The 66,478-nt window shown below is 32.0% G+C and overlaps 2 protein-coding genes across 2 annotated transcripts; one reads left to right on the top strand and one right to left on the bottom strand.

Moving 5' to 3' along the window:
• Positions 1-9,672: 9,672 nt before the first annotated feature.
• Positions 9,673-60,726, top strand: LOC130675333 (bifunctional heparan sulfate N-deacetylase/N-sulfotransferase). The gene is made up of 11 exons (XM_057480921.1): positions 9,673-10,486; positions 29,668-31,080; positions 43,885-44,082; positions 51,076-51,328; positions 51,791-51,982; positions 53,736-54,079; positions 54,161-54,449; positions 54,918-55,046; positions 55,185-55,367; positions 55,512-55,732; positions 57,790-60,726. Exons 2-11 carry the CDS (start codon positions 30,914-30,916, stop codon positions 58,475-58,477), a joined length of 2,664 nt encoding a protein of 887 aa, XP_057336904.1. The 5' UTR covers positions 9,673-10,486; positions 29,668-30,913; the 3' UTR covers positions 58,478-60,726.
• A 610-nt stretch (positions 60,727-61,336) lies between these two features.
• On the bottom strand, positions 61,337-65,489 carry LOC130675336 (uncharacterized). Its single transcript, XM_057480932.1, has 4 exons — positions 64,595-65,489; positions 63,290-63,876; positions 63,031-63,224; positions 61,337-61,826 (listed from the first exon to the last, which is right to left on the bottom strand). The coding sequence occupies exons 1-4, from the start codon at positions 65,330-65,332 to the stop codon at positions 61,378-61,380; spliced, it is 1,968 nt and encodes a 655-aa protein (XP_057336915.1). The 5' UTR covers positions 65,333-65,489; the 3' UTR covers positions 61,337-61,377.
• Positions 65,490-66,478: the final 989 nt, after the last annotated feature.

Here is a 66,478-nt window from a genome sequence, read left to right as displayed (position 1 = left end):
CTAAACTACTAGAATTCACAATATCACTCGGTATTTCTTCCCAAAACTAGGATGTAGCAAAATTTGGTATTTTGAAAGATGTGTGTCTTTTAGCAGCAAGCCTGTCAGACCGGATTTTTTGTCAGAAAGAATGCTACCTCACAAAAGCATAGAAAACAAATTTTTATATTCCAGAACAATGAATTGAATTCACATCTAAATTAGTGTAGCTGCTCGTGATAAAAATTTTTTTTGTTTTTCACTCGGAAATTCGTTGAAATAGAGATTTAAAATTTTTAGGATTTCAATTTTTTAGTAGTACCAATCTATCCCGAAAATCCGCGAAAATTCAATTTTCCCCATGTATTTTTTTTTTTATTCTGTTCGAAGTCACTTCTGCCGACATATTTACACGTTGTAAAATTTTTTACACGAAACTAATTGCAAATGGTTATTTTCATATAGAAATGTAAATACCCCTCGTGTACTCGTGTAGCGTGAAGTACTGCTGTCTGCAGTCTACATTATGTATGCAAGTACCGAGTGCATAGTCCAGAAAGAAATTGCCGTTACGCTGTCTGCATCTTGGGACATGCCTTAGTGTGTGTGCCCTGCTGAGAGTAAGCAGTCTCATAAGCTGCGAAAAATTTCAACGATCGATCGAAAATTTTCAAGCTCTTCTATCTTCAGTATATATTTTCAGCAGAGTAACGAGCCACTTATATCCAAGAAAAAAAAAAAGCTATATGTACGTATAAAATGATGCAAGTGAGAATAGGCATACAGATCCATACGTGAAATCTTTTATTCATATCTGCGTTGAAAAAAATTGACGAGAATAAAAATACACAGGTATAAGAACTTTAGACAAGAATGTATGATTTTTCCATCAAAGGTATATGGCATTATACTCTTTAATCATTCAAACCTTATCGACAAAGTGCCACTCACGTTCATCGACGGTGCACTTTCTTGATGTCCCACGTAATCTCTCTGTCGACATCATCAACATCGACTGTATTCAGGAAAGCTACATTGACTTTCGAGCTTTCTCATAAGCGGTTTTGTGCTCTATAGATTCCCTTCGTATGTCATTAGAAGATCCCACTCGCGTTTAGTAAGCTTGATGTGTCAACTTTAAAACCAATTTTAAAATTTTTAACATATCACTCAATATTCAACGACATATTTCAAAACAATTTAATTGCAGATAAAAATATTTTTTAGTGACAAAAATACAGCAAAAAAAAATCCAAATAAAAAACAAAATATGCAAACATATGTCCAGTAGGTCTATAAAAAAGCGTTGTACTGCATAACAAGCATATTCGTTTCCAAAAAGCTCAATAAAGAAAAAAAATAATAAATAAAAAAAATTTACGATCCCCCACAAATCATAATAGACGTTGTCACAAAATCAAGTTGCCCCGCAGTATTACGGTAGAGCAAAATGACCAGTTGAGAAGACAAGTTTGACATAATTTGCCACACGCCATATAATACCCATCGTGTCCAGTAATAGACTCCTTTCATCATGGGGCATGGAAGCACCTAGGTTAGTTATTACACTTAGAGCGTCGGCCGAGACAATTTGAGCGCGTGGCCCTAGTCGGCCAGCCAGCAGCGGTCGAGAAGTAGCAGCAGCAATTCGGCTAGTAAGTTATCGACTCGTAGATTATCACCAGTACGTGCTCGGAATACCGTTAGCACAGGGACCAAGAGACATAGAAGCTATAGAGCTGTACAGAGACAAGTATTGAGTGCACACAGCTATACCTCTCTTGGCTCTCTCTTGCTCTCTCACGCTCACTTATTGTCTATGTACTGTTATGTCCATTTCTACAGCAACGCTGGGTTAAACTGTTATATAGAGAAGCAACTACGTCGTCCAGACATTAACTCCCACGAGAGGACCAAACTCTCTCGCGTTAATGCCGTCGCCATCGGTGCATATAACCGGCACGTGGATACTGCAGTCGCTTAGGCATGCACTGCAGCTCCAAACCGAGCGGCATTATCGTCTAGTTTATAGGGTATATATGCGCACATTCTCAAAACTATCGCTCAAAGTATCTACAGATCATCCATTCCTGAGATTATTCACCCATATATATCGACAATATAATATTTGTTGATGCGATATCCATAACCCCTCATTTATCAAGTAAATATGTATACAAATATTTTAAAAACCTTTGCAAATATTTTTGTTTCTCATTCTTATTTATTTTTTTTTATTCATTTCTGAATGCGACTCGTATAACCTCAGTGTTATTTACGACGTCGTTAAATTCTCATCTCGAGGCCGATATTTATCGGAAAATTGAGCTGACGCGAGGAATGGAAGCAGACGCGATGCAGCGAGATCGACTCGGCTTTATATATATATACGCTGTACCGCCTGGGCTGTATATATATACCCATATATATATATATATATATATATATATATACATATACCTGAGCATGTTTTTCGATATATCGAGAGGCCTCAATTACAGTGGCAACCACACTGGGACGACGTTGTTCGTAACGCGACGAGTATAACGCGTCCTCGACCATAAATTACCATCACACATCACACAGCACCAGTCAACCAACCAGTGATGCAAGTATCTATGCCGTAGTTGGAAAATTCTCTGTGGTAAATGTATATATACATACGTATCGTTATATATACATATACATATATATATATACATAACTAGAGTAGCGTGATGAAAATCGAACAATTTAGTTGTGCTACTTGGTTGTGGAATATAACGCAAAATAAACGGGTCGAATTCGCAGCACGAAATAAACGTTACATTGGGCATCGGGTCTCAACTCAAAATGTCTGGTGATCGTGACTGGTGGTGACACACGTTAACATTGACCAGATGTTGTTATGGAAACATGCTATATATTGGCCATTTAAAAAGCACACAACCGATAAATTCTAATAAATAATAACAATAAAATTAATATTATGGACACACAATAATTTATATATATTGTGTATCCCGCATCAAAATTTAATGAACCACACACGATATGATAATACTTATGATGGTAAAATTTTTTTATTAGTGTTTTATATCACACTCCAATGTTGCTAGGCTGATATATCGTGAAAATAAATTTATCGGTTAATCGTGCTACTCTCGCTGAATATAACAGCGGATGGGAAAATCATTCAAATGGAAATTGATAATTTTCGTATCTTTATCACGTGAATTCAATGTATTTTGAAATTGGACTATTTTAGTTAATCACACGTAATTTTTTATCTTTCGTTTAATTATTCCAATCAATATATTTATCAATGCATATATTTAAATAATAATAATATATATTTGCATTTTTAATAATTTATAATAATATTATTGTACTAGTATGTGTAATCTACTGTAAGAATAATAGTCTCGTATTTAAATCGTATAGATTTATATTATCGAAGTTTACGGTGTAAATGATAATACAGAGTGGATATATAGAGAATACAAAACACGGGCATTGGCAAATTTAGTCGCGAGTATTAACTCCCGAAGGAGATATATAGAAGTGTGGCATTGGCATTAGAGATGGTGGGTTAAAATCCGCGGGTTTTCACACACTTGGATAGACGGTACACTCGATTGCACTACTACGAGTTGACTTATCTAAATGTCTGCATACAACCCAAGATATAACAACACAAGAGACCAGGGAAAATATATATATATATGTGTGTGTGTATATATGTATGCATGAAATAAAAGCGGTTGTATGGGATAGAGAGGAAAGCGAGAATCCGAGCATGCATGGCGCGTTAACTTTATCGAAACTCGTTTTAACAAACTGTAACGAGTAATACAAAGTGGTGTGAGTTGCATACTTGCCTCTTCCACGACACTGGACAAAGTACAATTGGAATGAAAATTAGGATATGCGTTAATTTGTAGTTAAATTACTAAAGCCACAAACGGATTTACGTTTCAAATTGCAATGTAAGACCACAAAGTCTGCTCGTGAATTTTTATATAATTTTATGTATTTTATTGTACCTTTTTTTAAATTTTAATTACTAGGATTATGACATCGTTATTTAAATTTATTTTTTAGTTTAAATTTTATCATATAAATCTGCTTTAATGTGTTACCGCTAAAATTCAATGGCTACACCATGTGCTAGCTCGTTTATTATAATCATTTTATTTTTTTTTTGTTCCTCTATTACTATAATCTTAATTAGCTTAATTATTATTGCTTCTATTAATTACATTATAAATATTGATTTTTCGCTCATTAGTTAAAAACAAAATTCGATACCCTAACCCACCGATTCTTTCATGCGTTAAGTATTATAATGCATATGAAGTATAATGTATGATGAAGCAAGCAGCCCTCTAACATCACTTATGCATGCACAGAGAATCCCCTGTGGTCGATTTGAAACGCCGTCAACTCAGCGATGTGCTGTCTGATATGGTTGCTTTACACGGCGTACATCAGTATTGTATAGTATATATTACAGCCCCCACATTATATTACATCAAAAGTAAACCCCCGGTATATATTTTTAGCTATTTCTTATTCGCACAGAGCGAGGGTAAGAAAAAGAAAAAGAAAAAACTATAAAGGAAATAAAAAAAAAAAAGAAAAGAGAGAATAGTGCATCGGTCACTCGTGCTCGTGCTCCTGACAGAAGCCCTTAAAAACCCGTAACCCCTTGCATTATTTATGCGTCAGCTTTTCTGCGGGCGGAAGAGAAGGCCCACCGAATGTTGTAGTGTGGTATGGTATAGTGCATAGTACAGTTAAGAGAGGGTATATATATAGATATATATATAACTGCAAGAAAACGTATTATATAGAGATGCAGAAGCAGGAGTAGTGTGTTTCGCATCCGTTCGTGTGCCCGCACGCGGAAATACTACTTTCGGAACTTGGGAGAAAACTTCTGACGGAAACCACCGGGCACGGAAAAGCGGAAATTTATGGATTTTGTTTGGAGTCCTTGCTTGCACACTGCACTGATTTACGACAACCAAGCCAACTCGTCGTTTATATTCTACAAAGATATTGAGTGCCTTGCAAGTCAAGACTTTTGCAAATATTGGGTGGATGCTGCTGTAATACAAAACTTTATATATGCTATTTTATATTTTTATATATATATGCCCATATATTCCTTTTTTTATACACTTACGTAAAAGACATATGTAGGGGAGGGCCGGGCGAAACCCCCGAAATTTTATAGAAAAAAAATCTTTTTTTCTAAATGCTTTTTAAAAATTCCAAAATGACTTGTAAAAATAATTGAGCATTATTTTTAATTTTTTTCGTTAAACTTTTTCAAAAATCGAGTGTCAGTCGAAAAATGTTAATGACTTTTGTTTCTTGATAAAAACTATTAAAATTTTTTTTTCTTTCTTTATATCAAATAATCATGTAAAATATCTTTTTTTTTTTTTTTGTGAATGACTTACTATAAAATTTAATTTCATCGAATTCGTTTGAAATTCAGAAATGTTTATTTTTTTACTTTTTTTAGGGGGTACTCCATTTTACCCAAAAAAATGAAATTTTTTTCTATTTACTTTGATTAGTAATAAAAAAAAAAAAAGATTGAGCGTATTTGAGTCCTCGAAAACTTAATATTTCCTTAAGTTCCCCGTTTTGCCCGTCCTCCCTATATATTTTTTTGTGTTTAAAATATCCGTTATTAATTATTACTATTATTATTATTATTATTGTAATTACAAATAATAATAGCTTGTAATAACTTTAAAATGTAGTTATAATTTGCAGGAATTTAAATAAATGTAATTCCACAAAACAAACCAAATGTTATAATTAAATGTAATTTAATTTAGCGAAATATATATAGGTATTTAAATAGTTGGGAAAGGTAGTAATGTAAATTTATATAGAACTCTGATAACTAATGATACACAACAACTTGAGGAATATTATAAAGCAAAAGGAAGTTGTTACCACCTCAAAGTGTCCTTTGAGAGATAGTGATGCACAACTTTACAGAAAGTTGTCCCTACGGAAATTCCATATCTCAACAAATTAACGTTAAGTGGCTTATAATTGTTGATATCGAGTTGTAAATCTTTGGGAAATTGTTATACTTATACATACGTAATAATTATTTATATTAATGTGCAGTAGTAAGCATTGTTGATGTGGCGACAGCTTAATAAAATACATTAGGCTACTCGAAAAATAATCCAAATGAATAATCGGATTAAGACTTTGTGTTGGCGATAGTACTACGCGAATTTCATTTAGAGTAGAACAATGCGCGTACTTTTATCTTTTTTAAATTTTTTTTCATAAGACTCTTAGTCATAATACCCGGTTTTGTAATTTTAAATATCCTAATTATTCATATTTTGTTGAGTATGTTCGAAATATTTGTGAAATTCACTTCAGTTAAAAACATTTTAGTAATCTGATGTACATCCAGAATTTACTGCAAATCAAGGAAATAATAAAATTGAAATGTAAAATGAGTGATATTATTAGTGAGCTTTTATAAAGTAACAAATGTATGGAATTTACACTCAGAAAATCAAATAATAATAGGAATTAATATCTAGTTATGGTAAAATTTTTGACCATCAATTCGATAGTAGTGAACATTATCTAGATGATTGTATAAATCATCTAGATCGTAATGTTTACCATATGGATGATAATTGTTACGATCCTGTGTGTTAACTAAAGTTAATTATTATTATTATTCTAAATAGTTATATTTATATAATCCAGATGGTAACAGTTACCATCAGAAATTATAATTGTTACCATCCTGATAGTAACTGTTACGAAATTTATTGCAGAAGTTATCATCCAATAATTATTAATTCTATTAAAAAAATTATAACTAACTATTTTTGCATTGAAAAACGTTCTAATCATTCTAGATGATTGGAAATAAAAATGTAGCATAACAAACACAATTACTTAATTTTCTGAGTATGGTGTTAAAACTATTTAGTTAATTAAATGTTTTAATGTCTTTAAAAGTGAGGTATATTTTAAATATACACATAATATTCACGTAAGAAAAACTAGTGCATTTTGTATAGTAAATGTATATAAATATACCGTGAGACTAAAAATATAAAAGTGTAACAAGCAGACTGCAAGCAGACCACGAGAGTAAATTCAGGTTGAAACTAAAATCTCTTGTGATAAAATCTGACAGGGAGACACTTTTCTCACTCGTATCGTTGTCGTTGTCACAGTAGTACGTCGTCGTAGTCATCGTTGTCGTAATAAGTATAACATGGTGCATTAAGTGAAAAGTCGAGAGTTGAGTAAGGTATTAAATGTGTATATATATATATATATATGTGCATATGTAGCATATCCAGTACGTAGGTCGAGTTTTGATTTAACTTGTGTCAAGCACGCGGATTTCTGCTCAACGATAAGGCTTCGTAATACAGCCAACTTCCGCGGATAGTTTATGTTACGCTGGAATTTATTTGTCAACCGTTAAAAGCGAAAGAGAGACCGAGAGACTCAGTTGACTGTGGGAATTAAGTCCACAAGAGATTTGCTACTGTCAACTCTGTCGTATCTCGTGAAAATTAGATTATTTACCCGGAATATTTTCACAATTTGTCATGAATTTTTAATACTATTTAAAATTTAATAAGATTACATTGTAATATAATTTTTAATATTATAATCTCATTACATCACGCTTTTCATGGTTAATAAAAAAATGTTTTTCATATATTTTATGTTTCCACTATTTAAAAATTTATCAACTAATTTTTAAAAATTTTTCTTTTTAATACTCGAAAAGACAAAATATTGTCAGTATCGATAATTTATCATGCGATAAAAAATTCATCGACACTAATGCTCTTCACAGTTTCTCATTTAGCATTCGCCGATTTATCGATATATCCGTGAAAATGAAATAAAAAAATTTTCATGCACATTTAATTTTTATTTAAAACCCTCTTACTCATACCGCCTATGTACATACATAACACTACACATAATACATGTATATAGATATATATATACATAATATTAACAGCTAACATCAATTACATCTCCGATAATATATATTACATTTATTGCATTATTGTATAAATAGACGTGCGTGTCTGACGCACACTTTATATTAAAGTAGAACGCCGACAATGCGACTAGTACTAGCACCGCATACTCTAGAGATCACAAGTGCTTCACCACACCACATATGTATACACTTGTGCATCACTATATATAATATATCGCACGTACACACAATGAGGTGTGAAATTTCTATGTGCAGAGATGGTCCTAATATACAGCCCGTATGTACTCATATTACATACAGATTGTCGTTCGATCGACCTACTTCATTCTTCATTTTGAAGAAGCCCGTATAGTATATACATCATCAATGTATGCATCAACTCACAACCTACACACGCTCGTATACAATGTATTGGAATAGAACGTGCATGATTGACATGATACCCATTCTCATTGACGACATTACTTCCGCCCAAGTATCGCCAGAGACGATGAGACGTTGAGTGAGCCAAGCCAAACATCATTAGATGCACATAATACATATATATATATGTATTTATTATAAGGCTCTCTAATGCATTGACGTAACGTTAAAAATATGTAAATATATCACCAGATAATGAGAATAAATAAAAAAATACAAGAGTGGTGAAATTTAATGAGAAACCAGTGGCACTTCTTAACCAAGAGTGCAACGAACGTCAATATGACGTCCCATTCGTCTCAGTGACATATAATAGTCAGTCCTCAGTCGTAGCTCGCTGTAGTTTTGGGCGCGACCGCGTGTCGGGACCCCGTGGCATGAATTCGCGAATGCGCAGTAAACATCACCGCCAAAGTATCTCCCACCTCGGGCTCGCGGCTCACCCACACATTCAGTCAGTCCAGGACAGGTGGGGGTTACGATAGCGGATAGAGTAAAACCCACATACACACAGCTATCGTGACTGTCGACGTCGGCGTCGAATCGTTATAGTATGGAGGGGAGCAAGCGACTTGTGTTCGTGGTACTCATACTACTACGTCAGATTTCTCTTGTTATATACGTGTAGCGGGGGTGATCTGTTGTGTGGGTAAGAAGCCTACAACTACACCTACGACTTTGTGTACATTCTACACAATGTTTATCGTATTCTATCCTCTACTATACTATACCATACTATACGTAGGCATATGCAAATGTATAGTACTCGTATCGAGACAGTAGACGTAGAGACCTAACGGTTTTAACTTTGACTGTTAGTGCTGAGGGTTGAGGACTGAGGACTGTTGTGTTGAGAATACAGCAACCAAAGCGCTGGGTGACGCGGTCCACGCGCACATTACTGGACATGCAAGAGTAAGAGGTTGCGCGCGAGCAAGGTTTGATGTGAGTGCGCGAGAGAGATACCCTCAGACCCATGTGTTCGTTGGCAGAGAAGAGTAGAGTAGACAGTAGAGAGTACAAGTACAGAGTGGAATGGAATGAAAGAGAGTAGGGGTCACGACTCGACATGAGACACGCCGCGGAGGGGATTTAAGGGGAGTTCACTGTTACACGCAACTTCATATATATATAAATATACTACTACTTCCACGCGAATCGGTCGTCCCTTGCTCTTGTCTCCTTCTCCTCATACTTTTTCTCTCTCAGTCGATGCTGCTGCTGCTGGTGCTGGTGGTAGTACTGCTTGCTCCCCGTTTGCTCGTCACTCTCTCGGCAGTTCGACGCCGGTCGCGCACTCAGCATGGCTTGATGCCGTTGGATATTTATCCCACACACCTGAATCCAACTTGTGTGTTTAATAATCATACCAACAACAATCCACCTTTACGTGTATACACTTTACTTTGTCTATACTTATTTTTCTACTTACTCGCTACGCGTCCGCTCCTAGTTTACCTAAATAATAAAAAGTGATCTGCTGAGTGAGTCTGGAGCTATTTAAACTGACATGGACCTGTGTTATGTGTACTTAGTAACGTCAAATGCCCAGTGAGACTTAACCTCAAACAAAAAAACTTAAGTTTTGTATATACATCCAGGGTATTTTTATTTACATACAACTTTATTATTCATTTCTTGTTTTTTTATTGTTAACGTAATGTGAGTAATAAATTCAAACATTGTTATTAATGCACCCAATGTATGTATGTTTTGACATTTAAAATAGTGCGCTATATACTTTAAAATAATACACAAACGCCCACACGTTTGCTTTTGGAGCAGCAGCATCATCAAGTGCACCGACAATACTTACTCCGAAAAAAGAGTTTTCACTTTTTTAGAGTGATAACTTGTAACTATGAGACACTTGAGCTACAGAAGTAGGAGTATATGTATATATGTACCCGATTAATGTGTGGTGCTCAATAGCTCTTCTCTACTTTGTTTCCATTCTTTTAAAACACTTGTCGTATCACAGTGACACAAAATTATATTGATTTAGTTTAAAAATGTCAATGTGACGGAAGCATAAGACAAAACATCCAACGACTACTTTATGTTATGGTAAGTTTATTAATAGTTGCCGAGAGTTGTATTAAAGTTATTTTACAGCTGCCTGTATATATATGTGTGTATAAATTATGTATGTACACATATGTAATATACATATACATATAAATTGTTTATAATTCATAATAAAAGTTGTACGTCTATTGATTGGATGTATGTATGAATGTATCGTTAGCTAAACGTTTTGAGATCAGATGTGTAGTTTGAGAAATGAAATGAAATTTTTTTGAGCGCATGGTTACTGATATACACATTACTAGGTTGTCACGTGCTGCGGAAGTGATCTAGCCGAAAGATCTATGTACATGTCTAACCGGTGATTGTTGCGTGTCGTGATTTAAATCATGGACTGCACGAAAATTTTATATGCTCACTTTTTCCGTTTATAAACGGGCAGATTAGTTTGTAGACAGGGTAAAAAATGTTTTTTTTTTCATTGTTACTGATTTTACTTTACGTGAGTACGTTGATACGCTTCATTGACAACCAATGACAGGGTTTGAGTGATTCATTATCCCACGATGTTTATTAAAAACTTCAATCATGCGAGGCATATGAATATAACAATGCGTAATAATGAATTCATCATGTGGAAAAAGGTGATAAATATGACGCAAAAAAGTTTTTTTTTTTAGATTAATATTGACGGTTTATTTATGAAAAAATAATATTGATAGTTTAATAATTGAAATGTATGAGAATTTAAATGAAAAAAAAATTCCCGATGGATTTGGAGTTTAAAAAATTTTTTTTTAATTTTAAAATTTTTAGTGGCCGTAGAAATTTTAAAAAATGTCTAGAAAGTTATTATTACGATGCGTGAATTTTTTTAACAATACCCAAATAGTTGTAAGTGGAATTTTCAGAGGAATTTAGTTCTTTCTTTTTTTAACGACACAATGTGACCTGGAGCGGTCGCCTTTAAAGTACCGAGGCGCTCCTTTAATGCACTGGTGTAGGGAAAAAAAATCAAGAGTGGAGGACTTATGGTATGGCCGTGGGGTCGCTGTAAAAATTTAACATCTGGGGGATGATGCTCGTATACGTGAGTAAAAGCAAGAGCGGGAGCTGTGCCTTTGAGGGATGCCGTTGAATGAGCGCCAGCTAATGCGAGGAGCGCAAAGAGGAAGGAAGATCATAACGATGAAGACTATAGACGCGAACGAGGGGCTAGAGAAAATAGAAGGGAAAATAGGAAACTGGAGGGCCAATAAGGAAAGGCCATGGAGAGCTTAGTTTGCTCAAGTGAAAGGGAAAAATATATAGAAAAAGGAGAAAAAATAATATAATAAAAAGTATAAAGAATAAGCCTCTCAAAGCTGTTGTCCGTGCGCAAAGTTTTCGTTAGAGTTTGCTTGATTTACCGAACCATTTCGAATACTCCAGACCTACAAAGATTCTGCTCGAGAGCATTTCAAATATTAAGTTACTCCAAAATAACGAGCATATGTTTGCAAAAAAATAAAAAGTAATTGAGAGTTATTTATAGTTGCCATTTGACAAACTGCTAATTTTTATTTTTGACAATTTTTAATGCAATATATTTTAACTCGACCATTAATAATGTCCTAAGATTTTTAAAAATGTTACTTTAAAGTTTCATCTAATATCAATTTAGTCTGATTATTTCCTGCTCTTGAAGATGGGACGCTATTTTCCATGCATAAATTATAAACTCATTATATATACATATACTAGTCGTAGTTAAAAATTATGTGTTCATATTACCACAAATCTGTATAAGAGTCTGCATAAATTTTTATGTTAATATCATGTAATTTATTTTTAATAAATTTTTGTCGTAAAAAATTTATGCAAAGCATTTAAAAAAAAAAAAATTATAAAGGTCAAATATTCATTACATACTTAATGTTGATTATACTAAAATTCATCGTTAAATATGTACAATGAAATGACCATTGTAAATAACTGCTGACATTTAATTCTGTTGATATATAGACGAGGGTCGGGCAAAATCGAGTTGCTAGGGAAAAAATGTCCGTTTTTTATTCTAACAAGTGTCGAAAAAAATGTTTTGAGCATCTAAAATTAGTAAACGGTTGACCCTGAGGGCGGACCCAAAAGCTTCCTGCTGTTTGCGAGTTCAAAAACGGTTAGGCCAAAAAATATACATTTCCCTGAAAAAAAAAAATCATTTTTGTCCGACGATATTTCTAGAAAGAATCAACCGATTTGAACGTCCGCGGCAATCGATAGCGCTTCTTGGGCCTTAGGTATGATTGAACTTTGGAACAAATCAGTCGAGTAATTTGTGAGTTATGCATCGAATACCTAAAAAAAAATTTTTTTAATTTTAATTTTCCGTATAAGTTGCAAACTACTCGACTGATCGACTTTTAAATCTAATCAGTTCTAAGTTTCGGTGAGTTCTTTCGATTGCCGCCAAGTAGGTTTAAATCGATGATTTGTTCTATAGATATCGATAAACAAAAAAAGATTACATCTACACACACCCACACAACTACAGACGTCCATCTGAAAATGGTATGATGAAAACTCGTTTTTCGAAAATCGCATCGAAACCTATAACTTCCTTTTTTTGAAAATTTTCAATTTTCATTGCGGGACATTACAAAAAATTGGGTACCCTATTTAATTAGATCTCCCTATTTAATTAACTATGCGTACCAAAAAAATGCATTTTTTTGTATTGATATTCAAATGACATTAATATAAAGGTTAAAAGTTATAACAGTGAATTGATAAAAGGCAACACGGTTTCATATTTCAACTTGTGAAAAAATTACTAAAATTTTAAATTCATTTGTAATTACATCTCTTTATAAAAAAAAAATGCATCACAATGAAAAAAAGTAATTACATTATGAAACTTGTGATTTAATATTTTAACGAGATAATTTAAATTTCTTGACAAAAATGTAAAATAATGAAGGACGAAACTTAACACAGAATATTTTAAACACATAAAAAAATTAAAATTGGGTGATAATTTATTACAGCGTGAAAATCGATTGCTCTGAATTATATAAATTCCAATCTTCTCTTTTAGAATAATAATAAAATTATTAATTAATTAAGGATATATCTGTACATAGCAAATGATCTATAGTAATGAGAAACTATTTGCCCTTTAGAGGATGAGATGAGGAGATTTCAATGCTGACCCACTTGCCATCTCATCAGACGGTAGTCTGGTCGTAAATACATGAATAAAAGTGAACCCAAGTTTGAGGACTTTGAAGAAGATTCGTTCTATCCTGTGAAATTCCACAGGTGACGTTCTGTTCTATTCCGTTCCACGGACCCAGGAATTCGTTTACCCACTCGTGAAACTCACGGAGTTGCTATAAATTATTAGACGAACGAATTATAAGTTCTACTCCTGCAGTAGATGCTCCTTAATCCTTCATCTAGATCATTTTTAATTTATACTTTAAGAACAATCAGCGTTATTTTCCTTTTAATTTAAACCGCTTCTCTTAATTTATTTTTAATATTACTTCCATACCTATACCATCACATCAGTGATATACGTTCCTATTCATCATTCAAAGTTAAATCCCACTCTATATATATGGTCTTTTAAAATATTTAATTGCTAATCGTTAAATATATAATCCTAAAATTCTTTAAAGTCTAACCCGCCGAACCTCGATCAGGTTTTCTTGACATAACTCATTAGGAAACAGGTATAGAAAAACAACTGTCAAGATTTTTTTTCATCAAACACAAACAAAATTCCTGGTACTCCGATCACTAGATCAAACAAAAATATAATGAATAACTTTTTATCTAGATTAGAGAAATAAAAGAGTTTTAATTTACTTGCTATCCGAAATTTAAAATTATAAAACGAAAATAACTTCATATATTTCCATACCGTAAAGTTTTATAATTAAAATCCGGTCTACATCGTAAATTTCATATATTTCTAATATATATATATATATATATATATATATAGAACGCAGAAACAATAAGAAGCGCTCTAAAACGTAACATAAAATCTAATTTTATGGTAAAATCAATTTAGTAAAAAAAAAAAAAAAAAAAAAAAAAAAAAAGAATTAGTAGTACTTAAAAGTTTATGACAGCGAGTAGATTTCAACTAAAAAATTTATTGCTTCAAGTACACGTTATTATTATAATCTTTTAATTCAATTATAAATTATTTCCGCGATTTAAAATAACAATCGTTAGTCATCGTTTAATTTATAAATAAATTCCTATATAATAAATCGCATTGCATACTTTATGAATGATGAATGCTGAATAAACGTTTTTTTATATAACGATAAAACCTAATATATTTAATCTCTATACGTATTAATTGCCGTATGACGAAAGAAAAAGTGATAACAATAACAAATATATGTTTATAATATAAAATGATACCGATCCAAGTACCTTGAGAATAGTGTATACATTACTGCTGAAAATTCAAAAAACGTTTTATGTCAGTGACTTTGAGGAAGGAAAAGGAGCTAGAAAAAATTCACAGCAGTGCAACGATGCGCTATTGGGCTAATATGAAAACGTGAGTAGCATGGAAATATGCTAAAGAGATTGAGGGCACAATGTCGGGTTTATTTCTTCTCTACACTCTGTATTTGTACATATGTACTATTCTGTTACAGCTTATCTGTAGTATATGTGTGGATACATATATCTATATATAATATAAGAATATATGTATGACAAATAGGAAAAAAATCACAAAACGAACTTGTATATGCTGACAACATTAATCGCCTGGTCTTACATGACAATTAAATGCATTCTAATAAATGGATTGACAAACAATGCATGCAATTATAAATGTAAACTATGGAATCACTGATACGCGCATATTTTGCTGAGTGCATGTGCACAAATATATTAATTCTTAAAGCTGTATACATCATAACTGCAATGTAAAATATATATTTAAAAAAAAATAAATAAATCGAATAGTAATTTCCTATAAAATTGAACACGCGCGTTGAAAGAGTCACTTGTAAGCGCCGTATGTGTACGTTCATAGAATTCACTTCCTCGTAATTGACGAGGTAGAATAGAATGTAAGGATGAAAACGGGAAACGTGACGGGAGAATCGACAAGAGTAAAATGTGAAGAATAAGAGGAGAAAAAAAAAAATAGTAAAAAATTGTAGAAACAGAGTAAGTAACGCGCATACCTGGCATGCGTTGACTACCTGACCAAGTCCAATGGGATTGGCTGTAGTGAAGACAAATGTTACTGCTCTGTCATGCTCTGTACCATTGCTAGAATATTATCTGTCTCTCTGGGATATGCATCATTCCGGGAATTCGGACGAGGGTGACGTTAGTTGCCTCAGGGACGGATCTTCTCGAGTACTGGCCCACTTTACGTCAAAATCCATTTTTTATGTTTCATATTAACTTCATTTTTTTTTCTCTCAAATAACGTACTGTGTTTATTTCAGTATGTACACGTATATATATGGATACATATAGAAACATAGTTGAACGTTTGAGATGAAAAAAAAAAAAAAAAAAATGCTACGAGAATAAGTGGCGAAGCGTACGAGTGCTAAATGACACTAAAAGTTAGTAGACAACTAAAAAATGTAATATTTACGAGCAAATGGTTATTTTCCGTGTTAAGTTTACTTAAACGTGTATATGTTTGAATAATTATTGTAATAAAGCATTTTGGTTGAAGGGTAGTAGTATTTATTCATGTGTTTATTAAGTAAGTAACTGAAAAAAATAAAATTTGAAATAGTTGAGTTTTTAAAAATATGTAGGTACGCAGGACAAGAAAAGACAAATATTAAGTTTGCATATGAAATACCACTAGCTGGAGGCGTTTTCTCATATCAACCGCAAGAATGCGATGTAAATAAATAGACGATGAAAGAGAGAGAAGGAGAGTTTAAGTTTGAGCACTGACTCGTTTCTGTTTGCTGTGGACAAGGTATACACGGATTAAACAGTTTATGTAGAACAAAAAAAAAAATAAATAAATAAAACATAGTGATACGAATACATATGTGCTACGTGTACAATAGAACGGTCATGACAGCACACATTTCGGGCTCGTTGTACGGATGAAAAAAAAAGCAGAGGAAAATGAAAATAAAAAAAGAAAAAAATAATAGGGAGTGGGTAAAAAAAATAGGAAAAACGGACAACTCTCTCGGTACCTGCAGCGTTCGCGAAGTTTTTGTCTTTTTGACCTATACTACTGTACGATTGGATCTACTATATCTGTAATGTATGTTGATTTATATATATACGTATAAATATATTAAACTTCATCGATATGACTCGATCAACGAAACTTGATAGTTTACCGCCAACCGTAAATGCGACCTTTATATCGTTTGAAATCTTTCATATTTTTAGTCGTTAAAACTTTTTTTTTATATTGAACATCAATTTTTACTTTATCTCGGTAATTTTTTATCGGCATTTACATAAAAATTTTTTTCGTATATTACGATAAAAACAAAATATTTACTAGATAAAAATAGTAAAGCTTAAATTTATATAAAAAAAAACTATACCCAGTGGTTCAAATTTTTTTTTTTTCTATTAGTTAGTTATGTTTTTATGCCTTCCCGGGTCAAAAATAAAACTTGATTTAGACTTTACTAAGTCGAAATTTGGAGCCGTTTTTCACAAGACAAAATCGACTTTTTTTACGGAGGTATGAAATATATTAAGTTTTCGCCTTGGTTTAGTCACGATTTAAGACGGAAAAGTTGAAATCAAGTCGAAATTGACTTGGTTTAGACTTATTCGACTTAAAATGTAAGACAAAAAAGTCTAAATCAAGTCGAAACTGACTTGATGTAGACTTATTCGACTTAAATTATAAGTCGAAAAAGTCAGAACTAAGGTGAAATAATTTTCATATATCAAGGCGAAAGTAATGCGAATAAATTACTTTTTTTTGACTTGGTTTAGTAAGTCAAAAGTAATATGAATGACTATCGTGCTCAAAGTAAAGACGAATAAGTTCAAACTAAGATGAAAAAAGTTCAAAAAGTTGGAAAAAATTAAATTTAAGTCGAAAAAGTCGAGATCTTATCAAAAAATCGTCGGCAAATCGATAACTTCAAAAGAAAATAAGGCGAAGCGAGCCTGAATCAAGTTTTATTTTTGACCCGGGTTTTTATTGATATTACTAAATGGAGTTTCATCGTAGAATGTTTTGGTGAAATTAATTTTTTTCTAAAAAAATTTTCTGGTAAAAAAAGTTGAGTTGTATGAGTTTACCGTTTTAATAGTTCAAAAGTTACAACCTTTAAAGTCGAGTAAAAAACATCTCTGAACATCTGTCACAACTGAACTATTTATTTTACATAAAAAAAATTCTAAAATGATCTCCGGATAAAAATTTTTTAACGATTGACTCTGTGTCGTATCAATTTCAAACAAAAAAGTTTCTCTACAAATATACTGAGCTTTTAATTGGGACTGAAACCAACTTTGTATATAAAATTTTTTTTTTACGAAAAGATTTTTAGCTAAAAAAAAACTGCCCTAAAATAATACGCTCAAATGCGTGTAGTTTTTTTTTATGTTTATTTTTTTTTTCCATCCACGTGACAAAACTTCAACGGCATCAAGAGACACGGATGGAAATTTTTTGAAAGCATATTACTAGCGCGTACAAAAGTTTTTCCAATGAGTTCTATAAGAGCAAAAAAATCAATGATAAAAAACGTGAGTTTATTAATAATTATTTTATTATTTTTGTAAAACTTTTTATCCATTCATTCTATAAATAATATTTACTATAAATAATTAATGAGACATAAGTTTTACCAGTAATTATTAAATTACTTGTAAATATTTTATCTTTACCGAACAAAGTTAAATCTATACCATACACACGGTTTATTATTGAACGCCCTATTTTATCTTTTGTAAACTCGAGATAATTTTTATTAATTCATTATAACTTATAAATATAACAATTTTATGTAACGAGAACTAATTGCATAAATTCTAGACTACATACTATAAAACACTGTTGCAAAAATAAAACAAAATGACCTAGTAAAAAAATTGTAATCTCATTAAAAAGCGCAAAAATAAGCCTCAAAACTTGGCAAAATTAATAACTATAAATAAAATTTATTCACGACATCTATAATAAGTGATATAAATAAAAAAATGTTAAATAAAGCTCTCATAAAATTAAGAATGTCTTTTCACTATGATACAATTCAATTCAAATTAGGTATCGTTAAATTATTCTCCGGTTACAGGTAAAAATTATAGAACGCGAGTGAAAGAAAATCTTAATAGTATAGTATTAAATTCACACATGAGTAACGAAGACCAGGCAAAGGAAATTATTTAAATATATACATATATATATTGATATACGGGCAGTGTAGGCTTTTGTTGCAAGTTTAGCAGAAACCGTGGGCGACCAACGCAAACACGCATATTATCGTTGAACATACGACTGACCACAGCAAACAGAGATAGACAAAGAGACCGAAACATGCCGAAGAGAAAGAAAGACGATTCGCTTGAGAAAATAGATAGGAATAGTGGAATTAAATTATAAACTATACTCAAGTCACGGAGAAAAAAAATGTAGCAACCTATACTCAAAAATATGAGTTAAAATTACTAAATTCATATTGTAATTTTAAAACGCTATTGAAATTGTGTAATTTTTACTATTTTGAGAATTTAGTTTTTAGTTAGGGTAGAGGTGCCATTTGTGGCCACTGCTCCATTTTTGGACATTTAATCCTTTATTTTAATTAATGAAAAAGTGTAAAATAAAATTTTCATTTTAATAGTGGGGTAGAAGTATCTCTAAACATATTAAAAAAATTAATTATGTTATTGGATCTTTTACAAATTATTTAATTTAAATTTTTCAAGTGTCCAAAACTGGCTCTAAAGTGGCCAAGATCGGTACCTCTACCCTATGGAAAAAAATATAAACTGCATTAGTAAACTTGACTATATATTTAGTAAATTTTACTGTCTCGTTTAGTAAATTTTACTAGATTAGAATAGAAATAAACAAAATTAAATTTTTATGAGTTTTTCATTTTTTAATTATTGTTATTATTATTAATATTTATGTCATTCGTATTGGTGCTGGTGTCAATTTTTGTTTTTAAAAAATCACTTGTTTTGACCGAGATTCGAACCCTGATTTCCGCGCGCGAGTCCTTTCCTTAGACTGTCGATAAATACTGTAGGGTATTTAATGCATATTTTTAGTTAATTTTTGTATTTTTACAGAGTAAAAATCGTTAAATCGTATGATGAAATGTATTATTATACATTGAATAAGAATTTGATATTTTCTTGATAAAAATTGCTGTTAAATCAACAAATAGTACGAATGAAGTATTAATAAAACTAATAATATAGCAACTTTTCAGATAAACATGTAGTCTCGGGTCACAATATCTAGCCTCATCGAACCCAAGTAAGCCTCAATCCAGCCTCACTGAGTAAAGAAAGTATTTTGAGCCTCAAATGATGTTCAAAAAGTATCAATGAGCCTCAAATGGTGATCAAGGAGCCTCAAATAATACTAATCGAATTTAAATTACATAGTCGAGTAGTAGGTTCATTTGAGGCTCATCGAGGCTTCTTGAGGATCTTTGAGAATTATTTGAGGTTCATTGAGGCTTTTTGAACATCATTTGAGGCTCAAAATACTTTTTTTACTCAGTGAGGCTGGATTGAGGCTTACTTGGGTTCGATAAGACTAGATATTGTGACCCAGGGTATTAACTACCATTTTGTGATTTTTATTATTAAACATTTAGTAATGAATAGTAAAAGTAATGCACTCATTGATTTGAATTAGTATTTTTTACTAAAATATTTTCGAGACGCGTTATCTCCGTGTAAGCTCTAGAAAAGTGTGACGAAGAAAAAAAAGTATAACTTTGTCTAAAATTTAGTCAACAACAAATAGCAGTCCGTTGGCTACTGTGACTTGCAGGTTATAAACGTTTTCGTTTATAGTTGGGCATGGTGTGTAATAGGTGTTACACCCAAACGCAATTAAGACGCCGACACAAGGCACCTCGTACTTAACGTATACACTGGAGTAGCATAAGCGTGGTAACAACGGCATAACACTGTACATTTGTAGCAGCGACCTTAAGCCCTGATGAAACTCATTAACACTGACGGAAACATTTAGAAACAGCTTGAAGGTAATGACAACTACTTTTAGAAATTTACTACATACATTCATACTGTTTATTACACCAGCAAACGTTAATTAAAACGCTAAATAAATCTCAGTAACACGCGTGTGTACATATTTATGTACATACAAGCGCAAATAAATTTATAAATATGAATACATTACGTATGGAATTTTATGAAATAAATACCAGTTTCATTCTTTTGAAACTGGATTTGTTAAATTTCATATATACCCTGCTGTCAATTTAAAATACGTTTTTCATTTATAATTATTAATTTGATTTTAATTGGAAACATAGCTAATAAATTTGTTATGAGTAATTAAAAAATATAAAATTGAACACAAGAGTTTTATTAAATACTGATGTTAATTCCTACATACGAATTTTAATTTTTCTCTCATTCGATTTATTCTTTTTTTAAATTCTATTTGCTAAAAACAATAGTCATACAATGAACAATTCTATAGCAACAGTTACTATGAAGTTTAAAATAAAAAACGAACAGTAAATAAAAATTATTGGATTGGAATAAAAATATATTTATAGAGATTAAAAAAAATTTTCAAGAGCTTTTCAAATATCGAATAAAAATTTTCGATTAAAATATATGTAGCTGTAATAGCAATAAAAAGTTCACAAGCTATTGGGGTTTGATTAAAACAATTTATAATCATTCACGAGCATTTATTAAATGTGTCAGTAAATATATATAACTGTCAAAGTTATATAACTAGTGTGCAATTATCAAAATGTTTGAATTACCTTTTTAGTTGTATAAATATAATAAAAGAAAAAAGAATTTTTTTTTTTCACCCTCTAGAAGCTCATTTTACCCAGAAATGAACGAAATAATTGTTCTCGAGGGCGAACATTAGAAGAGGGCTGTTCACGCGAATTAAATTGCAGCCACACGATCCGCCGCACGTTTAAAACCACTTTACCACCATGACGACGTTGAAGTTACCCTTGCTGACCGGGTATGGTTAAGTAACCGGAGATGCGATGCTGCAATTCACTGTGTTTAATATAATGAAAGAGAAGCGAGAAATTGTACAGCTATGAGTCAAAGTAAAATTATGAATTCATCTATATATATTTCTATCACAATTACGTACTCATATACATACATAAATCTATAAACTCATCTACTTTACATTGGATTTTAACAGAAATCAAAACTTTTGCGAATACTGTAGAAATTAATTACTGCGAAAATTCAAACCAAATGACGAAATTCTATTGATGATTATTAAATAATTGAGATGATGCATAATAAATTCTTCGCGATTCCTCAGTGGGTAAATATCGAGGTATTACCATGTCAATGGTTCAATTATCACTGCATATTACTATTCCCTGTGGTATTGAATGATACTCAATAATAACAATAATTGTAAACCATATACATATATATGTACATGTAATTTAAATGTCACTTTTGCGTTCATTGACTTCAATCAACGCAAAAATGTCAAGTGCAACTGAGTTAAATATATATTATTCCAATGATTACAACCTCCGCCCACGACTTAACGTCAAATATATATGTATTGACATTCATATAATGAAGAGACATATACTTTTACATTAAACACACACTCAAATGCATAAACTCTCATTGATAATTTGTAGTTGTGAGTGTTAAGGTCAGGCGAATAATGAAAATGAAAGTTTTTTTATGTACATTGCGCACAGAGCATCACACATATTTTGATGTGATAATGCGATTATCTCTTTATATTGATTTGAATTGAAATTTCAACGCATTATCGTCTCTAATACTTTTATAAATTTATTGAATTCAAAATTACTTTACATCAGTATGAATAGAAATCATACCCGATTATTTGGAATTTACATTTCTTCTTATCAATTTCCGATTTATTATTTCCGTAATAATACAGCTGACAAAAAAAAAAGTAAAATAAAATAGCAATGCGGAATTTAATGAAGAAATTATGACGGATTCTGGCGCGATTCCAGTCCAACTAATACGTAAGACACGAATCGATTTGTACTGGTCATGTATACATATGTGTACATAGGTATGTGTATACATAGAGAGAAATAGAGATTTGAAATAAGGCTATGTGAGAGTGTACTTCACAGAACGTTGCGTTCAAACGTGTCCGATCGGATTAAACCGAACGCTAATTCCCACTATCCGATAACCTATGCCACAGTGACGTATTGCTACGCGTAAGGCTAATGGATTCGAATTATACCGATGCTCAGTGTGTTGAATTAGTCACTGATCAGAGATGTCCATCGCTCGTAATCCAATGCTAAGTCTCTAATTGTAATAAAACGCATTTAATTTATTAGTATGGCTGTTCAATGCTCCTATTCATAATTTACTGATATTAACTACGTTAATGTGAACTAATCACCTGAACGAATAATTTAGGGAAATCTGTGATAATTATGTATACATGATATATTTTCGAGTACGCAATTTAATCATTACTAATTCACTTTATATATTCAAAATTTTAAGTAAATTAATTACACAATTATAAATACATAAGTTTCAAATAATTATTAACCTGCTCTAAAATAATTACCGTTTTTCGCGTTTCTTCATTTAAAATTTATACAGAAATTATTAATAAAAAAGACTACTATAAATATAATTAATTAATTAACGACTCGCATTATTGTATTGCACGACTCATGATGCGAAGCATCAGAGTGTGCTTTACGATCGAAAAATTTCTTAAATTATTGCACACCTCAAGCTAAAAATACACGGAAAAAAAATATTAGTAAATTATTCTCGGATTCTTATTAACAGCGCGCCTAGACCGAATCTCAGTAAATATTATGGAGTAGAACGTAAGAAATTAATAACAGATGCATTTTTTTGACAAGTGTCTTGTAGTTTTTAAGGTTTAAGTAGTAATTTTAAATATTCAAGCAGTTTCAACGATTAACTGTTAATTATAGCAGTTTGAGAATTAAAATCATAATTTTACTGATTGAAACGACATTAGTTATTGAACATAACATAAATAATTACAAGTTGAACTACAATTATTATCAATCATTTTTTCCGTGTACTGAGGATGCTCTACTAACTTAAATTGCTCAACAAATTAGGAAATTTTAGCACATTTACTTACAAAATAAATATACTTTACTAAATTGTACATTCAAGCTTGGCTTTAAATGTTGAAGAATTTATTAATTACATATAATTTAAATTATTTTGTACGCCGCTCGATTTATAAAATACTATAATTATTTATATATTTAAATGACTGTATTATGGTATCGAACTGATGATAATTAGATTTGTATCTGTAACTGTAATCAGTCGCCCCATTCTGATCATTGGTTTATATATATAGACACACTCGCATACCCACACAAACTAATTCCCAAAATGAAATGACGTCACACATTGCATATTAGAACCATGTGTAACGTCAAAAGCAAATATATAAACATAAATACACAGGCATCATATAAATTTATACTGATTAGCACACTGCACCACAAAGGAGTACTTGATGGTTTAACTAAACTCCAGACATGTTAATGTCCACACCGAATGTTCTAATATTCGAAATGCCATGTTTACCACGAATTCTCTGCATATAAACATACATACATACATTCATACATACATGTGTATATACTGCATCGGCAAACATACGAAATACCCATTCACATGACGTCATTCCGGCGAGTAAAGCTAACTACAAGCTATTATATACTCTCAGCTACTGTCGATCTTGCGTGATCACTAAATACAATCAACCCACCTGCAAATCAAACATTTAAATCTAAGATACCATGAATTATATAATATCGTGCTCCATAAATGTAAATTCGCGTGTTAATTCAACATTTTACTCCCTCGTCTACATTTTTACAATCAGTAATACAAATAGCGTAATAGTAATAACAAGAAAAAATAAAATAATGACGTGACTAAGTTGAACTCGCATCAGGAAACTCGAGAAACTCGATGACCGAGTCTTTTGCAGTCATTGGCCTCTCTTCCTTATCTCTACACTGAAGGATCGAACTGGTATATACAGGTCGATTATACACAGATTGCCCGTGTATTCACATGCGCTCACAGTTACAGGCTACGACACATACACATGAGAATACTGAATCCAGATCCAGTGGCAGAGGTTCTCCGGCCAGTGCGGTGCTCTGGCTGCTGTTTGATTTTTATTCTACTTGATCGTATGCACGTGCGCGTACACAAATATTCAAGTACCGCTGTACATACTGTATATATATGTACATACCAGTGACGTATATGTTGTGTATATAAGTATACACGGTCGATTGGTAATGGTGTATATATCGTTGTATAATATAGTATAACTGTAGTGCTTAGCCAAGCTTACCTCGGGACGCAAATCTCAGGCCAACGATAATAAACGAGCTTTTACAATATCACCATCCTGTGTTTGTGTTGGTTCCCGCCACAGACGTCTGGCTTTGGCTTGAGCTTGAGCTTTAAAATCGTCAGGCTCTTTTTTTCTTACTCTCAATTCCAATATATAACACACACACATACACATATACACAACACATTATTCCCTCTTTACATTTTCTTTCTCTCTTTTTTATTATTTCCCTTCTATCGTTTCTCCGCGTACTCATTGAAATCGAATATTTCGTTTGCGGTGATTTTACGTTCACTCGGATAATCGATCCTTGCCCACAGACTCCACAAAAAAATAAAAAAAAAAATTAAAACAAAATAACAAACAAATCGAGGAAATACAAAGAATAAACAAGAATAAATTGGAGTAAGTTTAAAATTTAAATCGTTTTACTATGCATATAAAATGTGACAAGGGCCTACATAAGATTAAAATACGAAAGTACAATGGGAACGAAAATAAAATAACGAAAGCAGTAATGCTCGTACTTGGCACTGTCTGGAGTGGATGAGTAAAAGAATTGAGTAATAAAAAATATAAAAACGTGAAGATGAAGATGAAAAATAAAAAGGATGAGGTAAAGATAAAGAAAAAGACGAGAAAAAACGGCGGTGGCAGTTGCGGAAAGACAACAAGTAAAGGCTTATGGCAGAGAAGTTGCTCCGGAAGAGTAAACACTATCGCGTCATCATTCCATTGGAAAATCGCGCGTGATCTCAACCGATGGCTTTTGAGATACCTTCTCACATAACTTGAGGGCTGTCCTTCACTTTTCCTCTTGCTCTTATACTCACACAGCTTATAGATGTTATATTCTTTTTATTCTATACGAGTAAAGATTCTTGTGGACTTAAGGTTGCGTGTGCGTGTGTGTTTGTGTGTGAAACCAACTGCTTGTTTGCCACCACGCCACCACCGAGTGTAACATTGCTGTGAGCTCATGGTATGTAAGTGTGTGCGCACTCGAGGGCTTTCGGACATAGAGACCATGCGAATAATTCTGTTTATATATGTATTTATGGATATGTATATGTATGATAGTAAATCATTGAACAGAACGTCCTCGAGACGCGCACGCGTGTCCACTCATCGCGTGATGAAGTTAACGATATGGACTCAATGTGCTTAATTAATCGATTGACACAAAAAAAACGCCCGGGCTTGGTAAAAGATATTAATTGATATGAAGAATTCTTTGGATTTATAAACGGGGTTATATTCGAGAGTGTCTTTCTACTTTCTTTCTTTCTTTTTCTGGCATTGCGAGGGTCTGACTATGAAGTGATGAACGTGACACACCACTTCAAAGTGATAATCCTCCCAGGGATTGCCGACTTACGAGTGTTCGAAAGAGTAGATAAGCTTCTAGACATGATGACTATTGGGCCGTATAGATACAAGCTTGAAAAGTCTTTTCGGTGCCAAGTCTCTAATTACTTTCGTTTAATACCTTCCAATATCGCCTATCTCTCGTTTCAAGCTGACACGTACGTACTTTTATTTTCATTTATTTCTTTTTTTTAATTGATAAAGCCATCTTGAATCTCCACAGAAAATCGTCCTTTAACTTTATCTCGTTTATTTATAATTTTTTCACGTAATCCACATTGAAAGTTTTAATGAAAATTTTACTTTGTCATGTTCAATTATAAAACAAATTAAAAAAAAAAAATTTCAGTTCAACTTGATAGTTTTTTTACTTTAATGTATAGATGTAAACTATAGAGTACTTGATTAATTAACGAGTCCTTATATAACAAGTCTTCTATCAATGACAGCAGAAACAACAAAGATAATATATATATCAGTGGTTTCACGATTCACGTGATAGGTCTGCCCTGCAGCAGGTTCTACAAGCACACCGTCATAGTAATCCGATTCCTTTGTGTCGAGTGGTTGATTGATTCCGTTTGCGAAACCCTAAACTCAATCGCCGACAATTTCCTCACAAGTATCATCGCATATATAGCCAGACTTGATTCATGAATCATGACGAACGACGAGGCTTACCGTAAATACACTAAACTCAGTTGCAATGTACAATTTTAATAGGATTGCCGATCAATCACGTGAACATTTGATTGTGCTACAAAATCAATTTCCACCGATCAATTATCTACATTTATACTGAGAGAAATTTCTTATTTTACTTAATCTTAAATGATTTTTGTTATAAAAAAAAATTGATGGTTTTTTTTCATCCCATCATACTTCTTCATCTCAGAGCTTTTCGACTTTTAAACGTTGACTTCTTTTCTTATTTTTTTTACAATCGGAAATTGATAGGAAAAGGACGTAGGAAGAGAAGAGCTGTAGAGTGAATATTGAATTCGATTGGGACACGACGACGCGTGCCCAACGGCAGAGCAATTTCCAGAAAGATAGAATTTGAATAAACGCTCTTTCTCTCTCTTTCTCACCAGCTTAGTGTGGTAGGAAAGACAAGGAGAAACTACGTGCTACATTGACAGATATTATATCTATATATGTATATGTATACATATGAAAAGGTATATAACCTATAAAGCCGTGGATCTTATGAATCGAAAATCTATCCACGACACTGAATTTCCCGGGATTATTGCCACGAGAACTAAGGCAAACATTAATTTCCTTTGCATTTATAAGAGATAGGGGACAAGATGGTGCTCAGGCGATGCACTTGTTAGATTAAAATTCAATGGAAAAGTCAAAACAAGATATAGCTTTCGCTATGAACAACAACATGTGATGTCTTTTAAAAAGGTATAAATATATATATAAATAAAATGGGCATCATCTGTATGATACAATATGTAATGCGAAATATAAATTCTCGGGGGAATTGGATTCACATCAATGGGACCATAATTTGAATATAGAAAATGCAATGTCTAGTTCGTTGAATCCATGAGGTGAAAAATAACGAGAAATCGAAAGATATGACATTTTCTTTTCATTTTATTTTTTTAAAATACTGATGCATTAACTCATCGTCTCTTACTACCCCAGGGAAATAATATGAAAATGGAATATTAAGATAGGAAAATGATTAAAAAATAAAATGATAATAGTAATAATAATAATAACCAATACGATAATGTTAAAAGTCTGTTAGACGAAATCAAGGAACGGCTTTATCGAAAATCATGTTGCTCAAAAATAAATGGAACAGAATCGATGAGTTAAAAGATGAGAGGACCGTCGGGAAATGAAGAGAAAGATGTGCTGGAGTATAGGACTTGGAGTAGGAGGATGATGATAGGGCGTGATAGAAATTGACTGCACGATAATCGAAGATGAGGTCCCAGAGTAGACTGGTCGACTGACTAGTACGTAATTAAATTCCTAGCACACCCAACATCTCGTCTTTCCAAAAGAGACTGCCACTTCCACTCTCTTTCTCTCCTTTCTTTTTGTCCTCATTCCGCAAGCTCGTTTTTACCCCAATCGGCAAGTTACTCTCATCACGAAAACCCTAGACGTTGATTCTTTTACTACCGATTTTTATATTATATACATACATATAGTTATTACAATATATATGTATAGTTATTTCGTTGCTCGCATCCATCTCGTTGAATCACTTCACCGGCTTACTATCTATATTTATGTATCAAAGAATAAAAAAGTGAAAGAAGGGTGTAGAGACCTGTGCCGAAAGATATCAATATTTTAGCTCTCGAAAAGTGTCAGGTCAGGTCACGTGGGACATCGTAAAGAGATGAAAAAACGTCAAAAATATTATTTATAAAAAACTTATATATCAGATTAGATATATGTTAATATTCAACTATTTATTGTTATATTTTATTAACCACAGTAAATTATTCCTTTTTCATCTCACCGACTCGTTTACTATCTCGTGGTAATTTTAAATTAAATCCTAATGTTTTTCATTTCTCGGACAAGACTAGATCGCACCACTCGGAAGAAATACACTAGCTCTTATTTGGACAGAGGTGGCATCGGTACGCGCACAAGCAATAAGTAATTCTAGACGAAGGGAGGACTTGATTAATGGACTTCTTGTCCGCTGAACACAATGTATGTCTAGTCGGTAGTACAGTACAGTGGGCAACTCATGAAACGCGGCCACACGGCCACGATGAAAAGACAAAATAGAATAAAAAAAATCTAAAGTAACTAGAAAAATAAAAATAATAAAATAAAAAAAATCGCTTCGTTACAACAGCAACGACGACGACGACCAAGACGCTATAGCGCAAGTACAGTCGATTAATTGTGGCTAGTAGTATATACGTATATACTTGTTTAACTACTTGCCCCGTGCGACTTCTCACCCTACTATTCCCACAAGTCTGTTATTGCGCGGCTGCTTAAACGATCTAGGATAAATTCTCGGGGAAAAATACCTAAGCTTTAAAAGTCAACTTTTTTTTTTAATTTCATCTTTTTAGTTGGTTTTTTTCTTCATTAAGAACGTGAGCCCGCAGCCCTGCATGGCTGTTTCGCGGTTTTGCAACATCGTTTGTATAAGGGAAAGAATGATTGTCTGGGATGAAAAATAATTGGACGGTATTATGTGGTGTTATTTATTTGTTAATACTTTTTTTTCTTTATCCAGGATATTTTTCTAATTTTTTTCTTCTCTCGTTTGTTGCAGGAAGAAGCGAGGTGTTGTGCAATTACACAGAGAATCAATCTGCGGTGTTCGCACCGCCGTCGAACGTTGTAAAAAAAAGAAAGATACGACCCTGAGAAAGTATTGTAGTACTACTACATTGAGTTTAATTGACAAGCAACACAGTAGTGATAGCACAACTAGTGGCCAAGGGGTAGTAGTGCCACCACAAATAAAAGTTACGACAGAGTATCGTAGCGGTAGGTTTAAATTTACGACTAGACAACTGGACCATCGCGGTGCTGTTACTATCACTACTGCTGCTTCTACTAGTGGTGGGGACGTAGGTGTTGGTGTGGGTGAAGGTGAGAGTGAGGGTGGCGGTGGTAGTTGGAAGTACATTGGAGTGTACCCCTTGTGCAAGTACCGGTAACGGATGGCCATATACCCCATTCGATATCGCAAGCCACTGAAATCCCCAAGTGGCCGCTGCCTCGCGTGACATTTCAATAAAATTTATTCTCCCACTTTTACTCAAGTCTATGTTATCCTCATGATATTTATTGTCCAAAGAATTATTGAAAAAATAAATAATAAATAAATAGTTGTAAAATTATATCTTTATCTATTAAATAATGAATTTTTCAATGACTTGAAGTGTCGAAAAAAATATAAAGTAGCATAGCATTAAAAAATTAATCTGGGAAATTGAGGCCAGATGGGTTAGAGAATTTTTTTAAACTGCAAAATGGCGGTCGTGACATCGCGACCGCGAGAAAATTTAATTGGAACATTGAGAAGGATAATTACTATCAATATGAGATGAAAAAAAAATTTTTTTTTCACAAATGAAACTGAAGACTAGAAGAAAATCAATTGTCTAAATTGAACTAGTATTTTTTATATTACTTTTATTTATACTTTTTTTATTTAAATTTTTTCGAGTTATTTTTTTGTACACTTTATTTACGCTCGAGAGAACTAGTAGAAGTAGCAACGAGGATGTCAGGGTCGAGTGGTTGTCAGCAGTCGTTTAAAAGTGCCATCAGTTTCACGGATCATTGAAGTCACTGATGCAAAATAGTTAGTTTACAAAGTAGACAACTCTCGAGTTTCGACTGCATTGTGTTGTATTGTATAGTATACATATGTATATTGGAGTATATATATAGATCTAATTGCATCACACGGCTGAAAGTCCAATTGAAGACTCCTGAGTAGACCGTCTGTATTTGAGAGAAAAGTGATATCCAAGACTACTACAAAGACTACATTATATGATAGCAGGATGAAGATATCCGGGGTGGAAGCAAGTGTGCCATTGCTCGGTGCAATGGCTCCTAGGTGTATTGTCAAACAGGCCACTGTTAAACGTTGCGTTGCCGCACTTCTCCTCGTATCGGTAGCCAGCATTTTTTACTACACTCATTACGTTATCAGCACTCCACTGTCCAGGTAAATTATCTCATTCTTGTTACAATATATGCGCCTAAATCTGTCTTTCTAAATATGTATACTTTAAATATATACTTATAAACTTGCTGTACGATGTATACAATAATTGCCGGCGCATGTTTTCAAATAGCATATCAAGAAGTAATCTGCAAGCTCAGTTGTTGAGCGCGACACGTAATACTCGCATCGATCAAGTCCCGTGAATTTTATGAGCTTATCGCAAATTTATTTTTAACAAACGAAAAAATGGGCGGATAAAAAAAAATTCTAATAAACCAAAGTTCTGATGACGATCAAATAGCCTCAGTAGACTTTACCATCAATTGCAAGCAAAGTATCATAGATATGATGATTATTTTAGTACACGCTGAAAAAAAATGGTAACTATCAGCATCTTGTAATAGGAAATGATTACCATCTGTATGTGATACTGATAATCATTATCATGCTTTTATGTTAACTATTTGTGAGTAAAACTGGACCTGCATGAATAATTACTTGTCCGTTTCTAGACAGTGTTCAATTATGGAGTAAAAACGCCCAATTTCGAGTAATTTTTAAACAAAAAAGAATAAAAAATAAAACAAATCGAATCTGTTTTTATTCTTTCCGTATTTATTTTGTTTTCGGCCCAGGTTTACTCTAAATTGCTGGGTAAATTTTATCGAAAAATTCTCTCCGTGTACTATTGCCGATAGTAATAGTTACCATGCAGATAGTAATATTTCTTATGCCTGAAAAATTTTTTAATTTTGCCTTCTAAGATAGTAATGATTATCATCACGGATAGGAGTGGTTACCATATAGATAAGAATAGTTACCATCTCATGATAATGATTATCACATACATATGATAATCATTCCCTATTACAAGATAGTGATAGTTATCATTTTTTTTCAGCGTGTATTAGTTTGCTGCAAATTTTATAGGTTTAAATGTTTATTCGGTAATTAATATATACGTAGGTTTGTGAGTGTTTGCCTCATCGTTCTCGCGGGAAATAGAGCTTTGGCAAGGTGGAGACGAGATGGCAAACACACGTCTAGTCGTTTGGCTGGCCGGACGTTGGATTTGAACTGCTGTGCTTGCCGCGAGCTCTTGCTGGTATGGCTACTACGGCAAACTTTTAGTTAACAAACTAGAGAATCGAGGCAAGCGGGTCATTTAGCGTAACGAGTTGCCTGGTACCTCCCACGGGTTTAGAAACTCTGTCAGGTTGTTATATGTATATATGTATATATGTATATATATACATATACATGTACGTATATATTGAGAGGAAAGTATATCTAAACTGGTACTGAATGTACACAAGAGTGGTGGAGTAACGGAGAGTACGGCCCTTTTCGAATGAGCCCAGAGTTAGTTTCATCAACAAGGACCCGATCCTCAGTGATGAGTTTTCTTTGGAAGCTGCCTCTGGCTTTGTGGGATTACCTTGATTTTGTTTAAGCTAAAAGGGTTTATATAAATATTAATTAATCCCGGTGGATTTATTTCGATATTTATATACACAGAGATCATTTTTCGTTCACAATTATCTTGAAAAGTTTGATAATTGACATACAATTCAAAGATAATGAGATTTCTTTGACAACTATTTTTTACTTATCAAAAAACAAAAAAGTTGGTTTGAACTATTCTGCTGCCCAATTTAAAAACACTACAGTAAGGGACAAATTTTTCAAAATCCGTTTTTTTAATATTTTTAGTTCCAGTGGAGTCTTGTGGTTCCAATTTTTAAATATAGTGAAACCTAAACTTACAACTAATCTCCTCAATAAGACATTTTATAGATAAATTAAGAAAAATATAGATAGCCCGAACTGGGAATCGAACCCAAACCATGTCGGTATCGCGCCGAGTGCTCTACCAGTTGAGCTATTCGGTCCTATATTATATTCCCTTTAATTTGATCTATAAGTTATTAAGCCACATCGTCCATCGTACGGTAATACACCAATTTTTAAATATAGTGAAACCTAAACTTACAATTAACCTTCTCAATAAGACAATTTATAGATAAATTGAGAAAAATATAGATAGCTCGAACTGGGAATCGAACTTCACATTCAATACATATTTCAAAAATTTTATTTTTGTCAGTTACTGTGTTTTGAAATTGTACAGCGGTATTATTTGCTAGAATGAGTAACACGAACTATATTTTACCCGGTTACAATCATCAGATCCTATTTAATTTTAATTTGTATTTCTAATGGAAAATAATAATCAGTTAATTATTCGGCGTTTGCTATCAATTACGATAATTTTTGTTGCGAAATTTGAGTAAATTTTATTCTCTTTTGTTCTCTTTGTATTATTGTTTTCATTTTACTTTTAATTAATGATTTGTGAAAGAAATTCTATATTTCATATTAATTCGCGTTGTGCTGAATTTTATTAAATTTGAGAGATTGTTACTACAGTTAGTAAATATGTGGTTTGTACAGGTTTAAATTATTCGATTACCGGTATTCTATATTTTTCGTGGTACATAAATGAAGTAAAGAATAATTTAAAAAGTTCACATTGTTTTTGAAAACAACAATCGATATCACAATAATAATTAATATCTGTGTAAAACGAGAACAATGAAAAAACTTTTTGGTACACATTGAGTTATAATTATAATTATACACACAGGAAAGTTATTATCAACAGTGCGGATTAATGTATTATGGTTATTTAATAATATACTAAATTCAATATAATAAACACGAGAGTTACCGGTGTATTTAAATAATATTTTTTTATGCTTCAATGCACTCTTATAATATGAAGTTTACTAGAACACAACATGTTACTTTCGCGTCGATGATTTAATTAACAAACTCTTTGACTTGATTTACTCTTTGCTTCATAAGAAAAAAAAACATAACGTTTATGCTTTTAGGTATTTATCTTTCAAAATAGAATAGTATAAAGTTCATATTTTTTGTCTGTCTATACGTTTATTGAATAATCACGAACAAAGTAAAAGTACAAGTCGAGTTATTTAATATATTGTATAACTTGTTTTCGCTTCAATCATTTTATATTAAATTAACTAATTGTACAAGTCGGGGAATGAAATTTGAAACATTTTTCAATCAGCTATTGCTGTAAAAAGATATAGCTGGCAAGTTTAATAATTTTGAGCAATTCATCAAATGTAGTGATTAATAGCCAAAAAAAGATGGTACATATTTTACAGACGTCTATATATATTTGACCAATGAAACTAGTTCAATTGCGAATTTCAAAGACGGCTTTTCTCGTCTCCGCATTTCTGTTAGACCCAGGGGAATTACAAAATTCAGGATGAGAGTACTTTCCCAGTTAAAGAGAGTGAGTGAATGAATGAATGAGAGAAGAAGTAGGAAGATAGATGAACGAGGGAGAAAAGCGAATGGAGAAGGAGTTTAGGTGAGTCCATGCTTAATTAGAAGAGACATATATAACTCGGAGTAGTCTCTGCGTACATCCTTTACCCTCTGACAATCTAACGCGAACCAATCTCAGGTCTTCACATAATCAGGAAAGGCGTGGAAACTTAGTTCATGATGAACGGGATCTATAAAACACTTTGCAACCTAATCTAAAGACGCTTGCCAACTTTATCCGACCCCAGTGTCATTTACCTTCTTCAAACATTATCCCTTTTTTTATCTTTTTATTTTCAATGTAGTTACCCTCGTCTTTTCACTATTCTTCTTCATAATACCTACCAATACATTATCCTATTTTTATTTTATCATTTTTCATTTAACAATCAGATTAAAATGGATAAAATAAAGTATCGACAGTAATTTTAATGTTAGTCTTTCATTAAACGGCGCTAGCCTGCGTTGGCGGTGAAATCAGGCCGGATATTTATCACACGCCCAATCACTATGCCAATTCAAGTGTCGTGCAAATGAATACTATACGTATGTTGGCATACATTGACAAACCAAACTCTCGGAATATAATCGGCCTCAATACAAAATACAACATATATACACTCGACTGGTCTCTCCCACTTTCGATACATACAAGTATTTCGCTCTATATATTAATATATAACATATACACACCTACCACAGTACTACATATTATACACAGAAGAAAAAAAATTCTCGACTGAAGGTAAATATTCGTAATTCAAGAAAATTTTTTTGGAGACCTAAATTTTCTCAGATAAAGTAGAAATCTTCTCCGACCAAGACGAATTTTTTTTAACCAAAACAAATTCTCTTGGCTCAAGAAAATTTTGACTTGGTTCCCGAAAACGTTTGTCTTCAAAAATTTTTTCTTGACTCAAGATAACTTTTTTTCTGTGTACATACTGAAGATTTTCATAACAAAATTTGTTGCATAAATATTTGATAGGAAAAACTATTCAATCAACTAGGTCAATAAAAAACTAAAAACATAATCCTTATCTTTCGCAAACATAATTTCGCAGTATCTCAAAGTTATTTCGCTATAAATAATACACACTTAATAAAAAGTTCTTTATTATGGGCATTGAAACAAGTACTTGAGCGAGAAACATTTAACCCGGGAATTGATGTGAGAAATATTGGATAAAACACACGAAACACGCGCCAGACCGGGAAATTGTGAGGAAGGGCACTCATAAAAAGTTTCGACTATTTCCGGAGCAAATGTCTATCGATTGCGTATATCTATACAAATATAAATATATATATAGATCATATGTAAAAGAAAATCATTCAAAAGTTAATGTTTTGAAATTTTTATTTGTTTATTTGATTATGAAATCATAAACACATATATAGGTCGAGCATATACATTTATTATTGCCTTCCAATAATAAACATACATATAAAGATACCGATATACATTTGAAAAATAATATAACCTATATATAAAAGTAAAGTGTTATGAGCTCAATAAGCTTAACATGTGTTATTGAATTGATTTTCTGTTCCTTCACTATCGCATCATATATGTATATATGAGAGGGGATGTGAGTTCAATGAATATAAGATGCTTATATGTTGTGTGTTATGGTTATTGTCTATGTAAATAAATTCAGCTTATAAATAAATAAATATATGTTTAATAAATAAGTAATAGATTCTGTACATATCAGGCAATCGGAAATCGCGATAATATTTTATAAACAAGTACGAATTATCATAATGTTTAAAGACGATAATAATGTAAATAATTTTTTTTTTTCTTTCATTTATAATTATCTCTAATACTTTATCGCGATTCGATGACGCAAATGTAAACCCACTATGCAGTAGTATTTGTAACGGTAATCAGACCACGAGATAGACCGTCAGAGTGACTAGGCTATCGCAGTGTAAACATTAATATGCATATTTATCGTTGCTTGTGATATATATGTATATATATACTTTTGAACGTCAGTTTCATATACAACCAACCCTTGAAAACACATATTTATTTATTTATTTTTTATCTTCTACTATTTCACACATATATGTGCACACTATCCCATATCCATTTCACAGTACAAAGTGTACCCGATGGGTCATTGGATTAATTGCGATGTCCATTGTGACAATATACTTGTTTATCTGATCAAACGTAACTGTCAATTCCATTAAATGGTTTTTCAAAAAAAAGAAGATATTTAAAATTCAATAATAAAATGTTTTAATTACTTTGAATATTTTTTTAGCGGCTCTATCACCAGAATTAATTGAAATAAAAAATTGTGCATTCATTGAATATTAAGTTTTTTATTCTTTGTATACGCTTTTAACGTGAGCGCACGGTTTTTATTTATATTTATACCGAAAAAAAATATTTTCTGCAATATCTGGGCAGGAGAAGGATCCTTCAACTTTCATAGCTCCATTGACTACGATATACTTGATAAAAATGATTGAGAAAGCGATTTTAATTGAATGAACCGTAAAACGATGAGATGCTGATATTTATATAATATAAAAACATTAGAACTACTCGACAGTCCGTTTTCATCTTGTTAAGAAATAAATGAGGCCAGATAACATCATCAATTCCAATATTCCGCAAGACGAACGCAATATTATATTTTTTTAATATTATTATTCTTGTTAATAGAAATTTTCCGATGTACTGTATAAATAAATGATCGAGATATTGATTGATTTTTAAAGTTTTGTAAAAGAGAATTTTTAAAGGGCAGAATGATGACTCTAAAGTACGCAATAATGTTTCGGTAAATGTTTATATAGACAGTCGAGGCAATCGTACGACAGTAAACATACGTGAGACATTAGAGTAACAAACAAATGCGCCTGAGTGCAAGCAAACGAAGTAAAGTGAGATTGTATGTGTTGGTCGTTTAGGTGCACGATGTCCGCCGTCTATGCACCACTAACATTAATGTGACCCCTACGGTCGCATCTGAATGTTTGTGGCTGAGTGACGACTGGCAATGTATGCTGCTAATCACGTTCTCGTAGGAAATTAACTCCTGGTATAATTGTACAGTACAGTCACTCAAAGGAATCGATGAGGAACATGCAATGTGCATTCATTTTGGGTCTAATTATATTTATCACTATCTGTTATTGCAATCAATTTAATTAACTATCAAACAAACCATTTCATATAATTCTCCTATAAATATTTTTGATTGTAGATTTAGTTCAGTCATTTAATTGGAATTTAGAAAACTACGGGTAAAATTCATTTGGAAAAATTGTTGAAATATTTTTGGAAAATTCGAAGAATTTTTCAATCAACGTTCAAGTCTTTAACGTCGAAAGTTTTTTGCAAGGGTTGAAATTCGTTTGTTGAATTTTTTCGCAATGAAAAATATTTTGAAATGTAATTTATTAGATCGATCAAATTTATTTTTTCAACAATTTCTGCGAGCAAATAAATTTTAAAAAATCCATTAAAAATTAGACTGCGAATAGTCAATACAAATAGATCAAAGGGCAGAGAAAAGTAATTAAATTTTGTTAGAAATGAAATTTTTTTAGATTCGAAAAAAAATAAAAAAAAGTTTATTCATAATTCAAAGTAAAAAAAATGTAACAGATTGTGGAAAAAAATATATAAAATTTATTAAAAACAAAAAAGAAGACGAGATTCTCGCAATGAAAAAGAATGAACAAGTAAAAGCCATACATATGACTGGTAAAGTCAATATAATTTTTTTTTATTATTCTATCAATAGTGTGTATTGATGGTGAGACTCGTGGGTGGGTAAAGTGTGTACGCAGCTAGCCAGCGTATCAGAGAGTAATATACAGATATACATAAACAAGTATAGTCATAATGGAGTGAATAAAAAATATGGCAGCGGGTGTGGGAGGGAAAAAATCTAAAAAAACTAGTAATAGTGAGTGAGATAGAAAAAGGCTTTTTTCCAATGGACGTATACCGCACGGCCGAACGATCGCGCTCTATTGATTAGAATTCCAATTATTGGCTCGGACTGAGAGGTAGTAGTCCTTTTTCATATATTGTTTTTTATTTATTTATTTTTTTTTTCATTTTTTCATTTATATATTTTATTTTACTTCCTTTTGTTCGCATTCTATCATTTTTCCTCTCTTATTCCAAAACACTACCACTCGTTATTTCTTCTGTCTCTGAATTCGATATATTACCTTAATTTTTTCACCAACGTGTTCACATACGCACTGTAATCACGTTTTATGTTGGATCCATTAGTAAAGCTTGATCACGGTGATGATTGTCAAAATAAAAAACTTTAATAATCGGCTTACAACAATAGCGTGACTTTGATTTTACTCCTAATTCCAATTCCATTCATTCATTTTTTTTTGTTTTTAGGAATCGTTAATTGTTGTAATAAACTCTCTAAACCACAGAAGCATATGAGAGAAAAAAAACAACGTTAAATGAAATATTTCCTGCATTTATTAATATTTATAAATGTATGTATCGAGTAATAAACTTTGAAATTAAACGAAGCGTCAACAATTCTGTTGAATATTTTTAATCATACTGCATGAATAGCCTGAAAGGAACTTTGTGCATTGAATATTGATCAAAGACTTGGCATTATTCACTCCTCCTGCACTCCTCGCTCTCTTCTCTCTTTATTGTTGTAGTCTTATATGAGCTTTCGATAGGAACGGAGCGAAGAATCTGACATCGTTCAAATTAGAAGTGCTTTTAGACTGTATGACAAAAGCTCTTTTGAACAGTGTCATGATACTGTCTTTACTATTCAGTTACTTTATATCAGTCCACTATTTAATATTGTTATATTAAAAAGGTAATATTAATTTATATTTCTCCAATAAATCGTTTCATTGACGACCAAGTGTCTTTAGCAGTTGAATTATAATTAAATCACTTTGAATTTTCTGTATACTTTGTAAAACGATGTTTCTTTTAGTCTAAGTGTCATTAAGGGCTGTAAGAATTAATCTTGAAGACGTAATGATCGTCGCATTTATATCACTAACGATACATTAATTGCCCAAATTAAGGTGATTTGCCGTGCAGATCGCAAGCTCATCGCCCGTCCGTCCTTCAAATCCCTTCGATCGTTTCCACTCTCTCGCTCCCATGATAATTTTCACGTCTCACAAACATAATTGGATATCACATCAATCTTCTTCCTGTCTTATTACAAACGTTATACCAATAATACACGGGGCCATTTGTACGGCAATTTTGTACCAATCAACGCAGACTGTTGATTTAAGACATAATTATTATTATTATTATTATTATTATTATTATTTATTTATTCAATCGTTTTAGTTTTTTTTGATTGGCTTTCTAGTAGATTTCATAGAAATCTATCTTTTGCATTTGCCCTCATGGTGGAATTTTCAAAAAATTTTGCCATAATCTATCATAATTCATCGAGTAGGTTCCAAAATTACCATTGGTTCAAAAGTTTATATATGTATGTATGTAAAATAACGCGCCTTGTTGCGACGATAGTGGCCACAATTTTTAACGGATCTTAATGAAATTTGGCACACTTATTCTATGGACAATTATCACGGTTAAGTTCGAAGATGAGCAAAATCGTTCAACTAGTTTAGAAATAGTGGACACTTGAAATTCCAAAAATAACGAAAAATCCTACTTTTTCAGCTTTTTTCGTAAATAACTTTTTAACGGGTATATCTATCCTTATTATGTAAAAAGTACTTGATAGCTGATAAAAAAAAGCTATATTTTCCTTTTTTTATTTTTTGTTTTACGATAATTGTTCCACTTTTAATAAGGGTTCAAAGTCACATAATTGACTCGTGTGTTATGGTGATAATGCCATTGTATATATCTTTGAAAATTTTTTATGGGTGATTATTAAATAATATATATATATAGAAATCTACTTCTATTTCAGATGTCAATTGGCCTTTTTTTACTTATAGCAGAAAATAGTTGTGCTGAATTCAATAGCATTGAAGTTAAAGATGCCCTTAAAGATTTCGAAGAAGTAATTTTATCCTCGGTGAAATCAGTCTTCCGGAGGCTCGCAAATTACCGGAAAGTCTCCCATAGCATGGTAGCTGAGTTTTGTCGTGTTCTTTGTCTACTCAAACAGTTCTACTGTCCCATCATCGTATCTTCTTATATATATCTATACTTTTTTTTTTCGTTTTCTGTTACCGGTGTACTATGTACTAAAGGTCTCAAGATATATAGCAGTCGAATGCTGTCTTTAGACGTAAAATTTTTTGGATTTTTGTCTTATGTCTTTTCTCTTCTTTCGCCTTTCGTCTGACGAGACGGTTACAGGTTCTCGATAAAAGAACATTTTTATTTAGCCGCCGTGAAATGTCAATAGTTATAAAAGTAAGACTAGACGAAAGTGTATATAGTAACAAAAGAAGAGAATTGAAGAAGGAGAAATTCACTAGTAAAAAAAAAAAGTAATAAAAAAAAATTTCTAGCTGGCAATTCACCCGCAGCTAAGGATGTCAAATAGTCGAAAAAGAAATCACTTCTGACTTCTGACATCCATCTACTCACGGATGAAATCGAAAAATCAGATATCGACTCGATACCTATATACTTATATAATTTATGAAAAACTTTTTATATATAGTTATTTCGTTCCAATATATTTTTGCTATGAAAAAAAAATAAAAATATATAACTCAACATAAATTCGCAAAAGTTATTTTCTCGTAGACAGAAATGTCTGTGTAACGTAATATTTTTAACGTAAATAAGTATCGAAAACTTTGTTTAGTATACTAGTAAAAAAATTTACAAAGGACTTTTTTACATGACAAAATCGAAAGAAAAAACGTGAATAGATGATATAAAATCACCCTTACACGCAATTGTTCGTGTTTAAAGTATAAAATATACAGAATATGTAGTTTGCTTTGTAGTAGCCGCAATGTCGGAGGCAATTAGGCGAATATCACTGATAGAACACGAAGTTTGGTTATATAGAGACATATATATATACACGGATATGTTGCCTTTGAATACATCCGGCTGATATGATGGCCACGCACTCTACTAAACTATACATGCACCGCACGCTGGTCTTCCCTTATCGTCATTTTATCTCTTTCGCTCTCACTTTCTCACCCTCCGAAAAGTATGACTTTATCACGAACACGAAAGTTGTAAGAGATATCCAGGTTTACGAATATATACTACACAGTGAACCTCTGTGGACATCATATCTCTTGAAACACAAATCTTTATTATTCATATAGTAAACTACCATTTCCTTAAATTTGTAAATTAAGCGGTTGCTATGAATAAAATCAAGATTCTCGAAAGAGTACTTTGCATAATTTTCACTAAACAATAATGTGGTTGCGTAATTTTGTTACTAAAAACTGCAACACAAAAATTATTTTCTGTTTAGTTTTTCTGTTAAATTACATTTTTTCTTTGAAGTGTTTTAATAAAAAGACAAAAAAAAAGAGTGAGGTAAAATTAAATATTCAACACGAATTATATTTTTTGTCGACGCAAGTTTTCTACGACATAGATCCCAGAAACACGACAAATGTCTCGAGCGACAAATTATTAACGCGGAAAAAAACATCTGACGAGATTTTGAGTGGACGACGACAAATTTTCTCTTTCTCTTTGACTCATTTTCGCTCACTTTATTTATCCCACAGTATACATATAAGCACATTATATATATATATATAAGCATTCTCTCATACATTTTAGCGTTTCAAAGTATATACTAATGCCAGAGACCATGGTAATAACTGAATGTGCTTCACATTTATGCTTTTGAGTCGGAAGTGAGCCCATGGGATCGTCGGGTGTTCGTTTGCATGCATATCTAAATCCCAATGCCAGCGGGTTTCCGTGAAGTGTATTTAGGATTGTTGGACATATACGTCTGCGAAAATACCACCGTGTGTAGGTATTTGCTTTTGAGAAAAACACAGGAAGAAAATTCCGGACGTCATAAAAGACAGTAACGAAAAAAAGGCCAATTGCAAGCTTTGTTTTTATATATATTCTTTTGTTTGGATTTATTTTGTGTTTTTTTTTTTCCCTCGTAAACACAGAAGCTATAAGCACAACCTCTGTCAACATGTAAAGTCCAGATTGGTTGAAAGATTAAAGCGTGACTTTTCTGTTTCCGTTGGACTCGTAAAAAGAAATATAACAAAAAAATATATAGAGACACATAGACATACGAAAATGTACTATACACCAATAAACGAGCATCCTCATTTCAAGACTTTCGCCTTAACGTTCTTCTTTTCGATTAAATGGAGGGATGTAGTTTATAGTTAAAAGACTTCTTGACTTCTTGACGTACTAAAAACTGTAGATCGAATGAACGCCATTACGATTTAAAATAAAAGTATTAACAGTGTTAAATTCTTGCTTCTGCATTTACGAGACAGAATAATTTTTAATTTACCAGGGATGGTTTAAGAGACGGGCTTTTAATTTACATTTACGAGAACGTAACAACAGTATGTATATTTACGCTTAGAACTCTGTAAAAAATTTTGAATCCGCGGTGTGGTGTGAATAATTTGGTGTTCAAATTTTCAACACTGCCGGTGTGAAAGTTATACGACACACGGTATTAGATTTTAGACCATGTGAATTAGAACGTTTACACCACCAATGGTGTAAATGTACAAGTTATTTATTTAAAACTCCTGATTATTTCGACACTAGGTAATTAATTTTTGTAACGTAAATATTATTTGATAATTTTTAACTACAGATTATATTATCAAACAATATTTGAGGTTATAATACCGAACGGTGTAAACGAAACCACTCATACCGTACTAAAAGTACACTGCTTGATATTTCACACCAAAAAAAATTTCAAACAGTCAATTCACACCGACCAGAAATTTTTTACAGCGAATATTCGTTTATTTTATTAACGCAATAGGATAGCAAACCACATGTATATGTGTGTGCTTGTATGAGCTTTTTTTTCATTGCTACTAGTAGAGTATTCTCTGAATACTCATCAAACCACAGATAAATCGAATGACGTGTTATCGTATTTTCATTTTTATGAAAGCAACATGTCAAGTCAAGTACCGATCATTTTTCTCAAACTGTCTCTTATTTACAACAGCTCGAGGTCTATCTCACTGTATGTATAGTAACTCGCATTCTGTATCGATTACTCTCTGCTCGGGAAACTCACTTAGATGATGATGATACCTGCGCTTATCCATACACATCCGTCAATTTTTGTCACCCTAAAATACTCCATCACTGTCTTGTATAATAAATGAAAAAACAAAATCTAAACTTTATAAAATGGAGTATTTGTTATATATTTGTATGAAATATCTATCTAAATAAATATAAATTTATTCATGGATGCAAGAGTACCGACTCTTGATTAATATTGATAATACGTAATATTGCAGCCTGATCCATCGGGATACCAGACCGGAACCAGCGATACGATGTTCAACCCTGAGGGGTGCTACGAGGCTACCAGCGGCTCCAGATCATCGCAGCGAAGCAAGATTGAGGATCGACCCAAAGGTTCTGGTCTTTGTCGAGACTCTGTACTCGAGGGTGGGTCGAGAGATCGCCGAGTTGCTCGTTTACAATCGGATTAAGTGAGTACGACAGGCACATTCATAAAATGATAAAAACTAAAAAAGTCGAACCGTCAGCTTCTCTTTTTATGGCTGTCATATTAAAATTTTTTTATGCTTGTATCTTTTACATAACTATAATTATATTTTTTTCATTTTGTGTCAATACTCTGTTTGTTAATTTAATTCTTTTTGTTAAACCTTGATTATAAAGTTTGTTAAAATATAAATTTAATATTTTATTTCATGTATTTTTATCTCATTTATAAAACAGACATTCGTGTAGAAGATAATTACAGGAAATAAATTTATTAATATATTTCTAGTGAGCGAAGTACTTTGTTTAGTAAATAGTCCACACACGGTAAAAAATGCATGACGTTCAACACCATGCTGGTATGGTCTCAAGACAGATACTGAAATAGCATGTGAACAATTCCAAGGCAGTATTGTAACGAGTCCCAGAAGTATGGCGTTATTTACTATACTGTATGGTACTGGAGCTATTGTATTGCTCACACGTATGCATAGCAGGCACAGCGAAACAGCATGGCCCTAAGGCACATACTACAATGCCGAGGGCACAATGCTACTAGTTTTTCCCGCCATAATTTTTGGCGTGTCCATCAATGTACACTATCGTATTACCGCCAAAACTATATAGATGTCGCTAGACTAGGTTTATCTGCCAGAAGCATTGTGGGTACGGCAACGCAGTATGGGCCTGACGGCCATACTGACATTGCGGCATACAGTTCAATACCATACAGTTTGGCGTTCACGCCCATAATGGCATAGTGATATCCGCAAAATATTTCTTACCGTGCAGAAAAAAAAATTATCTTGAGTCTAGACAATATTTAAAAAGACAAACGTTTTTGGGAACCAAGTCAAGATTTTCTTGAACCACGAAAATTTGTTTTGGTCAGAGAAGATTTCTATTTTATCCGAAAAAATTGAGGTTTTCAAAAAAAACTTCTTGAGTCAAGAATATTCACTTCAATCGAGAATTTTTATTTTTCTGTGTATTTTTAAAAAAATACTGAGAACTGCAATGAAGAGCTTAAATATAGTGATATGTATTTTTTAAATTTGGCGCTATTACAGCCTCGATATAATGAGGATGAGTTGATTGGTATGATAATGAGAAAAGAGCTTATATTGAAATATAGGTTTATTGAAATTATCAGAGGTTTCATGATGTATATGTGTATAGAGGAGACTAATAAGTGAGAAATGAACGTCTATATATTTATATTAAATTTTGCAAACTCCATGTAATTTCCGGTAATCGATAATCATAATAAGAGTCTATAATATACAGCGTGATTGCGTGATGCAAAACTTAATTAAAATAAAATAGAAAAATAATTAAAACGACGTTAGAATTGTAATTAATTAAATTCCGAATAAAAATATAAAAAAGCTAAAGACCAGCGGATTTGTAGCAATTATACTGGTTATAAAGTAAGGACGAGTAGAATAAAAAAGGTGTAAAGAGTGGAGGAAAAGCGAGAATTGAATCAACTGACAAAAGTCGATCACACAGCTCCAACAAGAAGGTTTAAATAAAAGAGCTGCTGAAGGTATAAATTGGCGAAGAAGGTGGAAATTGACGAGAAATGCCAGTACGTTCATTAAGATAATCACTGATGCCTGAATAAATTTCAAACTCGGATCGCTCCCAACGATTTGGCTCGTTTTGCAGCATATACACGTTATTTCCTCTTGGTTGCATCCTCTCTATCTACATTTGCACACTAGTTAGGTATGTCGTTTTCACTGGCACGAAATAGTCGTACCAGCCAGCTTCTCTCTCTATTACCCCACGCTATATATTTACATATTACATGTAATATTGGTTTTTCAACACTTATTTCCGGTAATGTAGTTTTTTTTATACTCAAAAAAATTATGAGTTTACAAAATTTTTATATCTTCGAGATCTTATTACTCAGTTATAATTTGATTTTTCTTTTTTGTTCAATTTCTGTAAGAATAAAATGTTCATTCTCACGGAACAAAGCTTATTTTTCTCTGGTTATCCAATAAAACAGACGTATCATTCTAAATACTTAATTATCTACAAAATAAATGCAGTAGAATTTTTAATAAAAATTCAATTAACAGGTAAATAAATACCTCAGCATATTAATGAAGCAGAGGTAAATTAAATCAATACTAATGTCGATTGATTGGTTGTTATCAAATTACGTCATAGTCCACATTCCTCTAGTAATAGACTATTAATTTCGTGTAATGAATGTAACAGCGAATTTACAACCACGTCAAGAGGATATTGAGGTAAAAGTATATTTCGTTGCCATAGATTAAATCTCTTTATCGATATCCATCAGATTAAAATTCAATCTAGAAAATGGCTTCGAGTGCATACAACCCACTCACTAACGGACTCATTCAACTTTTACCATTAATGCACTTTGTTTCATTATAATCACAAAAGTAGTAATCAATTTTAAATTTAGTAGATCATACTTTTCATTGTGAGAAAAAATAATTAATTGATAATTACTGTCAAACTCAATTGTCATCTACTTAAAACGTATTAAAAAAACCGCAACTACTGCTCAAATATCTCACAGTATTGATTCTATTGTGCAGTAGCTATATTTAACAAAGGGATCTATTTCATCAATTTGGTAGATTAATTAAAAAAATAATAATGACGAAATTTCTAAACAAATGATAAAAATTAACATCAAAGGGCTGGCAATATGAAGATTAAAATGTACTATTTGAATGATCGATCGGAAATATTAAACCGTAACAATGTAACAATACCTTTGATGAAAATTAATTATCAGTTAGTTGCACACATAACTTTGCCGAGTGAATTCAATTCTAGACTGGGTTGGTCATCCAAATGACGTTTCTACACAAGTAGATTACTAATACTGCTCGGTTATTGAAAATCCTTTGTCATTGTAGATTCAAGAATATAATATAATATATATATTTATGTGTATATATACATGTATACGGTATTATGTACGATATGAAGACATAGATAGCTTTGTGATTAAGCCTTGTGTAATTCTCCGCGGTAAAGCCCTTTTAGTATCCACGGAAGAGAGGTCATTGAATTCTGAAATGCCGACTTGAAGCCAGAGAACGTCCTGGGTTAAAGTGGAAGCCAACTATGCTCAAACAGTTAATCCAACTGGACCGCATTGTTTGGAAAGAGAATCGATGAAACACGTGCCAAACTTTCGTTGAAATAGTCCAGTTGAATGTTCTGTCCGTTCAACTGTCGTCGACATCGACGTTGCCGTCGACATAACTACTCTGTATGCATATGCCAGAATTTTTTTATTGCTTTTATAGTTATTTCTTTTATATTTTATAAAATTTTTCGCAACATCTTCAAGTACAAAATCGATTCAACGAAATTACCCTCAATGTGAACAATTACGTCGAGACTTTATAAAGAAAAGTGTAGTCTTGAGATTAAACGAAAAAACCAAGATAAAAAGGAAAAAAAAAGAAGTTAAAAAGCTCGTGAAGATATCCGACAACCCAGACATCTACTGAGAGTTGAATATTATCTCTGAATGTCGTACCTTTTACCCATTATGTAGTTTCATCTTTAGGAATCCATACAAACCTTTGAGCACTTCCCCACTAGGTAGCTATCATCCCACTCAATAGTTTCATCCTCAACATTTTTTTTTCTCTTCTATATCTTTCACAAGGACTCTTGTGTCCGAGCTTTCACCGTCATCATCAAGTCCATTCATTTGTTCTATTCTCACAATAGTAAAGTACTGCAGGCGTTTTTTTCCTCTAAATGAACAGCAACTATAGAGTTCATGCAGCCTCAATGATTTTTTTTTTTTTTTTCATTTACTTTTTCACTCTAATTCATTTGGAAAATAATGGATACGAAGATTCAAGATTACATTCATGTAGGATATAACTGCATAATAATTTTCAATACTTGATGTCAATTATAGAAAAAAAAATTTAATGAATAATTTAGAGGATGCGATTAAAATTTTGGATCAATACCAAAGTAATGGAAAATGTTCGATGAAGAGTTCAGGAGTGCCTGAGGTATATGCGGTAATAAAAATGATGAAGAAGAAAAAGAAAAAGAAGTTAAAGTAAAAGTAAGTAAAGGAAAATGGTGTGATCGATTAAAAAGTACGTTATTGGAACTAAATCTGAGTGCTGCTGGTTGTATGATGGCAGATGTACTTCAGATAGATCCCTGAAGGCTACATACCATCTAAACGGATAAAAAAGGCACGGAAAAATCCCGAAACACGAATAGACGTTATTACTAGTTGAAATTGTCAAAGCCGCAAGCACGAACGAACTGTAATGTGAAAAAGGTCTAAGCTCTTGAAAGAGTGGTCGAGAAGATAACCTGAAGCCAATACCACGTGTTCACTCTACTTTTCGGTAGACAACTTCCAATTCGATCTGAAATCTGGCGTCTGTTGGATACGACGAGCAAAACGATGAAAAGAGTTTGGCGCGCTATCCTCGTTTCTTCGTTCTTTACGTTCGTTCATATGTACTTTTTTGTTTTTTTAAACTTTTCGCCAACTCCTTACCGATCAACTTGAAACGATCTCCTACTGTACAAACGAGTGTTTCCCAATTTACGAAATTGTGTGACTGCTATTTTCTCATTCTCCGGCGCGCCCTTTGTTCACGATTGGCACTTGTGTTGTGTGAGCTTTACTCGGCAAATATTCTCTCTCGGGACTACATACAACACACACAATATAGTCTGTATGCATTTATATACAGTGTATCGGATTGGTTATTTCGCGAGCAAAGCACGAAACTGCTTTCAGTGTACTTGCGAATCGAGACCAGGGACTACGCATCCTTCATGAATAATTCCACGTGTCGCGTTATATTCTGTATATAAGAACGTGCAGGATATTCGTCCAGGGAATCTAAAGACCTTTCAATTCACAATGTCGCGTAAAATTGTCTTCGAAGCTAAATCCATAACAAAAAGTTTACGCAAAAAAAAAACTGACCTCAGTCTAAATCTAAAAAAGTTTGTAATTAAATAAACTTCAGATACACTGAAACGTAATTAAAAATTCTCCCAATTAATATATTGGATATCTAAAAACTTTTAAATTAAATTATCGGACTTTCAGTTAGCAATAATCTATACACTTCCGACAACTGAATTATTCTCAACACACAATTTATTATTATTATTATATTAATAATAATTCCAAACACATACTTTATGACTTTGACTTTACTGACAATCAGCAGAGGGCCGTTAGTCAATATCATCATCACGTTGAACTTAATTAAGATTTATTTCCATTGTAGGCCAGTTCGAATGGCTGGATGACAAGATAAGAAGACGTCGGATTGATCCAAACCTTATCCTATGAAACGTCATGTAAGAACACTCCCGGAGGTATATACGTGACATGAATACCGAGAATCTGTCGAGAAAATACATACTGTACATATATATATATATATATACATTTATATACTTCAATGAGAAATGTCAACTTTTTCCGTATTAATAATTCCTTTTGAAACCCAATCTTTTATATCGTCGTCCAATGTATTAAAAATTAAATAATTATCAAAAATTTAAAGAAACTTTTTTAATAAATAATTTAACATTATTTTCGTTTCTTTGTTCTCGGTGTTACGTTTGAGGTATTATAAAAATAAAAGAAAAAAAATAGTAATAATAATAATAAATAGACTATTTGCGCGAATTTCGACAAAAGCCGCTGAGAAAGTAAGAGAGAATCCCATGGTGTTGGTTGACAATACGACGCAGCTGGCTAAAGGACCCTTTTAAATTACATTCTATCTCGAGGTATACACACACTACGTTGATAAAAAAAATATATATCTATATATATAAAGTACAGAGAGTAAAGGCGAATACAATTCAGAGGCTTGACAAAAGATCGTACACTCGGTTTTTCAACTGCATTTTATCAAACTGTCGGGTACAATTTCTTTCCTTACCCTTCAGTCAATCATTCACTTTGTTTAGCGAATTCAGTGATAAATAAAAGTTTATTAAATAAATAGACAAATAAAAGTGCCACAAATTTTTTTAATCATTTAAACATGTTTTGCTTTAATCAGATAAAAAATCTATCATATGTATAAAAAAAAAAAAAAAATCAAAGGAAATTGATAAAAAAAAAAAGACTAAAAACATCCCCAACTATTTACAGTTGGAAAAAAAATTTTTACGTACTGATCAATATTTGACTGACTGACTCTATTGGGAATTGATTCACACAAATAGTATTCGAGATAAATTCTCTTTGCTTAATGAAAATAGTTATATTGTATGCATAAGTGTATGTAGGTGTGTGTTGAAAAATATATAAATATATAGTGAATAACATGAAATGGATAGGATTGAATACACAGCTATAGTCTCAAAGTGATTTAGTATTAATATTGCTGGTAGATGTGTATGTGCTAAGAGGATTTTGATAGGGATACAGAGAAAAGAGAAACGAGAATACAGAGGCAAAAACATTGTTGGATCTAGTCAAATTAATAATGCACTTGTACACGTGTACACACGACCCAGGAGAGTTATTGTGAATGACAGGTTTATATATCTATCTATGTGCTTAAACAAAAAGGGTAGCAAGTAGGAAAAGAACAAATAAACACCGGACAACGTGGGGCAAAAGAGACGAATCACATTTTTTTCTCTTTCAATCTCCCAACCTCTACTATCACGATCGTGTTGATTACTTAATTAATATTAGTGGGCCTGCATATATATGCGCCAATATATGTATGCATACGTGTGCGTACTCGTAGTGCATGATGGATAACTAATTAAGTCACGTCATCGCCAGAATCTATTTAAAAATCCACCCTCCCCCCGATTTCAATCAAAATGCACTAGTTTAGTTGACAAATAATTCGATTGATTAATTACTTAATCAATTAACTCGTTGATCAATGAAAAATTTATGTATGTATGTAATTTAAAAAAAAATAAATCTTTGTTTACAGATACAAAGTAGAAGTAGCGGGTAAATCATTGCCGGTACTGACAAACCTCGACAAAGGTAGATACGGTGTGTTGGTATTCGAAAATCTCAACAAGTATCTTCAAATGGACAAGTGGAATCGTGAGTTACTCGATAAATATTGTCGTGAATACTCGGTTGGAATTGTTGGATTCGCACCACCTGGTGAGGAGAGTCTCGTAGGCGCCCAATTGAAAGGATTCCCATTATTTATACACACGAATTTACGTCTCAAGGTAATTAAAAATATATTTTAATTTATGGATTATACTAAAGATAAATAAAAAAGTTATTAACGAAATGTCTTTTTTAATTTATTATTTAATCGATTTGAGTAAAACAAACCGGAATTTTCTTCATGACCCATGACCTCAACAAAAAAAAATAATAAAAAAAAAAAACGAAGCTAAGAGCTAGCTGATTAGTTGCCCTCGTGAAGCGCGATTCAGGGTCGAAAGTTCTTGCTCCATTTCCGAGATTACATTCCCTCGTCTTTAGATTTTCTGTCTTTCGATTCAGTGGCGCGTGAAGGCGTGATCCACATTCACCGAGGATACTCTATTGTTCCTTTGAAAATACGAAGACTAATTTTTTTTTTTCTTTATTATTACTATTTTTTTTTTTTAAATCTTTATTTTATTATTTTTTTCCTTTCGTTTGTTTTATTGTTCATTCATACGATTTACTTTGGTCGGTAGGATGCACAGTTGAACGCAGCCTCACCCATCTTGAGGTTGACCAGATCCGGAGAGACTGCCTGGGGGCCTTTACCCGGTGGTGACTGGACCATTTTTCAACCAAACGACAGCACGTACGAACCACTAGCCTGGGCATACCGAGACAGTCTCGACTATACTAATCAAAAAACTCCTCTCGCTACTGTGATACAGGTATTATTATTATTATTAATTTTTTTTTTTTATATTAAATTACTTTCATTACTCAGTGACATTAAATTTAACTCTGTGATAAATTAAATATTATCTCGTAAAATAACATTTTCACTTGAAATTATCTAGAGAAATAGCTCCAACTTTAACATTTCAAGATAAAAGTATTAAATTGATAATTATACCGATAACGCCATCGTAATTCAATTAAATGAACGCCAATTTCTGTCACTTTACATGTTAAATTAAATTAAATTCACAAGAAGCATTAAAAATTATGATCATTTCGACGAATATTGATTTAACTTCCTGTCATTAAGTTTCAGCGAATTTAAAATTAAAATGAAACTCTCACATTAATTAATAAAGTTTAATTTAAATTCAGGTTACAGAATATAAAAGTTATTTATTTTTTACACCAGTGATTTAATGAAGTAAATTTTTGAATTGTATGAAGAATGTGAATAACAAAAATAGTTTTAAAAATGATAAATTGTAAGGACAGAAAGTTAAGTATCGGTTTTATAATTACTCCGAGTCTGTTGGAGACATTAAACACTTGTGGCTAGGTCATAGTTGAATAGGACAGAATAATGGGCGCGAATTAATACAATAAAGACAACGATGACAATGATCAACTCAAGTAGGTACTTTATAAACGTATAAACTCTTACTACAAAGATACGGCGTGCGTAACTAAAACAATTCGTAAAGCTGTTTAAACTCGCGTTTGCATTTAAGTAGGAATTTCACTTGCAATTGTACCAAATTCCTTTCCAACGAGTTAAATTGTTAATACATTGAGCAGTGAAAGAACCTTCTGATATAAAACGCTTCTCGTAAACTTTTACCAAGTTATGATACACTCAATATTCTTTAAAAGAATAAAAAAGAAGCAAGATGAAAGGCATAAAACGTTAAATTCGCTTTACAATAAAGTTTAAAACAAGCATTTTGTGTGTTAAATCGTTTCGCGTACGTCCACAATAGAATTGAATATTTTATGAAGCTGCAGGATAGAATATTTTATATGAAATTGGATCGTTAATCAGCAGATAAATGAGAAAACATTCTAGCAGTAGAACGTACGTGCTGGTGTGGGTTTGTGTCGCGGATAAAACAAATTGACAATACAGACCAATGTGTGCGGGTTAACGTAGGCGCATTGCTGATTAATCGAATGAATCCACAGCTGATTGACTCCAGATTTAATTATCTGAAGTTGCAGCGGTGATGAGGATCATAGTTGTTCAACAGCTGATGCACCTGGTCTGCGTGTGGGTTCACAGGTGACCCTTTAATTACATTATCAGTGTGATTATTATTGTTTAGTGTTAACAAGTTCACTTGAAACACACACACACACACGCATACACACATGCTCCCGAGTGCTGGAGTTTCTAATGGCACTGGTACTGATGTTGTTGATGTGAGTGAGGATGAGAATAGCGTAGAAACAACTGAAGGGTTTGTTGATGTCGACTAACATAATTAACTGTTTCTGCCAACGTGTCACTCGTAATACAGTTTTCCAACAGTCTCTATTGTTATTTCACTTTATATATAATATGTATATTTACACAGAATACAATGGAGTAATAAGCTGTATGCTGGATAATTAATATTTGAATAATGGATTTTTATTTTTAATTATAACTGATGATAACAGGGACAATAATAATAAAAGTTACAATTATTGTCATCAGCGCATACTGTCATTATTAATGACAAAAATTTTTGGTCATATTTATAGGATCACGGAAGATACGACGGTATACAACGAGTATTTTTTGGAAGCGGCCTGCGTTTTTGGCTGCACAAGTTGCTGCTACTGGATTCGCTTTCGTATTTATCGCACGGACAATTGAGTCTCAGTCTTAATCGTATGATACTGGTGGACGTGGATGATATATTTGTGGGTGAAAAAGGCACGCGACTAAAGAAGGATGACGTTCTTGCGCTTTTGGCAACACAACAAAGGATTCAAGCACTTGTACCAGGGTTTAAATTTAACTTGGGGTTTTCCGGCAAGTATTTTCATCACGGAACGTCCGAGGAGAATCTTGGGGACGATATGCTGCTGGAGAACGTCGACAGGTTTGTTAATTTATTAATATAAAAAGGAGCAATATACTTTTTGTTGATATTTAATTGTAATATATTTACAATGCTCGTCAGATTTTCGTGGTTTTCACACATGTGGAATCACCAGCAGCCACATCTTTACGAGAATGTAACACATCTGCAATTGGATATGGGTCTGAATAAACAATTTGCCAAGGAACACGGTATACCAACAGTTAGCGGTTACAGTGTCAGTCCTCATCACTCAGGAGTTTATCCGGTACACGAGGGACTATATGAAGCTTGGAAGAGAGTTTGGAACATCAAAGTCACCAGTACTGAGGAGTATCCACACCTGAGACCTGCTCGACTTAGGCGTGGCTTCATTCATCGCAATATTATGGTACGGGAAAATCGATAGTCCTACTAAACAGTAAGAAGGAGCGATAAAGAGAGAGGGAGAGATATATAGATATATAGATACACATACTTACATGCATACATATAGATATGCCCATATATATATGTATAGAAATTCAACGAGTATTGAGAGAGTTTGCTATCAATTTACGAGTTGCAAAAGGCTTCAAGCCATTTTGCCAGGATCATTCTAAACTGTTCGACTGAGATATTCTTTGATGCAGTATCAAAGATTCTCGAATAAGAAGAACCGTCTCAAGTAGCTCAGTCAGCAATAAATTTATCTCTTTCTCTCTCTTTGCTATCAACTTTACCCGCGATCAAAGATTATCGTTCTTTATACCGTACTTATGTATATATATATATATTTATATATATAATACTGTGAGTTTAAATAATTTTAAGTTTAAATTGTATTTTGGATTACAATACAGTATTTTTATGGTTAAAGGTTTTGCCACGACAAACTTGTGGGCTCTTTACTCATACAATTTTCATTGAAAGATATCCCGGTGGAAGAGACAAATTGGATGAGTCTATACAAGGAGGTGAATTATTTCAGACCATTGTTTACAATCCAGTAAGTTTATAATCAAGCTCTTAATTATTTTACTTTTGTTATTATTGTTAATGATTGTTATTATAATTATAACTATAATTATCGTTACATCATTGTCTATTGAGTTATTATTAAAAAACATAATTAATTATTTGTTAGATAAACATCTTCATGACGCACATGTCCAATTACGGTAATGATCGTCTGGCTCTTTATACATTTGAATCGGTCATTAAATTCATCCAGTGCTGGACAAATCTACGGCTCTCGAGTGCCCCACCGCTCCAATTAGGAGAACGCTATTTCCAATTATACCCCGAAGAGGCGGATCCCGTTTGGGGAGTAAGTGAGCTAATTAATCTATAATTAAGAGTAATGTTGGTAATACACCTTCTCACTCACTTATTCATTCATCCAATCATTTATTTACTCGCTCACATCCTATCGCACCCTCTTTTATACTCATTCCATTAAAATTTATTTCAGAACCCGTGTGATGACCAACGGCACCAAAAAATATGGTCTAAGAATAAAACCTGCGATCAATTACCGAGATTTCTCGTTATCGGGCCACAAAAAACTGGTACAACAGCTCTGTACACATTTCTTTCAATTCATCCAGCAATAAGTAGCAATTTACCGAGTCCGGATACTTTTGAAGAAATCCAATTCTTCAATGGAAAAAATTATTACAAAGGACTCGATTGGTAATGACATTTTATTTTTACATTTTATTTACTTTTAGATCAATGACCTTACAATTTTAAGTAATAAAATAATACCGATCACTATTTATTGTAATTAAGTCGAACTAATTTTTAAATTTCAAAAATTATAACCCGAGTCCAGGGGTCAGAGGCAGTCGATCGGTTCTCGAGTGGCTCGAGCGACCAAAGTTAAGCAGCATCGAGTATGATCGCTACTTGGTTGGGTGACCGCTTAGCCACGCGTTGAGCTCGATCGGTCTCTGACCGTTAGGCGCGGGATGAGGATCTAGTGATCAGTTAAATGGGAATATCGATCACTAGAGCCTCACCCAAACCGAACTGTACTGGCAACGGTTTTCTCCATGGTTTTCCTTGCCCCTATACTCCCACAGCCAAGGTGAGAGGGGGGTAGGGTATCTCCGTAATGGTACAGTACAGTATAAGAACAAGTCGGGCCACAGCCGCACAATGAAAAGCAGGAAAAAGTAAAGGAGTTGCGATATAAAGGCAAAAAGTGTAAAAGGCCGTAATTGCGGCTGAACACTAGAAAACAATTAAAATTAAAAATTATAACCCGAGCCCGTTATTCTCCGTTAAATATTCTTAGAGGTTCTAAAAATATAACGAGCAAATTTTGAACTTCAATATAAATATTTACCTTGTATTAATGTACAGAAAATAAATCTAGTATGCAAATAGCTGATTTTAAAACCGATTGAATCTAGTACACGATCAGTGCATGCCCTCAATACCCGCAGCAAAGATAAATATATTTATAACTGAGAAAAGCAGTAAGTTATTCAAGAGCCAGCCTAAAACTACTGTACACGTAATTCAATTTAAGTTTTGTATCATACCCACATTAGGTAATCAGCTTTAATTAAATTCAAGGCTTAACTAACAGTGAGAGCTACTCAAAAGAAAAAAATTACAGTCTTATTTATAGTCGATTCATAGTTGCGGTTATTTATCTCAAGATGTTATATTATTGATTGGCGCAGTAAAAATAAAACTTTAAGTGTAAACTAAAAAATTGATCGAGTATTAATTCGACGTGTAACGAGATAAATTCCTACTAGATAAAATATTTTGTTAAAAACAAACAATGTAAAAATACGATGTATCTGTATTAATCTTCAACATACATCAGTAAATATTATTATTGACTTGTTTACAATCCACTAGCTTCAAAAATATACTGCACAAAGCAACTGCCGCCACTGACAAACGTACACTGAGGCGAGTACGCACATTGTTCATAAAGATATAGATTTTTATTTTATAAATCATACAAATATTTATACGAGCTGTATACTGTATCAATAATCATTTTTTATACAAAAGATTCCGTTTCATAAAACTTTATAAATATATTTGAAAAAAAATAAAAATAGATAATTTTCGTGTAAAAAAATTTATTCCAAAAAAGTTCGACATGAACTTCTGAACTTGAAACAGATTTGAATTTTGAGTGGAACTTTTTTTGAACTTTTGTAATTTTGGTAGTAAAAGAAAAAGTTTATTTAGGATTTAATATATGCGTAATTTGAGTAAAAAAAAACTTTTTTAAAATATATTTCTCAAAACGTATTTTTACTACATTCCCTAATACACAAAAACCTCAAATTTTCAACTTTTTATGAGCGTTTTCTCATTCAGAATTTAGTAAAAATACTCTCTTAAAATGAATCAATGAAACATTTTGAAAATCAGTGAATATTCATTGCGGGTCAGCCCCAAGTATATCACTGATTAAATTAATGACATACTTGGGACTATCTGTGCCGTGAATATTCACTGATTGGAATACTTTTCACTGATTCATTTTAAGAGAGTACGTTTTGAAAACGTTTTTTTTCAACTCAAAATTCATTTATATAAAAACCTAGATAAACTTTTTTTTTTACTATCAAAACTATCAAAGTTCCACTAGAAGTTTTAATCTGTATCAAGTTCATAAGTTTCACATGTCGAACTTTTTTGGAATTTTTTTCACGCGGGTTGCTAATAAAATTTCAAATTTCCACATAAAATAAAAATATTTATAATTTTTACAGGTACATGAGTTTTTTCCCTGCCTCAAAGAACGAAAGCTCTCGTTATTTATTCGAGAAATCCGCGACGTATTTTGACGGGGAATTGGTACCGCGACGTGCTCATGCACTTCTACCAAAAGCTAAGCTCGTCACAATATTATTGTCACCAGCACGAAGAGCGTACTCGTGGTATCAGCACACACGTGCTCACGGTGATCCGGTAGCAAACAACTACAGTTTTCATGCAGTGATAACAGCAAGTGACACTGCACCAAAACCACTGCGTGATCTTCGCAACAGATGCTTAAATCCCGGTAAATATGCACAGCATTTAGAACGCTGGTTGTCATACTACTTGCCTCAACAGTTACATATTATCGACGGGGAACAATTGCGTCAAAATCCCGTCGAAACACTACACGAGTTGCAGAGATTTTTAAAAATAACACCAGCATTTAATTACTCAACTCACTTGAGATATGACCCGAAAAAGGGATTCTTTTGTCAAGTCACTAATGAAGATCATACAAAGTGTCTCGGTAAAAGTAAAGGCCGTCAGTATCCCCCAATGGAGGACAGGTCATACAAACTGTTGCAGAGGTATTATCTATCTCACAATACAGCATTAGTTAAGCTGCTTAAACGACTCGGCTCAAGAACTATACCCCAGTGGTTGAAGGACGATCTCACAGACACTGTGATGACCTAGCAAACGTCAACCTCTGATTACTCATGGTTTACTTTACCCTCTATTTCTGAGACATTTAATTTTATTACCCGGTGATAATAAATTAATGAACTATTTTTATCATTCATTTATATCATTATTATAATTATTAGAAAATTAATTATATGTATATTAATTATATTGGTTGATTAAAGCGCCGGGAATAGTGATGGGTTGATGTGTTTATTAAAATACTGTTGGCATATCTGAACCATCAGGTAAATAATTAAATCTGATGTGTGTTCGACATGTTGGTCAAATAACCTAGTCAGTAAAACGGTGACTGAATCAGTAAATAATCTACCTTTATATGTATGTCAATATTCGTTAAATAATTAATTATTATCACGTGATTTATATCATGATGGTAATTAATAGACGTTCAAGTTATTGCGATCTATGCTGTTTATTTGACATACATCGCAAGTGCCATTTTTTTTTATTTTTTTTTTATTTGTAATTACTATTTTTTTTACCCGACTGTTGAAACTAAAATGTCAATTTTTTTTACTCACCTCAAGAGATTTAAATAAAATAATTGTATAAAAATATAAGAAGATAGATAATTATAATTAAATTGTATAAAAAAAATCTTTAATTTAAATTGCTGATAATAAAATAAAATCATGTTATTAGAATATATATTATTGGCTCTGATATGTATCAAATGAATTTATAAATGTGCTAATTTTTTTTGTACATTCTCATTGATGTTAATTTACTCATCGTCTTAGGTAGGCATAATTATAATTATTATTGCTGCAGCTATTATTGCATATGTAAATGTTTTTAAAATAATAAGAATGCAATTGTGTATATTTTGACAATATTGATAATTATGACATTGAATGAAAACAACTGCGGGTATTACCGCGTATGTAAATTATTGTAATGTGAATAATAATTCCATGTCAATATTAATGTCTATTAAATTGTTATAATGTTTTTTATGTGACTGAATAGTCATTTATAAATTGAATAATTGTGAATTTTTTAATATTGACATCAATTTGTCGAAGCTATTTTTTTTTGTTCATAAGTAATTTAAATATAAATATATATTAAATAGAATAAATGAATAAATAAATTTTGTTGAAAAGATAATTTTCAACGATTTAAAAACGTCCATTGTACAGTCCAAAGATAAGATTTTTTTGTGTTCAATTTTAAAAACTCCATTTATTTTCATAGAAAATTTAATCATGTTTAAAATACTGAGATTTCGTTTCTTTTCTGGGTAAATCTTGTAACTGCAAAATTATAATTTTTTCGAAAATCAGTCAAAACATTTATTCTGTTAATGGAAATATTAAAATTCAAAAGTGTCTCGAACACTCTGTTGTAATTATTAAAATTTGAAGCTCTTTTTACGCAATAGCAGTACTAAAGAATGTTTTTCACTCATCATTTTAATTATGAAAAAAAAGTAATTATGAGGTTTACCCAGAAAGAGGACAATTTATGTACCTGAAGATCAGAACGTTTTTCGCGCAAAAAAAAAACAATTGATAGTAAAATTCTACTAGATGACTAGATTTCTGAAATTGTTCACATATAGATGCTAATTTGTCAGTCAAAAATGTGAGACCACCCCAAACTTCCGGAACTACCCCTTAAGCAGTCGAATTACATAACTTTAGCTTATTTTCGTTGCACGAAAAACGTTTCGATCATCAGGTACATGACAATTTGTAAATTAAGTTGTGAATTTGAGTCAGTGTTCTACGCAGAAAAAAAGATTTCTTGGTGCAAGAAATATTTTGCATTATGAAAAGAAAAAAAAAATTCTTGCTTCGAGAAATTTTTTCTCGCCTCAAGAAAATTTTTTTCTTTAATTCAACACAAAAAATTTCTAAGGACAAGTAAAAATTTTCGTGGAGCGAATAAAAAAGTGACTAAAGTTAGCCGACGTCTAATAACTTTTTGATTTTTTTTTTCAACAAATCAATTGCAAAAAAAAAATCTAAAAATATGCACATGTAGAAAATTTTAAAAACTACAAGTGCAATTTATTTAAATATTTTTTTTTTTTCAATTATCATTTTTTAAAAATTTTAAGACGTCGGGTAATTTCAGTAATTTAGTAAAAATTATTTGCGTCAAGAATTTCTATTATTCTGTGTAATTAAATTCTGCCATATAGACATTCTAATAATAATTATCATAAAAAAAATAAACAATTAATTATAATTGTTACGTTTGTAAATTTGTTTGGAAATTTTTTTTAATGAATATATATTTATAAAATAAATAAATAAGTATCCATATAAATAACAAAGTTAAGATTAAAAAAAAATGTTTAATGATTGTACAAAGTTTAATGTTGTCGAGGGTAAATTTTTTTTTAAATTTACCCCGTCAATTGTGCCATTTAAATCAGTGTTGTAAATATTATAAATATACATCATACATTAATATAAATATATGTATATTAATTATAATTATGTATTGATAAGTCTCTTGTATTCAACCCTCGAGAATCGTTTGTTAAACATCATGACTTTTTAAATTATTGATCATTCATTTAAATCCATAATTATGTTAATAAAAAATCTTATTAATTAATTTGTTAATTAATAATATCAAGAAAATATAAATTGCACGCTCGCTAGATAAAAAATAAAAAATCCATAAGCTTCGTTACCTGACAATAAAATCAACTGCATTTAGTGCAATTAATCAAAACAAAAAAATGGATTTCTAATATTTTTTTTTAATTTAAAAAAAAAATATAATAATTTATTTGCTAAAGTTCCTGATTATTTAACTCACGATACTCAATTGTAAAATACTGTCATCAAAATAAAAACGAATATGTGAGAGAAATAAAAAAAAATTGATAACAAAATGAATATATATATTTATTATTTAAACCATTATCATTAATCAGCATTAATTTCAGTTAGTTTTGTTTTTATATTTTCATCAAATGTCGATTTTTTGTTAAATAAATTCGAATCATTCGCATCGTCTTCAGATTCACTGTGCGCACAGGAATAAAATCTCGGTTCAACGATCACGTTAACTTTTTTATCGTCTTCAATAACTTTTTCACAATTTAAATTTAACGAATTTAAAGTTCTGTAAAGTTTATACGATGGAATTTTATCAATATCTATAAATGGATTTGGTGGATTATAATAATCATTGACATTTATCAATTCGTATGTTATTTTTGGCAAAGTTAAACTTTTAGATTCGATAATTGTCTCGTAAGTTTTATGATCTCCGACAGCAAGATTTTCATAATTTTCATTATCTACTTTATCAGTTGACGAACAAATTGTGTGAACTTGTCGAGCTTTTCTTAATTTTTGTTCTACAGTAAATTCTGAATAAACAATAACTTTTTTTTTTTTTTTTCATTTCAAAATTTAAAGTCAATATTACACGGAAAAAAGAATAGAGGAAAAATTACAGTTTGAAGTATCAGCAAAGTCCCTCTATTTTGAAACTGTCAAAATTACAAAACGTAGCAATTATTACAGTTTCAAACTAGAATAGTTTAATTTTTTTATACACTGTAAAAAATCGAAAGTTAATCCGGATTTTATTGATCACTCCCTCACTCAGAGTTCCGGTATTTAAAAAAAAATCACTCCGCATATGGAGTAAACAGGAATTTTTTTATGGGCAGAGTAATTTCGGAGTGACGTGGATTTTATTTCAATCCGAATTCACTTCCACTCGGAGTTTTAATATTTAAATAAATTTATATTTAATAGAAACATAATTATTTCAATGAATAATTGATTCAAATATTAATAATTAAACTTAAACTATTATGTTTTTAATTTATAAAATGTTTCAGTGACTCACTAAATTATAATTATATATATGTAATACATAGTGAAAATATTAAATTATTGAATAGCAGTGACATAGTTTCTAAGGGAATATTTTATATTTTAGTACAATATAAAATGTTATCTCGTGGTATGGTTGATGTAAGTCATGCGACAGTTTGTGACTCAGTGGAATTATATTTGTTCGTTATATTATCAGCTGCTTATAATTTTCAAAAATCATTTCGCGTGAATACATGGAAAAGGAGCTTGTAATTATTTCCGTACTCAATACAAATGTCAAAATACCAAAGACCTAAGCTCACTATGTATTAGTATTTTTTTTTTTCAATTAATATTTTCCGAAACTCACCTTCAAAGTGAATTTCACTCCGAAGGGGAGTGAATAAATAAAAAGTCCACTCCGCGTTCACTTCGCAAATTTGTTAGTGTAGGAAGACCTTGTTTTTGCATGATGTTGAAATTAGCTGACGTCTAATAATTTTAGGATTGTTTAGAAAAAGATAAATTTAAAATAAAAAATATTTTAAAAAATTGCACTTATAGTTTTTAAAATTTTCTACATGTGCATTTTTTTAGTTTTTTTTTTTTCTTCAAATTTAATTGTTAAAAAAAAAAGTCGAAAAAATTTTAATTGTCTACTGATTTCAGTATCATGTTTTTGCACTAAAAACTGTAATTTTTCCTGTATTTTTTTTTCCACATAATAAATTATAATTATTAATTTACCTTTAACATTTTTAAAATTACTATTAAAAACATTTTGAGTAAGAATATTTTGTTCGGGTATTTCAACTCGTGCAACAGTTTCAGTTCTTGAAGTTCTAGGTACCGAAACATTTTTAAGTTCTTGATTATTCAATTGCCCTGGTTGTATGAAAACCGTTTCAGGATCAATATTAAATAATCGTTCACCAAAAGATCTACATAATGAACATAATCAATGATAATATTGATGAAAATTTGAATTAAACTTCAAGTAAAATACCTAGAAGGCCTTCGTTGCTGAGCAGCAGTTGACCTCAAGTGATTTAAATATTCAGATCTATTCCTCAGCAGCCCAAGGCAATCAAGTATCAAAAACATCGGGGTCACTGTTATGCTAACAAAGAAAATAATACAAACAGTGCATATAAGATGCCAAAGTGCATCAAGTAAGACGACTGAATATCCAGAAGATTCGTGAGAACCACTATAGAAAAATAAAGCAACGCAGCTGCCCATAAGTGCACAGATAACATGAATGGCAATAATATTACAGTAGTCTTCTAATGCACTTTTAAAGATAGCTTTTGTAACGAGATAAAACAGGATTCCTCCAACAAAACCAATAGCAAGAGCTACCGTTGGTGTGTAAATATCAACACCAGCTGAGATAACAACAACACCCGCGGTAACTGCCTGGATGCATCTCATTACTGTCCAGTGATTAAATGGATCGCGCATCAGGAAATGAAAAGCGACTGTTACAAGTGTACACATGGATACTGTTAATAAATTATTGATAATTATATGCGACAACCATTTGTTTATTACTTTACTACCGTCTTCTATGGTATTATAAAGCAGTAGACTCTGTAAAAACAATTTCAATTACAACCCAATAAATTTCAATGATACTGAATTTAAATGATACTGAAGTTAGCCGACGTCTGATAATGTTTGGATTTTTTTTAAGCGATAAATTATGAAAAAAAAAAAATATTTTAAAAATTGCACCTATAGCTTTTTTAATTTTCTACATGTGCATATTTTTAGTTTTTTTTTTTTTTGCAATTAATTCATTAAGAAAAAAAATCCAAAAATTTTTAATTGTCTGCTACCTGAAGGATCATGAATTGAGCCATGATTCTGAAGTCAGCAGACAATTAAAAATTTTCGGATTTTTTTTTCGACAAGTAAATTTGAATAAAAAAAAAAACTAAAATTATGCACATGTAGAAAATTTAACAGACTATAAGTGCAATTTTTTCAAATATTTTTTTTCTTTTAATTTATCGTTTTTCAAAAAATCAAAAAATTATTAAACGTCGGCTAACTTCAGTATCATAATTTATCCGAGGTCTGATAATCTTTGATTTTTTTTAAAAACAATAAATTATAAAAAAAAAAATATTTCCAAAAATTGCACCTATAGTTTTTTTAATTTTCTACATGTGGAAATTTTTAGATTTTTTCTTTCGGCAATTAATTGGTTGAAAGAAATTCCAAAATTTTTAACTGCTAACTTCAGGATCATAAATTTTAAATACTGAAAATGACAATTATGGTATAGTTAATTTTTTTTTTAAACCTGAAGACCTAGAACGACAAATAGGTGACCGATGAATGTTGTACCAATAGATCCAATGGCGATACTAGCTCTATCGATATCACGAAGTTTGATAATTCTTCTACCTAATATCAAGCAACCAATCAGTCCAGTAAGGCCTCCAACGATATGAACAACAGTCGAGCCTCCATAATCACGAAATGGTACGCGTTGACCACGCAATAGGTTCCAGGACATCCAGCCTTTGGTTGTCCAGGTCCAGTGAATTATAAAGGGTTGCACAATACCCGATAAAATAATTCCAATGACAATAGATGCTATTGTATGGGTACGTCCGATTATACAGGTTGTTGATATTGAGGAAGCAATCATTATCGCTTGCCAACCAATAACTGCTTCTTCTTTGTTAACTACTTTGTCACCTATCCAGTGACCGCCGCCAACAATTCCAGTTACATCGCCGGTATAAGCTATCACTGATCCTAGGATGATGTAGATCAGACTTACCCAGCAAAAGTCAACAATATTTTGAAGCAAAATCAGATTTACGTTGGTCACTGGTACACTGCCGATTTGGACGAGTGTAAATCCAATGCGTAAAAAAATTACCAACATAATTCGTATCACGGGTATCAATGTTGATACATTGTCTTGAGAATTATTATCGTTATTTGATACTGGAGATAAAGATGAAGCATCCAATTGTCGAAACCCTATTTCCGAATCACTTGTGTAACAACTATCAATGTCTTCTGACATTATTTATCAAATGATTAATTTATAATTTTATTAAAATGATTTTAAAAATGTATCCGCACTTAATTTAGTGACACATGTCACGCAAATATTCTTTTGTTAATTTTTATGACACGCGGGAAAAGTTACTAAATTATTGAAGTTCATTTTTTTAAAATAAATTTTGGCTAGGGGTAGGGTAGAAGTACCGTTTTTGGCCACTTAGAAATTTTGAATAAAATAATTTGTAAAATACGCAAGAACATAATTTATTTTTTTAAATATGTTTGAAGATATTTTTACCACACTATTGCAATGAATTTTTTTTTTAATACGGTTTCATTATTTAAAATAAAGTATTAAATGTCCAAAAATGGAGCAGTGACCACAAATGGTACTTCTACCCTTATTCATTATTTGAAATTTGAGAAAAATTATAAACTTTACGTCAAAATAAAATGGTAGTAAAATATGTTAGAAAAAAATTTTAAATATTAAAAAAAAAACACTTGAGTGTTTGAACAAACCTTGGCGGGGAAATAATATGCAGAAGGGTGTCCTAATACACTTGGAGATTTAATTTAAATTGCTCCAAGAGTATTCCAGCTAAAAAACGTCACTTAACTGCTATTTCCCACCAGACGATGCCAGATGATTTTGATCAGGAACTTGGCAGGTATCAGCATCGGCCATCAGCAACACTTTACACTAGCACTGAACACTTAACACTTCACCACACCACAGACACTTTGCACAATTTACATTTTACAAACACTGCACAATTTAATTAAACAATAACTATGAGCAAATTTTATGGATAATTACATGACGCCACTGCAGTACTGTGTTTCAATTTGAATGTAAAGAACAAAGAAGGATCTGGACTACTACTGCCATTGTCGATGATACTGACTGCCGCTATCGAACCGTCAGTTGATACACAGCAATCGATTTTGCGATTCATTCGACCGCCCCCACTCTATCAAAAATTTGAACGTCGACTACAGTGACACGCAGTAACGCCATCTTGGCGCGAAATTTCAAAATTCGAATTTATTAATTTTATTAAAATCTCTACACTTTATTTATTTATTCAAAAAGTTAAAAAATTACCACTTGTTCGTTACACTCACACTCATTTATTTATTTTTTCTACCAGCACTAAAATTA

The sequence above is a fragment of the Microplitis mediator genome, chromosome 10 (assembly GCF_029852145.1).
Source record: "Microplitis mediator isolate UGA2020A chromosome 10, iyMicMedi2.1, whole genome shotgun sequence".
Taxonomy (NCBI): domain Eukaryota; kingdom Metazoa; phylum Arthropoda; class Insecta; order Hymenoptera; family Braconidae; genus Microplitis; species Microplitis mediator.
The sequence above is the reverse complement of the archived record's forward strand: the minus strand, read 5'-3'. Positions and strand labels throughout refer to the sequence as shown.

Excerpts from the sequence above, each read along its gene's own strand:
- LOC130675333 (XM_057480921.1), top strand. The coding sequence starts at position 30,914 with ATGAAGATATCCGGGGTGGAAGCAAGTGTGCCATTGCTCGGTGCAATG. Across the intron at positions 51,329-51,790 it reads ACACGAATTTACGTCTCAAG|GATGCACAGTTGAACGCAGC; the intron begins GTAATTAAAAAT and ends TTTGGTCGGTAG. Across the intron at positions 55,368-55,511 it reads AGGCGGATCCCGTTTGGGGA|AACCCGTGTGATGACCAACG; the intron begins GTAAGTGAGCTA and ends AATTTATTTCAG.
- LOC130675336 (XM_057480932.1), bottom strand. The coding sequence starts at position 65,332 with ATGTCAGAAGACATTGATAGTTGTTACACAAGTGATTCGGAAATAGGG. Across the intron at positions 63,225-63,289 it reads CAGCAACGAAGGCCTTCTAG|ATCTTTTGGTGAACGATTAT; the intron begins GTATTTTACTTG and ends TTCATTATGTAG. Across the intron at positions 61,827-63,030 it reads TAATTTTAAAAATGTTAAAG|AATTTACTGTAGAACAAAAA; the intron begins GTAAATTAATAA and ends TTGTTTATTCAG.